Below are 72,089 nucleotides of genomic sequence, written 5' to 3' on the forward strand. Positions count from 1 at the left end.
CACACTTCACTCTTGGGCTGCAGTTGGGTTTTACATACCGGTCTCACAGTCCCACAGCCGACAGCTGTTGTCTGCTGATCCTGTCAATACGTTTTTAGTGTCCCCTGAGAGAGAGAACATGTCAAGGAGCCCCACATGTATAACAACAGCTAGCACAGCTACAGACAGGCTCTCACATGAATACAAGATCGAACATTACCTTTGTTGAGATAAAACATAAATAAGTGTATTTCTCGAAAAAGGATACAATCACAGTCGACACACCATACAGCTCCCGTGTGTCCATTGTAGGTGCCAAGCCTCTCGCCATTGACAGAGTACCAAACATTGGCTACCTACAGCGGGAGACATTACAATGGATACACCCAAAAAATATAATCGCAAATTTGCAGGTGGAATAATATGATAACGGCAGAGCATATCTTAATTACTATCATCTTACCGTGTCTTTAGCTACAGAGAAAAGCAGGTCTCCTTCTCTGTTGTACTTGATTTGAGTGATGGACCTCTCATGGCCCTGGAGCAGGATGGGTTTCTGTGGAGAGGAGAGCTAATCAGCATATAGGCAGTGTTCCCGATTTAGAAAAGCCCATAAGATGTCAACTTGGAGGGAACTAATCTTAATTGAGCAGGTCATCCCATGAAGTGTTATGGCGTTGTTTAATAGGGAAACATATTGGGAACTGTGGCCTTTGATGATAAAGCTGCTATAAATGTTAGGTTCACGTATTTATCTTAACATAATGGGTATACGTGCAATTTAGTGTCCCAAATCCCCCATACAATGTCCTTAATTAATTATGAACCTGCTAAACCACCTGTGCTACCCTAACCCTAACCTGTCTCAAATACGACCCTCATCATTTGGGACACTCAGTTTTTGGAAAATAATTCGGGACACTAAACTGCACGTAAACCTACATCATGTCTTAAGTGCAGTTTAGTGTCCCGAATTATTTTCCAAAAACTGAGTGTCCCAAATGATGAGGGAGTTATTTGAGACATGTTACGGTAGCACAGGTGGTTTAGCAGGTTCATAATTAATTAAGGACATTGTATGGGAGATTTGGGACCCTAAACTGCACGTATACTGTACATCAGTCCAGTTCAACCAGCTGTCGGGGGCCGGTGAATCATCTTGCATCACACACAGCACGCAGCTAACAGTACCATTGGCTAATTTATAAGCTAACGTTAGCCACATAGTAGATATGCTAGCTTAACCGGAGCTTACAGTCTCAGCGAGAGAATGTGTATTATTCTGGGCGAGGCGTAACTCGTAGTAAACGGTAACTAAGAAATATACTAACCATTTTTGTCAGATAAGTGTCGCCAATCGGCCCAGTATATCCAATGCGCCTCTCGTAAAGAGAGAAAAGATGAACACTCGTGTTTCAGGCGCCGGAGCCGCGGCGGAAGAGGAAGGTGACGTATTTCCTGTGCAAAACGGCAATATGGCTTACTGCGCCCTCTAACGGTTATACTCCACTCTAGCATGTAGTATACACATCAGCCTGACACCGAATCTCTTCAGTTTTAAGCAACTTTTTGTTTTTCTGGGTCAAAATTAAAAATTTAAACCGTAAGAAGCTTTTGTCGCTTTTTCCGGTGTTTTTTTTGACGTTTGTTCTTTTTTTTTTTTTTACCTACGTTTTTAAAGCTTTTTCCGACATTTTTCTGCGCTTTTGACGTTTTTGTTCTTGTTTTTTTCCGACATTTTTGTCACTTTTTTTAACGTTCTTTTATCATTTCTTTTCTTCAAATGTTCTAAAATTGAATAAAACACCCACATTCAATGAAAGTAGTAAACTGATCATTAATTTTACTTGTGAAGAACGTTGTACAGAACCATCCACGTTTTTTTTTTTTGTTTTGACAATTTGGTTGAAAGAAACCCACATTTCTGATATAGAAACTTATCGAAAAAAATGGGTCAACAGGAGGTTTAATGGGATTTAAAGGGTTAGATTAATTAATGGTAAAGTACACAATATGAAATTGGACACAGCATAAACAAATAAGTAACGCATGTATACTGACATGAATATCTACAAACAACGATTCAATTATGCGCCATGTGTATTTTCTAACAAGATAAAAATCTGACTGCATTTCTTAGGACAGTCTACAAATGAGTTTTTTTGGTCTAATGTGTATAGAAATGTGAGAATCGCTGACAGGCTACAAACTGAAGTAAAATGAACGGTATCTTGCTCATATTCAAACATGCTTTTACACCTTTAGTCCTTTCTAAATAAGTTTATGAAGTCAATCAACCAACAACTCAAATATACACTGTTACATCTTTTATTTAACAAGAAACCAATTATACAAGGGCCAGAAAAAAGTACTGCAAAAGACAAAAAAAAGGAAACATCTTTGGTTCCTTAATCATGGTTAATGAACCTCCACATCCACCACATGACCAGAGGTACAATGAATCTGTCCTTTGGGACAATGGAAGAAATTAGATTTGCCATTTCTATTCAAGTTGAAAATGACTATTCTAGAAGTTGACACCTTGAAAGCAATGCTACATATCAAGTAGTACATAAGAACGTTTGAAGAGAAATGGATAGGTTTTGAGAGTCAAATTCCAACTCGGAAGTCCAATAACATTTTCTCTCCTTATTCCCACTTGTCTCAGTCACTGCACCTTGTAAATGCATCAGGGAGATGCACAATATTAAGTTCACTGTCAAACAACAATTGAAAGGCAATTAACAAGGTTCAAACCTAAGCAAAATAAAGTTCTGCTGTGAGATATGTTGTCTGGTTTTTACAATACATCCATGCAGGACAGTGGAGATAATGATATACATTCTCAGCTAAGCGCTTGTCAGTTGAGACTGCCGCAGAATAAAACCAAGAGGCAAGCGTTGCATAGAGGTCCTTGAACATTCTCTTGTTAAAAAATCTGAAGCTACTGCTATTACCAGGGCTGGGAGGAGACAATCATAGCCACGTACCCCACACACACAAACACACACACTGTAGGAGCCAGGTATGGTCTGTTATTGTTGAACAGATTTTTTTTGCCGTTTCCCTTCCTCTTGATTTCAAGCTCTGCAAGCGGCTTCGTTGTCTGAACACGGCTTGCTTTAAACGCTTCAGGGTCGTCCTCCACATCCAACGGCTTTCTGTCCTTCTTCAACAGTTTCCTTTTCTCCTTTACAATGTGCTCCACACATTCTAATCCTGCATGGATCACATCTAAGGCTCTCTTCCTCTGTTCTGGTTCCAGTAGGAGTTTGTATGCCTTGTCCACGGATTTAAAAGGCTTTCTGTGCTCCGTCTAGATCACCCTGATTTTTGGAGGATTCTGGATGGAACAAAATGGACAACGTCCGAAAATATTTTCTTCAATTCAGCATCTGCTGCATCAATTTCCAGCACCTCAAATGGGTAGAGATTGAAGTAGGATGCGCCAGGTCGGAGCATGCTCTTGAGGCAGACTCTTCCTGGCTATTTAACAGAATGGAATCATATTTTGAAGAAAGATTCACCAAAAACAGACTATACCTGGCTCCTACATATACCAATGCACAACATAAGTTTCAAGTGGTCATCATTACAAGGTTATAAGCAGACTGAAAAAAACAGATCAAAATAATGTAGCTAACAACAACTAAACTCAGAAAGGTTAGGAATGAAAAGTTGGTCATACAAGTAAAACTGTTCTACATTTTCTAAATTGGTAAAAAATAAACTGATTTATTTTATAGTGGTGTTCTGTAAGATACATATATTTCAATATCAGAGATTATGCTTTAAACAATAAATACAGACCAAAAAAAAAAAATCAAACGCTATGCAAATGAAGCGGTGTGATGCAAACAGGAAAACAAAGAAACATTTCCTTAAAATGGGGGCGAATACAGAAAGTCAGAATGAGAATTTTCCTTAAATAATTATGTAGAATTCTCTCCTATTTTTAGGTTAATAATAATTGGATTTGCTAAAGAAATGAATTGCTATACTGTTAAGACTTCATTTGAAAGAAAAAAACATTAAATTACTTTAAGTGGCCTTTAGAACAATGCAAGCAATAAATCAAACAGCTTACACACACACACATGCGCACACACACACACACACACACACACACACACACGCACACACACACACACACAACCTGCTTGGCTTGTGTCATCCCAAGCAGCACTGTTACTTATCTTGCCAAGCAGTTCTGTGTTTTTGATGCCATTCAAAAAGGGAATGTGTAGTAAAGCAGCACAACACAGAGCAGTCTGTGCATTTACATGCACACTAGTAATTACATTAGTACAGACTGTTTGGTCGTCTTAGTCAAGTTAAGGTTTAGGTTGAATTATTCTGACATGTATAGCCCTCAAGTCTGATTTCTTCCTATGTTTTGATTCAGGGCAGGTTTTGGACTGAAAGCCATGTTTCTATACAAATAGCAGCATGTGCAAAACGTTTTTGGAGTGTCACCAGAAATGGGCTAATTTTACACTAATAAATGAAATGATGTATTAACTTGAAACTCTGTGTTGCTAATAATAATATATTTCCTGTAGCCGGCCTGTGGAAATGAACGCGACCAATAAATGAATCATGAACATCAGATTACTGAGGGAAATTAGGTTATTGTAAAGCATGTAAATGCTTGAATCAAACTATTACCTTAATGTAGTTATTAACCATAACTGGGTTATGGTGTGCATGTAAATGAACTGACAGATGAGGCACAGTCTTCTCACTACCTTTATAAAGCCTGCAGAGCATGCTGGGAGGACACAAGTTGACCTTGCTATCTAAATCAGCTTCATCCGGCAGAGGAGTAGTGGCTTGCAGGCTGGTGGCTTATCGTTAGGTGGCTGGAGGGGAAAGAGGAGACTGTGAGCAGCGTCGCTTCATTCCTGTGCAGCGACGGACAGAGCCTTTGCCTCTTCTAGTAGGGCGTCTGTGTCCAGTTGTGGGTCACAGTGGCAGGACTGGGAGCAGGGGGCGGTGTCCGGGACCAGGTGGCTGCTGGGCTCCAGTAAAGAGTCTGTAGGTGGAGGAGAGGGGGAGTCGGTCACTTGGTCGGAGGCCCCTGCCGTAACACCGTCCCGACCGCTGAGGTTCTGAACCTTCTTGTTGAGCTCGTTGCGTTCCACTTTTAGTGCCCGCCGCAGCTTCTCGAGCCGCTGGACTTTACCCTGAAGTGCCTCAAACTCGCGGTCCCGCGTAGATTTCTGTAGACAACACATAAAATGATGCAAATGTCAAGCCTTTTTTATTTCATTTATTTTTTCAATTATCCGCACTGACAATTTGGGATACCAACTAAACTGACTATAAACATGTGAGAACTTTTTCAATCACGTTTCCATCCTTTTTATTAGGCCAATCACATATAATTTGCTATTTCACTTCATTACACAGCACATGAATCCATATTGTACGGATAATTGCGAACTTGAGGATAGCTCAAATGCAGTTCTATCAAAATCACCGCCTATTTATTTTCAAGTGAAATGCTTACAGACTGTTAATGTTACTTTATTTGTCTTAAAATATCAAATATGCACAAACATCTGACTGGAGATTTGCGTGATCCATTTTTAAAATTTCAGCTCTCATCAACTCACATAATGTCACCTCCATGACATTCCTAATGCTGGTAGACCAGAATCAAAGTGCCCCAAAATATTCTAAACTGACCAGTTGTATTCAGGGTAAAGCATGTTTGGTCAGATGATGACAATAAAACAAAAAGCTGCTTTACCTCTTCTGCCATCTCCAGAAGAGCCTTGTTGCTGCTCTCCCACCTGGACCGATACATGGCCGTCTCCTTCTCCAGCTTCTTGATCTTTTTAGTCATCTGTAACACAAAGGAAACGAGACAAGGGGTAAATACAATTCCTCCTCCTCCTCCTCTTCATCTTACACCCATACAGTGAGACAGACACCTCACCTTCTCCATCTCCTGTTTGAATGTGGTGAAGACCTCATTGCTCTTGGACAAAGTGGTCTGAAACTCTTCAAACTTCTCTGTGTAGAGGGACAGCTGGGAAAACAACACAACGAGGTTGATCATATTAGGACGCAAAACACTTTCAAGGAAAGGTCAATCCCAGTCGAGCCATAAAAAGGTGAAGAGTAAAGACTGATGGGAAACCTGCTGTTTGAGGTGAACTTCCTGCTGCTTCATCAGCTCACACATCCTTTGAGACTCCACAGCTTCTTTCAGCAGCTGAGGGGAAAAGGACAAATAATTCTAACATTTCTGTAGAAAAACTGGACGAAACACAATGCTCGCGTTTGTGCTTTCTTGTGTTTTGTAAATGAGGGCATGTTGGGTGGATACTTACAAAGTGTTTCTCGCGGTCGTGGCGTTCCTCCGACTCCTTCAGCAGCTCCTGAGCCTGTTGCAGCTTGGCGTCCACCAGCTGTTGCTGCAGGTCTTTGTGCTTCACCACTTTGTCTATGTGCTGGTGGCAGAGAAAATGTGGGAAACTGACATGATTGGGAGTACAAAGACATTCCACTAGCATTTTGAAATTTAAGAGAACTTGCATGCTGCATAGGGCTGGGACGGTTACCGCATTACCGCGGTCATGTGACGCCTACCGCGGGTCTGAGCTCGTCACCGTCATCACCGCAAAAAAACAAAACAAAAGCTGCCGTGTTTACCATTGCACATTAGCCTAGCAGCTAGCAGAGTTTCCTTCTGTTTATAGCTTTATCCCGATAAAACCGCATGGTTGAATTTCAGCCTGCATGCACGTTTCGTAGCCTAAAACAGACAGCTTCTATCGGTAGAGAGAGCAACAAGTTAGCCGAGTTGCCCTCTCTGTTCAGCTGCTAGACGGGCTGCACTCTGCATTGTCGGCAAACTATTTTATTTATATTTTACTTTATTGACAAAAGAGCTTTCTGAACTGTCTGTGGAATGGATCAACGGAGAGGAGAGAAAGCAGCGCAGCCCTAAATGACAGAAAAACCCAGTAAAGACTCACCTTGAGCTGAAATGTAAACACTATGCTGCAATCTTTTTATACAGTCTATTCATTATTATAGGCATTATTGACAACAGATGAAGCCACCGTGTCTTGAGAAGTTCTAGCTTGTTGTTTTATTCACTTTTAACTCACTTTACATCAACTTTGCGATCTCTTTTTCCTCTCTCTTTTCCTCACAGCGGCACTCATACGCTACTCTCTGTTACCGCTTGCTCTCCTTGCGCGACCACACGGGCACTGACGTCACTCACTTAAGGCACCCTGCCATTCTGGCTCTAACTTACGCTACTCTCGATACGCTGCTTCTTCACCGCGGTGAGAAAAAAACTATACCGTCACAGCCCTAATACTGCACGTAAAAGATGCAGTTGCTGGGGGGAAAAAAAGTGCGCACACACACCTCTTCTCGTAGTTTGTACTGTTCATAGAGCTTCTTTAGTTTCTCAGCCAGCTCTGTGTTCTCTTGTCGGAGACTGGCATTCCTCTCGTTGTGCTGCTCCATCTGTGCCTGGATGTCGTTCAGGGTCACCTGGAAATGGGAGGTCACTTCCTTCCTTTTGTCTTCCTCCAGACGCGTTCTTTGAATCCCCTCCTCCTGCAGACAGTGAAGTGGAAGATGTATAATGTGGGCAAGAGGATCGTTGATGTTGTGCTCACTTCCGGGCCAATAATTCACAGCAAGATATTTTTAGTCCGCTTGTAACGGACCTCCAAAAACTACAGTTTGGTAAGCATCAGTCCAAAACCAACTTATTTAAAAAAACTTGGAGCAAATACATCTCATTAAGGCAGCTAATCTGAGGAGTCTGGGACCCAAGACTACATTTAAATAAACGGGATAAATATACAGAAGCTGGACCTTACAGAGGCTATGGTTGCAAGAAGTCATTTATTGCATAAATGCAGCAGTTAGGGGTCTATATTCATGATATTGGTGCTGTTTTCGTACCTTGAGTGTGCGGTTGTGTCTCTGTAGCTCCCTGCAGAGACTCTCGAGCTTGCTGCGAGCCAGGATGGCCTTGCTGTGTTCGTTCCTAAGGTTGTCTTTCTCCTGGACCACCTGGTTCTGCTTCTTCTGCAGCACTCGCATCTGCTTCTGGGTGTTACGGTGCTCTTCCAGCTGTCACAAACACACAAATACATTTCGAGGTGTTCCACTGTCAAAACAAGACAGGACTTATATTGGTCTTTGTTGTAAAAACAGGATTCCGCACAAAGTTAAGCCGTTCTCCCATATGAAGTTGCCCTTTCACACATGCAGCACACAACAGGAGATTGTCCGTTTTAGGCGCATTTTCACCTACTGGGAAAAACTCTGTTGGGTTTAGGCAAGGGGGGGGGGGGGGGGGCGGCGCCCAGTAGAGTGTGCAGGAGGCAGGACATGACACAGAATACACTGCGTTACGTAGCCGGTTCTTAATTTGGTCATAAACAACTATTTTTCTTCTTCATTTCGGCGGTTTATTATTTTCTTAGTTTATTATTTCAGGACAATGCACATTTGATGAACATATACAGAAGTACAGTTCCAGATTATAGGATTAGATTATATTAAAGGCTAATTTCCATCTGTAGTCCATTACAATAAAAAGAACAATAAATACACAGCAGCAACATTTGCTATATCAAACTAGGTAAAGCAGGACAAAAGAGAAGAAAAACAGGATAACACATTAATAGATGTTAAAACAGAAAAAAAACTAAACAATTCATTAGTATGTGTTAAAACGGAGACACGATTCACCAATACGCTCTACTGGGCTGATACGGTACAGCATGCAGTCAGAGGTGATTGCACGTTTGATTAACTCTGAGCCACACCTTTACCTGGCTCTTAAAGGTGGCCAGAGTGGGACATTCCCTTATAGTTCGGGGTAGTGTGTTCCATAATGCACTACCTTTAATAGATAGTGCATTATGGCTAAAAGAGGTTGTTTTTTAAAAGGAACCTCACAGTCCTTGTTTACAACAGCTCTAGTAATCCAAGTCTGTCTGTATTTAATAAACTCTTGAAGTGGTGGTGGCCCCAAGCCATGTAGTACTTTATAAATTAAGCATATTGAGGAAAATTTACAGAAATTATCAAAACTTAATAAGTTGTATTTTTCTAAGATCTTGCAACGATGATAAGAATAAGGTTTTTTATCTAGAGTTTTGAGTGCCTTTTTATACAAAAGCTCAATTGGTTTTAGGATAGTAGAACCCGTCATAGACCAGCTGGTGATGCAATAGTTCATGTGTGAAAATATCATCGAGTGAAGGAACATCAGAGCAGCTGCATCTGACAGAGATCCTCTAATTTGCTTAAAATGATTGAATTTAATTCTTTTGGATATCATTTTAACATGATTTTTAAAAGAGAGTTTGGAGTCTATAATCACCCCCAAATATTTAAACTCATTAACAACTTCCAACTCCTCTGTGCCTAAAAACACCCCCGATCGAGATGGTGTAATAGTATAAGGTTGCTTCGACAAATATAAACAAACAGTCTTTTTTGCATTTAAAATAAGACAAGATCTATTGAGCCATGTTTGTATATGTGTAAGAGCTGTTGAAAGGATGCGTGCTGCCTCCTCAGGATTTTTTGCTTTTGTAAAAATTACAGCATCGTCGGCGTAAAGCTGGACATCAACATGTAAACAGTATTTAGGTAAATCATTAATATATAATGAAAATAAAATGGGCCCCAGTATGGACCCTTGAGGGACTCCTACTGGACAACCCATATAAGCAGAACTAACCCCGCCCACCACAGTACATTGCTCTCTATGAGACAGGTACGAATGAAACCAATTAATAGCTTGAACCGAAAAATCTAAATGGGACAATTTAGATAGCAGGACGTTGTGATTGACGGTATCAAAAGCTCTTTTTAAATCTAGGAATACGGCACCAACACATCCATTTTTATCTAAGTAACTGTGACGGGGCGCATGGCTGCCGTCACGCTAGCGATGCGCTACCTATTTTTCTCTCAGAGACTGAATGTAAATGTTGCCTGTATAGGTTTATTTAGCGTGTTCATATGTTCTGTTAATTACCACACACTGTTGTCAAATAATCTGTAAACCTAGTCATTTATCAAATTCCTGTTATCCTGTAGCTTTCTTGTGTACACATTTAACATTTAACATCTAATACTGCAGTGATTTAAATGCTATAGCAACATCCATCAATACATTATTTTCTATTGTTTAAAACCCTACAGTTTATTTCACAAACATGTTCAGTTACAATAATCATACAACACTTGTTCCTTTGTTAACTAGTGTCGTTTATTGAGTTTAAAAGCTAACAGAGGGTAACATGATTTGTCTTACCAGCATGTGCTCTCTTTGTTCTAAAGGAAAGTTTGCTGCAATCCTCGGGTTTAAATGGGTCTATGACTTCCGGGGTAACAGGAAGTTAACCGGCATTTTAAGTATTACATTTTGTAGCCATCAAGATGTCTTGGGGCTTTGTCTAATTTGAATGTGAATCATATAAATGATATGCTGTAAATGTCTAGCTTCGTAGATATATTAATTTTGGCTGTATGTAGCCGTTTCTGTCTATTCACCTGAGACACCCCTGCATTGTATTGTGTTGGTATGTTCCAATTTGAGGGGTGGGGCTTCAGGCTATATAGAGTGGCAGTAGTATTTGCTCAGGGAGGAGCTGTTGGAACACCTGAGGGAGTAGGATGTAAGTTTGTTGCATATCCTCAGAGTGATGACTTGAGTTAAGGTCTAATTAGTGAACAGTTGAATATTTATATTATCTTATTGTTTTGACTCCCAAGTCAATTTGTTATTTCCTTGAAAGTATATATTTTTCTGTTTTCTTTAATTGTTTTGTTAATTTTTATTTCACGATTTGCCTCATTTGGCCTTAATTGGGGTAAACAATAAAAATCCCATCTTGTCAACTTCATCTTCGACTCATCCTGAGTGTTTACACCTGCTCACGACTACTCATCTACACGGTCATCTGTCACGGTGGTGTCCCTCACTGACAGAAGTTCCCAAATCTCATCATCTTTTCAGTTAGACATTTTCTTTGCCGTCTTTGTGTAAACCAACCTTCTTCTTCTTCACCCTTCGGATGTTTGTTTTCTTTCGGTTTTGCACGAACCACATGAAACGCCATCAACACGCCTGCTCGCTAGCTGTGTATTTTCACACTTTGGGTTCAATTGGACATTAAACGCACTGTGCACTAGGGAGCTGTCTGGGTAAAGACAGTTTGATGTCCAATTCATGTAAACATTTATCATTCATCACAATTAATGTAAAACTTCACTCAAATGTGGCACGGTAGCTTAGTGGTTAGCACTGCTGCCTCACAGCAAGAAGCACGGCAGAGCTCGATCCACGGTCTGGGCAGAGCTCGATCCACGGTCTGGGCAGAGCTCGATCCACGGTCTGGGCAGAGCTCGATCCACGGTCTGGGCAGGGCCGTCTGTGTGGAGTTTGCATCTTCTCCCCGTGTTTGCATGGGTTTTCTTTCGGGGTCTCCGGTGTCCTCCCACCATAACAGACTAGGTAACTAGGACTACAGCTGGACAACATTGGCACATTCACAGAACTGTTAATTAATGTGCATTGTCCTAATAAATAAATACTGGCATACTGTCAGTAGGAAAACATTAATTGCACTCGTGTCAGTGATGCTGCCTGAAAGCTGTGGGGAGAAGGACTCGCCTTTCTCTGTCTTTGTTCTGTTTTTGTTTCGTTCCATTCATTGACATTCGGGTTATGCTGTCGTAATTTAAACGTTTGTTTCCACGGACAGACCCGATTGCAGCTGAACAAGGTTGGCATACAGTTTGAAACAAATTATTGTCCACTGAGCTTGACTAAACCCGGCTAAGCTAAGTCGACTAGCATGCTACAGCTGATAGACAACAACTAGCGCAATGCTAAAACTTTCCGGGTAAAACTCGCTCTCCAAAATATGTGGCATACCGATCCGAACGTCCTTTAGCGAAACGATTGGACAAATGCACGTACCATTTCAGCCCTAGTAGTAAACTGCTGTGTTTTCTAATAAGCTCTTTGTAATGTGACATATAGGAGAAAATTGCCCTAAATTGTCATCCTTTAAAATGTGACTACAGCACATGCATACATGATGCTGAAACATATCAGTCCGGCAGTTGACTGATATGTTGAATGACATTTTGGAGGCTTTTCTTCTTTTCTTCTACCTTCAGCCTATAACAACACTGCAGACCAAGCGTCATCTATCTGCTCTCTGACATACTGACACATCACACACAGCTTTCTCAAGTTCACACACATCCCAAAAAATTGTTTGTACATGCACAAACATAAGCAGTCAATATAAAAAACTTCCTACAGCATACACAGCCCCAGTAGATAAAGAGGCCTTCATCAGTGCTGCAAAATGATACACAATACCCTCGCATGGATTGAGGTCATAAGACAAAGCTCTGCATTGCACCACTGTGTCAAAAATTGCTGCATCACCTTGTTTGCATAAAAATGCCCATTGGCCCACTCTGTGTCCTAACTGAGAACTAACTTGTGGATTACTGATAAAATAGACAAATAGACTGCCAAGCTGGCTGAATAAAATAAGAAAGCCACAGGGATGTCTGTGAGTAATACAGATAATAATTTTCCTTAATTACTTATTTTGATAAAAAATATAAAACTGATTTGTATGGACTGGATTAAAATGGTACACACTGATGAAAAAGATGTAACACTCAGAGCAGAGGGGAAATAAATTCCTTTATATCCACACTAGAACGGTTTTAAAGTCAATTTAGAAAAAGATCAAGTGTAGTGCTAAAGGCTAGACTTTAGAATAAAAAGGAATGCCATTTGTGGGAAACACTTACCAGTTCAGCATACTTCCTACAGAGGCCTGTAAGCTTTTCCTCCGGGGTGCTCAGTGTGTTCAGAGTCTGCATTAGAAGAGTGATCTCTTTGCCTGCATAAACCAGAAACACAGAGACAGGACAAAATCAGACAGCCTGTTTGGAAAACAGAATAGAACTAGTAATTAGTCTTTTGAGCAAACAAGTCTCTAAACTTAACCGTTTAAAAAGATGCCATGCTTTTCTAGTTAGTTTTTGTATCTGTATTAAGCATCACCTACTACACAGTGTATGGTTCTCCTTACCCAGACCCTTCACTTTCTTCTTATCCTGAGTCTTCTTCTGCTCTTTCTCCACTCCGTTGCCAGCTCCATTGACTTTGCCCTCTGGCTTGCCGTCCTCCCTCTCATTGGCCAGGCCATTGAGCTCTGGGCTATGCGACTGGCCATTGGGCACGGTGCTGGCGTTGTCTGAAATGGTTTCCCGACAATAGATGCTGAGGATGTCCTCCAGCTGCCGGCTCAGCGCCTCAGCCATGTCACGAGAAAGTGCTGCCTCTGCAACTAGACACAGCGAATGGGGGGGGGGGGCAACGAAGACATTTTTTATGACTTTTTGGACTCAGACTTGGCAAAAAGTTGACACAACAACACACTCTGTTTTATAGCACGGCAACCCACAATTGTCAAAATGGATTTACACTAAATGTTTAGATGTCTGTTTTCTTGTCACAATTATTATACCATGTGCTGTTACTATCGGTTGTCCTAAGAATTTGTCAAACCATTCAGAAATGACAAGTGGCTAATAAAACACAATGTGATATTAACAAATTTAAATACTCAACTTCATTTTTTTTTTTTTTTTTTTTTTTTAAGCATTAGCACAAACCTAATTTACAATTGTCTTTGCTTAGCTAAATGCATCCCTAGTGAGAAATGTGAGCCAATTATTAAGGATTCAATATTAGAAAAAGCATGACCTCCTTTCAGTATACGCAGTCTTTCTTGCAACTATGAGATCTGTAGTGAGATACACCTGATGGATTGTGGGTAATTTTAGCTTCCGTTTTTGGTGTTAGCCATGCTGCTGTAAAGACATGCTGTTGGGCTAATAAATGGTTAATATTCCGTCGTAGTCCGGGTTATCGTTGTTATATCCAGTAACATGAAACGGTGAAGTTCTACACAGGTACATATTAATAAGCATTAGGGCTGGATGACTAATCGAAAAATAATCGTAACCGAAATTCAGAGCCTATAACCGACGTAATTTTACCAAGTCGGTTATTTCGGTCTTTTAAGCCTATTAATATTTCCGCGGCCGCCCACTGTGTGTTAATGTACTTTCCCCTTAAAACATATTACGGCCGCCACGTGTGTAGCCACGCGACTCCGTCCCGTCCAGTCTGCGACCATAGGTGCTTTCCGTTCGGATAGTACTTGTACTTTTTAGAGGAAAAGTACACTTCTAAGCAATTCTAAGAACTACTCTCCCCCAAAATCTTTTTTTCCGTTTGCATTCCCACTGGCCAAGTGGCCATAGGGACTGGTAGGAGGGGTAAAGGAGTGACGCAAGCACGGCAACGGTCTTTATAGCATCGTCACTAGACCGTAGCGCCACATACAACAACAAATGATGCTAATACTTGTGCACTTTTCCTATATTAAATGCATGTCCATTCTCGTAGTAATTCACGTAATGTTTTGCTCAACACAGACGGGGCTTTATTATACTCGGAACAGACCCCGCCTCTGCGTGCAGCGCTGTGGAAGTGTGTGTGTGTGTGTGTGTGTGTGAGACGGCCGGCGAGCCGCAGGACACGCTTGTGGAGTTTAACTCCGAAAAGACAGTTAACCACAGGTTCCCGTTAATCTTATGATGGACATTTATTATTTATTTTCTTTATTTACATTTTTTTTTTTTTTTTTTACATTAAAACTTAAATTACTTTTTTATAAGACGTTTTTATTTCATTGTAAAATCTACTGTTGTAGATTTCAGTTCAGTTGTTTGAAATATTTAATAAATAAGCATTAATTGCTATCTGTGTGTTGTTTCCTTATTTTAGAATCACAAAGATAGGATTATGCACTCTTTCATTAGAAAAAATAACCGTGAACATATTTACAGTATAAGAATTTTTTTTTTTAAATAATCGTTCAATAATCGTAATCGAGGTAACTTGTTTGATTAATCGTGATTATGATTTTAGCCAAAATCGTCCAGCCCTAATAAGCATCACATTAAAATGTGGGATTTGGTGTACAGTGTTTGATATGCAATTGTGCAAGACCCTTAGGCTCTGATATCAATCATTGTTGTTATTAAATGGTGATCTATTTTGTCTATTGTTACAAAATATCCATTATAGAATTGCAAATCAATGTACCCTTTTAGGATTTGCCAAACAGTGACAGGCAGGCAACAGACTCCCTACGGACCATGTTCTAAATGGTTCTCATGCAACAGAGGCAGTCCTGTCAACAACATACAATTTACCTTGTAAATAATTCAACCTTTACCTTCACTTCCCGCCTCCTCGCCTTGTGGAGACGTGTCTGTCTGTGGAGACGTGTCTGTCTGTGGAGACGTGTCTGTCTGTGGAGACGTGTCTGTCTGTGGTGGTGTGTCTGTCTGTGTCTGTGGTTCAGACTCCTTGGGGCTGTTGCTGTCTTTTACAGCTGCAGGTGACTCCATCCCTGCTGCTGTAACATTAGGTGGAGCATATTCACCGCCCAGGGTGGCTGACTCGTCCGTGTCTTGTTTTTTCATCTCTGGTATCTGTTACAAGAAGAAAAACCTGTGATACTTGTCTCAATGGCAATGACACCAAGGTACACTTTACACACAAGCTATTTCAATAGTTTAACACCATAAACACGTGCTTTTCTTTTCTATGCCCAATACTGGCTCAACTGTAAGAAAACACAAAAAATAACAACTGAATCTGCGGGGAGGAATTTTTAATGTTGGTATTAGCAACGGACCGGTTTTGACATACTAAAATGTAATAGCTAAAGATAAACACTGCTGTAAATATATTGATTCTGGTAATAACTATGTGTAGTAAATCATTTGTATAGAAACCTTTAACCGCCAGGCATTCTGTAACACCTTTCTGCAAGGTTAGTTAGCTAGTTAGTTGCTTAGCTAGTTAACCTTTTCGTTACAAAAGTGTACACCAAGTGTAACGTTACATACGTTAATAATACTAGTTATAGCTTGGCATGTGTACTTACAAATGTCATGGCAAATTTTAGCTACATTTCCTATCAAGTGTGCCCTGTCCTAGCTTTCGTTTTACCACTTGCTATCGAGCTTTCACATTGCGTTAGCTAGCACCGGCTAACGCTCGCTAGCCGCCAGATGCGGCTAAATTAGCTTGCACGACTATCTACCAGTTAGCAGACGTTGGCTCATGTATACAGGAGAAAAACCTTTAGAACACAGGGAGACTATCGTGTACTTTTCTCTCTGATATTAGGGAATTGTTTACCTCAAGGAGGAAATGGTTAATGCGTCTGTGAACAGCAGGCTTCCTCGACAGCATGAGCCAGAAATAGGAGACTTCCGGTCATAACTTTGGCTTCTTCTTTTTCCTAGTTTTTAACGGCGGTTTACATCCCAACTTGATGCTTTGTCGCCATCTACAGAACATCTTTGAAAATCCAAACCTGCGTGGCTCATGGATGTATCGTAATAGTAAAGTGGTCTAGCAGGCTGATTGGTGAGCCACAGCTCAACGTGGATACGTTGTACACAAAACAGTTACAGCGCATAACTAGTTCAATTTTAAACGACAGTTCCCATCCATTGCACACAGACTTTCAGCTTCTCCCCTCTGGGCGTAGGTTTACAAGCTATAAACCTAGGTGTAGAACAAAAAGACACAACAACTTTGTTTTCTCCCTGCAGCCATTACACTGAGGAATAGAGCTTAGATCGGCCCAAAAAATCAAGCCCGAACCTACCCGAGCCCGAGCACGTTGTGTCCGAGCCCGGCCCGGCCCGAAACATTAACTGTAATTATGAGCCCGAGCCCGATTTAAACCCGACAATTTTTTAATACGTGGGCCGTTATAACTGACGTTCTCAACTACAATTCAGAGTTGTTTGAACTGCAGAAATCTGTTTAGAATAATACAACAAGGACTAAGCATGTAAACTGCGCTGTTTGTTTAGAATGGAACGGATCGCAAGTGGATCCGAGTGAAGAAACGTAAAACAATGATGAACAACATATTGCTGTCACTGCCCACGACTTGTTTAAACTACTTCCATACCTCCGACTTTCCTCCACACTTGCTCAAAGTTAATTCTCCTGTTTTTCTTTTTTTCTTTACATCTTCAAGCTCCCGGTGTGATGCGTGCGAGAGGAGGAGACTCCGCGCATGACACGTGCTGCATTTTGTAACTGCAGCCTAACTTTTGTACACATTTGTTACTTTTATATAGCCTATATATATATATATATATATATATATTTATAATATTTCTGATTATGGCATAGCTATCTCCCCACCCAAATAGGATAATAAGGTAATGGATAAAAAATAAATAAAAAATTGCTTGATCAAGGGTCCGGCCCAGGCGCGGTCCGGCCCGGCCCCGGCCCGGCCCGAGGATGTGGCGGAAAATAACGGCCCGAGCCCGACCCGAGGTCCGGTCGGGCTCGGGTCGGGCTCGGGCTTGGGCCGAGAATCTAAACTCTACTGAGGAATAAGTCATAGCTATACTTTGCACAGGTGTTTATTTATTATTGTTGCTTTTATTAATATTTAGTTCACATCAATATTTAAGTATAATCTGGACCAGTAAGAACTTTTTAAATTTAAATTTTTGCTATTTCTTAATTTCCACTGTCTTAAGTTGAATGATGTGTGATATGTGCCTCTTTGTTTTTATGTGTGTATGAAGACTCTACTTCAAACAAAATCTACCTCTGGGTACATATAAGGTAACTTGAACTTGAACTTGGTGTATATGATATCTCTATGGGTGTGGTGGGTCAGTAACATGAATGACAATGCACTTTTTAATGTCAGCATCAACATGTATAATCTACAAAACGTTACTGTCTTGGATAAAATAAATTATATTAATGCCTTTCAAAAAATCTACTTCTTAAACTATTTCATACATATTGCATATTGACAGCTAGTCTCGATTGAGTCACATTTTCACAACAATAAGGCAACATTTCAAGTTTTATTCGTATTGACTTGATACTAGAATGCGGAGGGAACTAAATGTTCCACTTACAGCTCTTTCTTTTTCTCCCTCAAACTTTTTAGAGGCTGATTTGAAACAAGGACGATCTATGAAATGGGTTAAATGGAGGTTGCCGCATAGAAAATTTGAAAAAGACATTCAATGCAGATTGCTTGTGGAAATGGATGTACCAAACCCAACGTGCAGCATTTATAATCTCATAAAATGTGGAACATTTCTCCCATGAAATTAGAATAAACTTGAGTAATATACTGGCCGTCTAAAAGGTCTAACTTCACTTTCTGGCATGTTGCTATTTGAGCTTTAAATTAGGACGTGTCCTTTAAAATGTAATGTAATATGGGAAAAAAATATTTCACATTAGGTCAGACATTATAGACAATGGACAAGTGTGCTTGTTTTGTATATACAAAAACCTTCCCTTCCACCAAGGAGGTTCCCTCTTGATAAAAAGACATGGATTTGCTAGTCAGTCCAATGCTGTATTTATAACGTTATATTGTAAAACATAACATTCCTTCACATTGCATGCCAGTGATGAAATAACAAACATTTGCATTAAAGGGTTGCAACATAACTTTATTTGTTTTGTACAGCTTTTCCACTGAACAATTTTAAATTCAATATATTTTTCCTTTACACTTTTTAATATTGTTGCCGTTTGCTGTATGCATTTTTTCCGTGTTCATGTTTGTGTGTCATGTTCAGTTGAAGTGTATAAGTTTCTCGTCACTCATTCATACCGTCGGTAAAGTCAAGTCAAGTCACAGTTAAAGATGGGTCATTTTGAGCAAATGAAAAATCATAAACAAGGATAGAGAAAATAAATACATGTAAAAGAAATGAGAGGACCAGAGCAGAGAATACATCAGGACTGGTCAGTGATGGCATATGAAAAGTACTTTACAAACATGTAGCATTGTAAACATTTGTAGCATAGACAACATAACTTGACCAAGCCAAAGCATGGCTTTAGATTTTGATATAGACATGAACAGCTTCTAGGACGGAAGACAAGTCAGATTTGAGATATTTAGTGATGTCTGTTCACTCCCCTATAGATAACAGGGTTCCTGATCATGCAGCCTGACAAGGACAAACTTTTACTCTAAACACATTCATCCAAAAATATAGCCCAGAGTATCCTGATCAGGAAAAAAGATCAAGAAAAGCAGAAAAGGCTCGTCTCTCCACCTCCTATTGTATTTTATTTTTTTCCTGTGACATGTTCTAATGAGGCCTTTTCTCCACTTCTCAGAAGTGATTAGAATTGCATCTGAATCCCTGTCAATGTATCAGAACATACATAGTTTTAACTTATAATGCTTTTTAATGTAAATCACTGCACAATTTCTGAATCCCAGATTTTATCTTAGAAAAAAAAAGTCAAGTAGTTGCCTCGTGTTAGCTCCACCCAGTGGAAGGAGTGTCACCTTTGAGAGCAGTTTGTAGGTGGATCGTTGCCTCTGGGGTGCCTGATTTTGGACAATATTTATTGCAGTCTTCAGCAGATTTTTTTTTAACTCCCTAAACAGTACTTAAACTTGAGGGAAAAAAATAAAACAGAGAGGGACTGAGCTATTGCAGCTTCTAATGAAAAGAAGCAAGGTGTAAATGGCCTGAAGCAATCTCTCAGTCATACTGACTGGGTCAACAAAAGCCAATTACATAAATTGAATATTGAAAACACAGACATCAAGTAAATCATTTCAACCAGCCTTCAGGATGACACAACTTTGGTAAACTATGACAATACGGTTAGTACCTGCAATTGTCTGCTATGATAGTCGCTTAAGTTTCCACAATTTGCATCATGTGCCACATCAAAGTACTACAATATTTCTATCAGCGCAGTTTCTCCTTGCCATAAAAGGGGCTGGCTACAGGCCGTGACCTCAAGAAAGTAGAATACTCTACTGTTTCCACCGCATGAAACCAATTCTGTGATTTCAAAATATGTGCAGCTAACCTATGCACAGTGACACCCATTAAAAGACTGTAATAGTGGGGATCATCACACAAATGGACAAGTAGCTGGAAAGACCAGTTTTATGTAATTAATCAAGTAATTCCCGCCCCCCTCCCCCCACACAATTTCACTGTCTTAATTCAATTTCTTCTTTAGGTGCCCACAGTAAAGTATGCCACTTTTCCAAAGAAACAATGGCAAATAACATAACTTTAAAGAGAAGGAAAATAGAGCAGCAATGTTCTGCACAAAATGTGTGCACATTCAAGTAAATAAAAGCTATAAAGAAAATCTATAAGTCAAAGACAGATACATAAGAAACTCCAGTCTTTGTTGGTCGGATTGGCACTTTTGTGAATAGGAGTGCATTTTCATTTTTCAGAAATATAAATATTTTTTCCTTGTTGATGCACTGATTTCTTTTTTTTCTGTTTTTTTTTTTAAACCACTGCAATTCTGGCATCATTTGTAGGCCAAGCACAGAGTCAAAATCAAAGACTTGAGTTATAAATGCTGCTCTACACATCTGTCACGTAGAGGCAAGTTCTGGATGCTCAATTAGTCATGATTTGAACTCTTACGGCCAAAATACATGGGGCACGAGTGTCAGAGCGGGGTTTTTTTTTTTTTCTCCGGCTACACAGACTCCAACTTTGTTGAGTGTATTTTTGTGTGCCAGTGCCAGCTTCACTGTGTGCATATTGCGTTTTGCCAAGTTATGCAGGTTTTGGAAGAGTAATGAATTAGTTAACTGGATCGTTTTAACTACAGGATGCACACTGACTTGATTGATTTAAACGTGAAATGTAAAAAAAACCACAAGGTTGCTCTGCGGCATTACGTTGCCTCTGGTACAATGAGTTATTTATTTTAGTAATTTTATGCCTTTTTTTAAACATTTCTTTTTACAGTTCTACGTAGCTTGAATTTCCCCTTGGGGATCAGTAAAGTATCCATCTATCTACATATCTATCTATCTGAGGGCCGTAGAGCTTATTAGTGCATAGAGAGAAAAAAGACGAGCGGTGCGAGGCCTGCATGACTTCCCTGGTCAGTGTAGCAGCTTCAGTTGATTATAATGGACACGCTCTGCTGGTGGCCGCGCCACCTATCACCCGGGCCCCATGTATTTCAGCCATTATGTCGACTGAGAGCACCTGGTTCTGTGGATAACATCTCAAACTCACTAACAGATCAGCTAATGCTTAAACCCTAGAATATAATAACGGCCCTGCGCCCTATAATATTTCCCACTGTCAAAGGCTTATGTAAAGATGTTATACTGAAACAAACTAAATGATATAAGTATATATATAAGTCTGGTCTATCCAAAAAGATGTCCTATCACATAAAAGGAAATAGTTTTGGGTTAAAACTGATGAAAGTGTACTCCCAAGTATACACGATATTCAACATACTAATCTATCAAATGTTTGCTGTAGAGTAACATAATTCTGTTCACAGTTCCATGATTTAATGTTAGGGCTGGTTCAGTAATCCACAGAACAGGGGCTCCCAGACTCAGATAGGGACATAGTCATAGAGTCAATCAACCTCTTCCTCACACAGTGCCTGTCAGTCAAACATCACACAACCACAGTTTTGCTCCATCCACAAAGCCTAAACCCTGATCCAAGATCAGCTTCTGTCAAAGGCAGAGCGGATCCCGGGTCAGGGTTAACAGGTCTAATTTAAACCATCATAAGTCACGTGGCTAGAAACAACAAAAAAAGTTTCCATGGAGACCTATGTGTGCGGCGAATCCCTTTTGAATTCGAGAAAAAAAAAAAAAGAAGAAAAGAATCTCTTTTAATTGTCTTAATTAAAACGGAAGAACAATCTTAATTCAGACCAAACCGAGGGCAACATTTTTAAAGAAAATATACTAAGTGCTCTGAAACCAAAAACAGCCAAAAAGGCAAATCTCACACTCTGGAGAAAAGCAAAACTTGAAAAATAAAATGAAAGAATAAACTACTTTTTCCACTCCAAAGACTATGGAAACTATTTTACTTGCTACTAGCCACTCACCTGTGAGAGGTGTGTGTACAGTGTCTGCTGGTGTTGTATGCAAGTGTGCATGAAGTGTGCGCAAATATATATCTATATATCTATATATATATATATAAAATGCAAATACATCAAAATTCAAATATATATTTATACTTGAAATTTTGGTTGCAGTTAGGCTCGTCACTTGTCTGAGATATATCCCTAGCCAAACTCGGGTTGTTATTAGACCCACAAGGGGACAAAGAAGCGGCGCACTTTACCTTGCCAGGCAGAGGATAGGCTATTTACATCAATATCACAATGGACCCATGCAAAATCATTAACAGGTGTCATTCCCATCCCTCAAAGATATAGTGATATAGAATGCCTTAGGTTATAGATCAACTCTACCACTATACAAAACACCAACACCGTCACTACACTATTACGGTTAACACCACCAAACCAATTAGTTGTGGCCCAGTTCCTGCTTTTTAACTCCAAATGCTGCAACAAGAAACACTGAGCAGCCTACAGCAAAGTCTCAAAGTATTTCTTCACACTGTTCTCTATCTCTCTGTGCCAACTGTGTTTGGCAAGGGATACTCCGTGACAGTACGCAGGGTAATATAACACCATGCAAAAACCCTACCACAAACAGCTGGGGGGGGGGGGGGCACAGGGCCTCGCGAACCGGCAGCGACCTGTTTACACGGGGCTTCGATGAAATCAGACAAAACTAGAAACGTGTCTGCACCACCAAGTGGTATTTCACCCTACTTTAAACAACCTGCGAGCTCTTGAATTCATTTAAATATAAAAAAATAAGGTTGGTTTGCTGCTGCCGCGGGCACCTTTCCCCCTGAATCCCCAGCCGTGCCTTGTTTAATAGTTAGATCACTTCATAATTCAAATGTATTGTTATTCATAACACGGCACACAACGAACATTGGATCTCTAACTATACCAACCTCGAAAACTGGATTTTTTTTTTTTTTCTCGTCTAGATCTTTAAACATATCCACTAAAAACACCCAATCTCTTTTCCAACATCCCATCCAGAGCCCATCCTAAGTTCAGAGTTTTTTTTTGTTGTTTTCAGACTTTTTTTTTTTTTTTTTTTTTTTTTTTACTTCCCACGTCAACCCTCCCCCTGTAATTTGTCCCACTTAAAAAAAAAAATGTTGATAATAAGGAAAAAAGAAAAAATCACAAGCACAAAAAAAGGAGATAAATAAGTCCTGGGGGGGGGGGAAATAACTAATCATTAAACAAAAAAGGGATCATGTTACTGGGTTTTTTTTCTTCTTCTTTGAATTGCACTAAGTCAGACTGACATCAAGAGCTAGGCATATTTCACCTCATGCACCCCAGTCTGTGGACTTTGCATGGGGATGCATGGGTAATCCTGAAAATAGGAATGTCCCACTGGAAAAGAAATGAAAGTGTATATATAAAGATATTAATCAACAAACCATCGTTACGGCCACTGAGAGCTATTAAATGGCTGGAAGATGTCGGTGTGCGTTTGAAGCCAGGACAGACTTGCATTTTGGGCAATGTGGTGATCACTTCCTCTTTTAAGTGTAATGGAGTTTGTGTGGCGCTCTCTCCCCGGCGATGTAACACATGGGTCTGCCCTGCAAGAATTCAGTCCACCGGTTTAGAAGAGGGAAGAAAGAAAGGGGGGAGGGGCATTTTTTAGGCAGGAGAGCGGGACAGTTTTAGCTTTCCTCCAAAGGGTGGGTGTGTCTGTGTGTGTTTGTGGGTAATGGTAGAGTTGAGGGGTAGTGGCAGATCAGAGAAGGGGGCATGGAGGTTCGACTCGGGCATCCAGGGGTCCTCCATGAGATGAGGAGGTATGGAGGGGGCAAATGGTGCATTTTAGAGGAGAGGGGTGCAGACTTATAGCTGGAAGCCCTCCATGGGGGCCTCCTGCTGAGGGAAAAGGTACTGCTGGTTGGCCTGGTCCACCTGAGGGGCAAGACTGTTGTCCTCGTCCTCAACCCCGAAGTAGTGCTCGATTAGATCAAAGGCCTTCTGGTAGATCTCCTGGTTGTCGTGGCTCTGGAGGAACTCGATCTTGTCAAGACCTGGAAAAACAAGTCATGTTAGATCAATGTTTTTTGCTAAATTATCAGCCAGAATTTTGAACTTTTTATTCCAAAAAGAATTAGATCGAGCAGCTACTTTATGTGTCCGTACTATTTCAAATTGTCAAGTAGCAAAAATTGGCTAATTGCATTATGAGATTCTTGGACTCATTTACTTATCTTTTTGATCAGATTATTTTTTATCTAAATCAGAGATAAAACATGTTCGTATTCCCCACCTCAAGGTACAGTATTGAAGTATTGTTTAGGTATTGGTGTCTATGTCCAATATGATGCAACTTTATGTCTTTCAGAGGCAGTAGCAGGCTCAGGTTTTAGAGACAGAGTGACGATATTGGTACTATACTACTACCATTCATAGTATGAAACTAGTAGAAGATGGATACCCGAACGAGAACCGACGGGCCGAATTCGGACAGATATTTAGAAATTATGTTCGGGTTCAGGTCGGGCTCGGTCACATCAGCGCGATAAGGCGTTGAACGGTTTAAATTTTCGGTGGTGATGGCGCAGTGTATATAACACATGCCTTTGGTGTGGGAGATCTGGGTTCGATTCCCACTGCGATACATCCACCAACGTGTCCCTGAGCAACACACTTAACCCCTAGTTGCTCCAGAGGCGTGCAACCTCTCATATATAGATCAATTGTAAGTCGCTTTGGATAAAAGCGTCAGCTAAATGACATGTAATGTAATGTAAATTTAAAAAATCTTATTATGTAGGTGCGCACCTGCGTTAACGTGCGCTTGTTGCCTCGTGTGCGCTGATGCGCTCATCTGTTGACATTTACGAATGCCTTCCTATAGTTGTTTAATAAAAGCGGGCTTTCCACACAAACAAACGTACATGTGTCATTAGTGTGAGAAAAAACAAACAAAATTTTAACTGTCGGGCTCGGACATGAATATCTTAATGCCTGTCGGGCTCGGGCTGGGTTCGGTTACGGCTCTGTCGGACGCGGGCCGGGCTCGGACAGAAAAATGCGGCCCGATCAGCACTCTAGAAACTAGACAACTTAAGAAATCCAGTAGTACAAACCTTGTCATGCTAGCTTGCAGGGAAGGGCGCTAAATAATGTTCCAAACTGAGGATACATTTTGCTAAGGGAATCAATATAGTCAATTAAATTTTTTTAGGATTAAGGACTAGAAAAACTTGACACACAGTGTTGAGCTTTTGCATCTCAAATTAATGTTCAGGTTCCCAGTTTTCCGATAATATACACCACTTCTATGTGACATATACTGTTGACCTGCTCTCCCCCTAAACATCCCCCTGCTCCCTACCATTACATGTTTGTCACTGGTAATGTTTTATCCTAGTAAAGCGTTTGTGTGGATGTCATCTACAGTACCATAGGCTTCTTCAATGAGGCTGCAGTAAGGATTCACTCCAGAGCCGGTGTTCTCCTGCTTGGCCTCCTGCTCGCCCAGCCTCAGGATGTTCTCCAGCCCGTTGAGAGCTACCTGGACGATCTTAGAGTCCATCACCGTCAGCAGATCACACAGGGGCTTAATGCAGCCCAGGTTCACCAGATATCTAGATGCAAACACACACAACGCATTTTCAGATGTGATCCTTAAAGTGCTTTCCTTTATTGTGTTATATATTTTTTTAGAGCACGTTATAGGTTTACAAAGTGAAAAAGCCCAAAGTCCACTCCAAAGGGACTTACCATCTCCAACAGAAAACACTGTTCACAAACTGCTCCAAACAGCTCTATTGTAGTCCAGCCTTTACTTCTGTGACAAACGTGCGTCATTTTGTAACACGTTATAATGCTCACCTAGCTGCTAGCACGGCACGTCCTCATACTCTGCTTCTGACTGGCTAGTAGTCTTTACCTAGGTACTGCGCGTGTGTGACTCCCAACAAAGATGCAGCAATGTGCAGTACGACACAAATATGGTGTTTTTTGAAAATTAAACCATGTAAACCTATTCTGGTACAACCTCAAAATACAATTATGAACCTGAAAATGAGCATAATATGAGCACTTTAAAGATTAATTTCAAGGTTGCATATAACTGTCCGTTATTCAGCTTAGAAAAAAAGAAGATGCTCCTTATAACTCAAAACGTGCCTGAGAATTATGTTTTCAAGTTTTCTTTTAGTTTCACAGGAATCCAGTGATACTCACCTTTACGGTCATGGGAGCATTGCAAATAGCAACGGCTAATAGCTAATTCTGCATACTTTTAATGGTGCCAATTTGCAACATATAATTGAATATAAGCTAAAAAATGTTGGCAAAATTACTGTATACATCCTTTTAGATCCCAAAGGCCCCCAAAACCAGAGCATGATTATACTGCAAATCCAAGCCAGGCAATGATTAATAATTGGAGTGCCAAATTCTATTAACTCTGTGTGTGTGTGTGTGTGTGTGTGTGTGTGTGTGTGTGTGTGTGTGTGTGTGTGTGTATGTGTGTGTGTGTTATTGTGTATTATATTGTTTGACAATGCTAAGGCTCAGAAAGTCCCATTAACATGGTTCAAAGATGACCAGATAGTAGGAAGGGTTTTTCACATAGTGCCATTAGATTTTATTATACTATACATATTGAATTAGGTACAATTCTTTTTGCTTTAATTTACCCAATTAATGAAATGTATTTTAAGTAATTTAGGATAATTCTTCATGATTCATTCCAATGTCCTGAATTGTGATAACCCTTTGTACACATGACCTTGTTCCTCCCTTTTTAATTAATCACCTAATATCTCTAAAGAAATTTTCAGTAAATCTAAATTTTATTTGTTGATTTCCTCACAAGTAAAGAATTGCTTAGTATTTTTACTCATTATCTCCGAGCAGCTGCAACGTTTTTTAGTCGGTCTCTGTCAGGGAAAGATTTCTGCTAATTTATAATAATTTTAACAGATAACAAATGGCATTATAACAAATTACATGACAAGATTAATTCATTGCAAGTGGTCTTTAGAAACTTTTCCAACTCCTAGAAAATTTGCTATTGATGCTGCCACAGTCATCACTTAACGCTCGACCATCCAACACTTTTAACCGACAAAACGTAGCGCCGCCCTAGACTGTATATGCTGTGTAGCCAGACCTTATTTAACAGCACTGTGGAGACAGGTCTGGCAATGCGAGACTACTCTTAGTCTGACCTGATCTGTTCTGGTGTTCCTCCAGAGGTTGCGTTAGTGATGGCCCAGGCCGCCTCTTTCCTGGTCCTGAACTCTGCTTTCTGTAGAATGTCGATCAGCACTGGGAAGATGTTGGCATCAATTACCGTCTGTGGGGCAGGATAAGATTTTAAATCAGGGGCATGTCTCAAAAAACAGCTTTAACATAGTTATGAGATCCTTACCTTGGCAACCTGGCGATCAGAGATATAGTAAAGGTCCGTAAGGACCGTCATAAATACACCTATCAGCCTCTGTGTGTCTCTCACAAACCAGTCTCAAATCAAACTATGTGGGCTTCATACATGCCTAAACTGGAACAACATGCATAATAGTGAGGTTTCAGTTATATGCTTTGTGTGTCTATAGCCTCTTTCCGACCAAGTAGTTGCAGGAACGTAGTTATAGGAACAGTCCACTTCTAAACAGTTCTACTAACTACTCTCCCCCAAAACTGGTTTTGCCATTTGCATTCACACTGGCCAAGTGGCCATAGGGACTGACATTTTGTTATTATAATCACAGCCATCTAACCACCACTATGCGGAAAAGACCCTGCCCTGAAGTAGGAGCTGAAAGAGTTACAGGAACTGTGGTCAGAGGAATTTAATAATCCCCAAATTGGTCCAGTCAGAACAGGAGAAAAAAAGGGTTCTAGGAACGTTATGTTCTAGGAACTGCAAAAATCCCTCCGGTCGGAAAGCGGCTTAAATCACCTGTATTTGTGCTCGGTTTCCTGCGGTGATGTTCGAGATGGTCCAGCATGCCTCTTTGCGAATGGACTCTTTAGCACTGCTGAGCAGGTGCAGCAGACAGGGCAGGGCAGAGCAGTTCAACACCACCTATACACAGCAACAGAGTAGGTAAAAAAAAATAATCATAGAAGTCGTTAAAAAAAGAAAAAAAAGAAAAATAAGTTCACAAGTAAATATAAAAACTAAATGAAAATACCTGCATTAGTTTTAGCTAGGTATACTTAATAAACAGGCAACTGAGAGTATCCCAAAGGCAGAACTATGAAACAAACTTCAGTTTAATATGCTCCCACCTGTGTTTGGATGTCATCTCCAGTGACAATGTTTCCTACAGCTCTCAAGGCAGGGGAGGCCACCTTATAGTCCGTGTGCCTGCAGAAAAGCAGGTTTATCAGAAGAGAGAATTTTAAGCATTTATGGGTCATATACACCGTGACAAAGACAACGGAGAGTTATGGCTTGACTTACATGAGTAGCTCTACAAGGCGCCTGCAGACGCCAGAGTCGATGACAGCTTGGATCTTGTCATTGGGGCCATCTGAGAGGTAGGACAGGGCCCAGCAGGCGTCTGCCAGCAAGTCTGGGTCACTGCTAAATAAAAGCCTGGACAGTACTGGCAGACAGGGTGACACCTAGACAGCACAGGCATAATGCATATTTATAATGAGAAACAACAGGAATTTACCAAACGCCCACGCGTCACACACAAACATCAATTGAAACTTTTCAGCAGAACACAAGAACCTTATTTCAGTTATGCAACCATTATTATTCATTATGCCAACTGAAAAAAACATTTACGCAAATTTTAAAAACGGTCTGGTCTAGAATTCAGAGAAACAAATACTAGCAAAAGGTCGGCATGTACATAATGTTTAGGAATTTAACAGCGCTAGTTATGAGACAGTAGGGTGTGAGTGTTCAAATATACATGATTGTGACCTTTAAAGTAAGTTTAAAAAAGTCCCTTCACAGATGTGACCTGGGATAAACCAGCATTTACTGTTGGTCTGAATGGATAAATACAGGTAACCCAACTGAATGGCTTTGAAATGAACAAATTTCTATATGGCTGCTATAAAATTAAATTATATCAGGCGTATATATTAGCCATGACATCTGGCCCTGTCAACCAGAAATTTAGCTCAGAGACTGTTTTACCTAACTGTAGACCTGATTGTGTGTCCAAGCGGTACTAACCACTATGCATGCTTTGGCAGCCACACTTGTCTATAGCAAAATGTTGATTTGCATTGATATGGATCTTATCTCAGTTAGCTATTAGGTTAATAAAACCATGCCAATCTCTAGGTATGGTGAAGGGGATGTGATGATGTGGGGCTACTTTAATTCCAAAGGCCAAGGGAACTTTATCAGGATGCATAGTATCCTGGATCCATGAAATAACTGGCCTTTAAAAATAAAAATCTGCCTTCCTCTACGGGAATTTAACATAGCGGTATGTATAATTATGGCCCCTGTATTTTAAGGAACAACATTTATTTATTTACAATACATTATTCATTCACAAAACAAATTGGTGTCCTTAAAAGGTCGGATTTTTCCTCTTTTTTTAATTAAGGCATTAAGATCATTTTCCAAAAGATGATTTTTTTATTCCTTTTTTTAGTCAACTTTAGCATGGGTATGAATACTTATGAGCAGCATTGTATATATATATATATATATATATATATATATATTAGTGTCTTTGGTGTTGGCTTCATGAGGCCAAGTGGTACCTTTTCAAATGCAGGTGGAGGGTTTTTTCCCCTACAGAGATTAGACAGAGCCCACACCGCATTCCTAGTCATGGTCAATCTGGTGGATTTGGTCAGGAGCCTGAAATGACAAAGAAAAGCAAAGCTTAGTACATGAGACAGTATCAGAAGTATGTTAGTATAGGTTAAAAAGCTAGACAATCCTGAATAGGTATTCCCTCTACAGAGGCAAAGAGGATGGGCTTACATTAATAAAGGTGGAAGGATGTCGCAGTTCAGCACATAGTCCCGGCACACTGCACTATCCCCTGCAATATTACCCAAGGCCCACACAGCCTGCAAAAAAAACAAGAAGAGTATGGAACAAGGCAAGACAAACAGACACACACACACACACACACACACACAGGTCAAGATGGACCCAAGTGTGTTACCTGTTCTTGGACGTCCTCAAAGTCAGAGTTAAGTAGTTCAATGAAGATTGGTACTGCTCCGGCCTCGATCACCGTCTTTGTCTGCATGGATGTGCCTGATGCTATGTTGGTCAGTGCCCAAGCTGCTTCAAACTGCACAGGCACAACATGTCAGCAAAAAAAAAAAGTAGCATTTTAAACATCTTTTACCATGGAGCATTAACATGTTTTTATTAAACATGACCAATAAGAAACTCGTTTAATGCAGCCTATTGTATTGCTTTGACTTGCTTATCATCAGATACAGTGTATAGTGGCTTGCAGCAATAAAATTGTGTTTTATTTACCTGAATGGAATGCATTTGCTATTGTTTGACATGTTACCAGCCAGCATGCAGGGTGAGGTGACACAAACTTTCCAGGCATGTGTCACTTGACAGACATTAAATGCACACCTTATGTACACATTCCACACACAGAGGGTGTTCTGAGCTGTGTAAGAGTGTACAAACTGACCTGTAGTGTGCAGTTGACACTCTTCTTCAAGAACTCCACAAACCTCTCCACTACTCCAGCTGTGTTAATTACTTCATCAATTGGTGGGTTGGGCTCTGAAATGAACAGGGGTAAAGCCGGAAGTAAGTATTTTTGTTTGGTCCATGGCGACCTCACGGTAAGTACACAATACATACCTTTGGAAAGTAGTTTTCGGAACTTTTGTGTTGTGGCGAGCTGAAGCTCAGGGTCCTCCGAGAAAAGCATCTCAACCATGTCTCTGGTAATGACTCCTTCCTGCAACAATACATGACTTACAACTTAAAACATGATCCATTCAGCACAGACTCCACCATCCTCAATTCGCAGGCTGGCAAAAAGGCTAGACAACAAGAATAATAACCACGGTCCTGTGTGAACCTCTCTTTGTTTGTGTTGTGTGAGAGGTAATGGGAAAATAGACACTCACTGTTACTGGGGAGCTGAGGTAAGAGTCCACCAGTGGACTCTCAAACATGGCTTCCTCTTCATTGAGAACGTCCACATTCCTCCTCTTGAACAGCTGCGATTAAAAGATTGTCAGAGCACACAGAGACACAGTCAAGCCAGACTATGTCCATGCTGACATCATCTCAAACAGAGAGATAAAGGATCTGATGAGTGGGACTGATAGGTTTGGCGTTATACCTGTTGTTCTCGCTTCTGTTTCCTGAGTTGGATGCCCTCCTCCTCTCTCCTGCGCCTCATCTCCTCTGGGTTCAGTGCTTTGTTCTTGTAGCGGTTCATCCTGTAGTTGTCTTTGGCCGGACTGGCTGACGGCTCTGATGGGCCACAGACACAGGGAGACATAACGATTAGGACTCAAGTTGTGCACCATTTGCTTTATCCAAGTCAAACGTATAAAGTACACCATGTGCAGGGAAGAGTAAATGAACATGTGTGACGGACAAAATGTGCATTTGTTTCTCCTTAACATCTCTAATAATAGGTCATGATGATGAGACAGCATGTACACAGTTCTATATATAAAAAGGCCTTGTATAAACAAGCTCATAGATACTGGACAACACACACACACACACACACAGCTAAGCTATTCATCAAGCAGTCCACTGGCAGGCAGAACAAACGTATTTATTCAGTAGAGTTAAATCGCAGAGTTAGCATAAATTGGTGCCCACACAGGACAAACTGCCCGTTCTCAGCATTTGTGCAGTCATGCCACCAGAACAGGGCACTGGGCAGATCCCTGAGTCACCCGGGGTTACAGGGGAGAGAAAGAGAGGTAGGGGAAACATTGAAACCTGCCACCAATGCGAGATGGTGCCAACCTTCTGTGCCAAAAGACCCCAAATGCAACAGTGGGGGTTTGAGGTTAAATATCTAAACAAGTTGGCGCAAATTGAGGTCATGTTATGGTTTGAGGGCATTAGCACAACCAGCCTCATAAAAAGCTTGCGCATGTGTGTAATGTGTCCAGATGGTAAACCCACAGGCGTGGACAGCACATAAGCACAGGTTGTGGCTGGATGCTCTAATTTCTGTACTGCGTTAGTTAAATTAGCTGCTGTATGTGAACTGCACTGGCTGTTTGGGCTAGATGGCACAGAAATAGCCCTGCACAGGACACGTCTGCATTGGCATTTCAGAGGAGACCCTACCTACAGCAAGAAGTAGGGTTGGGTACGGAACCAGGGCTCCAGACTAACTTTTTGCCTTGGTTGCACTGGTGCGCTTAACTTTTTTTATTTAGGTGCACCCAAATTTTTCCTTGCGTCGCCATTAACGCCACAATTTCAAGGTCACCTTTTTAATCACGCTCCATATACATTCATATATATATATATATATATGTCAATTATTTTAAACAAGAATAAGTAGTTGGTACATTTTTTTATTTGCAGCACAATTATACTGTACTCAAAGTCTTATAGCGGGTCCCCCCTTGCTGTCAAATGCCCCTCAGATGGCCAATACCTGTAATCTGGCCTTCTTCCCCTTTGGCCTTGGCTAAACCAGCTTGCCACACTCCCTAGCATCAAAATTCTCCAAACTGGGCCCCTCCACACTGATTCTTATCAGATCTTCCACTAGTCCAGGACAAAAAATCATATCTCTGTCTTTTTCGGCTGAATGGCGATACACAATATATATCTCTATCTCTAATATATATATTTTTACAAAGTGGGCTAAATGTTCAGTTTTAAGTGAAAGCCACTTTTCACAAGCTCTTTTATTAAAACAGATGTGATTAAAATAAAATGCAAAGACAGGGTTTCCTGCCCAATTTGAAAATATACAGCTGCAACACATGTAAATTATCTGAAATAAATAGCCTGGGATATATTTAATAAAAAAAAATATCTCTGAGAAAGCTCCTTCACTTGTTTTCAACAACAATAACAGACCCGGATAGCCCAGTAGCTCATATAGGGAGAGAGGGGGAGTGCGATGGACTGAAGCGTATGCTACTCACAGAGTACGGTCCAGGACGGGTCGAATGCGCTTTGGCGGGTCAGTGGCGTTACATACGTCTTGTGTATGAAATGTCTGTATCGTCCCTGGCTGCGCTGCATTTTTATGAACTATGATAATGTGGCCATGGGTCACATCTCTCGTCCAGCAGGCTCCGTCTCACACGCTATTACTCAACGAACTGAAGTTAGTTCCATTCAATAACTTCTGTGTTTTTCGCCGTGGCGGTCGCAATAACAGAGAGTTACCAGCGGAAACACTGGTACCAATACAGGTTTCCCTCTCATACTTAACAATATATAGCTGTGTTAATAACAATTACAATTGTAGACAAATGTCAGCAGTTTGGACCAGCGGCGCTGTGTCTGTCTGCATGTCGCAGGTGGGCCGTGTGTGACGCTGGAAACCTAACACTAATCTACAACAGCAGTCTGTTTCTGATATAACGTCATTTACACTGATTTAAGTGCTCTTGGATACACAGTTTGTTGCAAGAGTGTGACATGCAGGCTCTGCATGCACAGCAAACCAACAATCATGATAATTTTTAATCAATCAAACAAACAACCAAAGCAGGCCTCGCTGGTCGACCACAACCTGAAATTTAGAGGAAGCAACATGCATGCATTATTAATATCATTCACTTTAGCCTGGCTTGATATTATATGAATACAATGGTGTCATGTCAGTCAACCAGTGTATTACTTCCTAACTTCCCTCTCCAAAATCACTTCACAAGAGTAGTCACTGTGCTTACTTGCTTTGGTTTTTGTAAAGCATTAAAGTTCAAAGACTGGTTCACATTAGAAAATTTCCTTTTTCATTTTTATTTTCTTTGTAGATGCACTTCCCTACAAAATCACCCCAGTAGTTGAGAATTATTTAGTATTTCTAAATAGGGCTATTTATGTCTTCACTCTTGTAAAAATTAGTCTTTTTTTTCATATCGCCATATATATCGCAGGGGAAAAAAATATCGCAATGCAAGTTTTTTTCCAATATTGTGCAGGCCTAAGCCAGACCCACATCAAGATGTTGGGTCTGGGAACTCACCATTGGCAGGGCTCAATCCGAGGGGCGGGATAAATGGTTGCCTTTCAAAATTCCCTCTGCACGCAATAGGATAGCGCTACAACCAACCAGAGCAACGCTAGTTGATGAATTAAACGTATCCGGTCGGCAAAACTCCGAACACATCTTCCTTTTTTAAGAATGACTTCAGTGCCGTTGTTTGTTTTTTTCTCAAAGAAAAGCTTAACTCCAAGTCTTCCAGGCCAAAGCCGATTCCAAAGACCGCTGTTCGCCAGCAGCAGCAGCCATCGTCTTTGTTTTCAAGTAGCAGGGAATTCACGTGGAACTGTCGTAACACTGCCGTCATTATGTTAAGCCAGCCCACCGACTCTATACACGATGTGATTGGCACGGCTAGAGTTTGGCTTTTCCAGCTCACAGGCCAACGGAGAGTTGCTAGACCCCCTGGCTGCAAATTACATTTGCTGCCGATAGGGTGCGTCTAGATTTCTAGGCTAACAAGCAGGCACAACAGTGGTTTCTATGCCCTGGGGACTGACTGACAGGCTGAGGTTGCAAGGCAAGGCAACTTTATTTATTTAAAGTGCTTTACATGAAACATTAAAGAGCAATTAAAAACGGTCATGATGAAAATAAAAACAGGCTAAAATAGAATAATACACAAATACAAGAATAAAAGTTGAATAATTATTCAACTGAATAGGTTGTAGGGATGGGTTTGGGTGGAGAGAGGGAGGGGTTTTATTTTTATTTAATTTCTGTCAGTGTAAAATATTCTAAATAAATAACATAATGTTCTAAGTAAATAGGATTAAGGAGGAATTATTTTTACAACTGAAATCATTTTTTTGTAATTACAGCGGGAAAGTACTGAAAAAAGTACAGTTGGGTACCGGGAACCGAATTTCAGGTACCGATATCAGTACTGATATTGGTTCAGATGCGAAAGGTACCCAACCCTAGCAAGAAGTCTCTAGAGGAAAGAAAGCAGAATGGTGAGGTGTTTAATGTGGACTTAAAATCAGAAATAAACCATGTTCTTCCTACACCTAGTGGTATCCCGCCTGTTTTTATTTGCTAAGATTTTGGGTTAGCTGCGACTGAGATTTCTGCCACTACCCCAAAACAACAGCCATGGAATGGAAACCCTCTGTTGTAGACTGGTGGCAGAAATCTCAACAGCATATCAAAACCCCTTCAAATAAATCTCAAACTATCTGCATGGCTATATAGCATACATACTTCTTGTTCATAGTTAAGCACAACAGCCTGATCTGGTGACAAATCAAGCACCAAGGGTGATTCAAGTAAAGGACATTTTTCCAATAATACAATTGGATAACTAGATGTTTACGGCCCAGCTTGATTTGATTTCTTTGTGTGTATTTCCATTTGACATGTACAATGAAGCTGGATGGTTTTGGACAATTAGCTAGTAGTCTATATTGAAGACCATGCCATTATTTAATTCGTATTTATAGTTAGGCCTTTACGAGTTACCAGTCATGTCACTGTAAATTACAAATATTGAGGAGAAAAAACACTCACAAAAACCAAACCCAAACATAATCCTGTGCGGTAATAGTCTGGAAAACATGGTGACTATTGGTGTCACATGTACAAGCTAGCTAGTGTAACGTTACAGTGTGCTGTCGGGTCAAAACCATTGCTCACTGATGTTAGCAACTAACGTTAAACTGTAAATAAACATGGGATTTACTAACGTTAGCTCAGTACTTTATAAACTCTTCAAAAGGGGAATAACAACTTATTTAACATAATTCTATTAAGACAACAGTGTAACTATGGGTTTGAAGAACAACGCGGAATGACAGTTAACATAGCTAGCTAACGTTAAGCTAACAGTAGCCGCTGCGCACACAAATCTGTAACTAATACATAAGACTATTACATTGTGTCATCTTATAGGTGATGACGCATTAGCTTTTCTGAGTCGTTGGAAGTCTCTTGACAAGTTACACTCGGTCAACCCACCAAATAGCACAGAACATAGCTACAGCTAACATAACGTTTGAAATGTCCACTAAGCACCAGCGTTGCATTTGCACCCCAATAGCTGGCTAACGTCACCGCTAGCTACACCTGTAACGTAGCTAGCTAAATGTAAAGAAACAAAGATGACGGAGAGACTGGCAATTGTTACTTTGAATTTGCGATAAGCAAGCCAATACCTGGACACAATTTATAATAACTTTAGATCTAGCTAGGCAAACTATACGTGTGTCTTCCCACCTTAGGAAAGAATGTAACCTTACAGCGCGGTGCTAACGTAATTAGCTATTAGCTAGCCAAGTTTCCTTCAGTTGGCTAACAAATTACACCGTTTGTTTTCCCGGGTTGGAATGACATTAGTACACCTTGTATGATATCTGATAAAAAGACAAAAGCCTGTCCTAAGACTAGATCGTTTAGTGACTGGTTAATATAACGTTACAAGTGAACTAGCGTAAAATAGCAACTCATCTTGCGCTACTACGTAGCATCGTTGACTACAGTTAGCTACCTAGCTAAAGAGTTAGCTTAACAACAGTGACAGGATAAGGATTGTATAATCATTACCCCCGATCACACAGCCCAATCTTTTACTTCTTTAACGCATATCTACACTCTCGATTTGCCGAACAGCTTACCCATTATGTCCTATGTCGTGTGAGTGAATCAAGTCGTGGAGATGTAAATCAATTTTAAATCCTTTCTCTCTTCTAGCTTTCCAGAATTTGCTCCTGTAAGCAATATGTCTGCCGGAGACGGAAACGTCAAAATATAACGCTGACTTCCTGCCACCAGAGGACGCACCAGCCTCACAAAACACCACACTCGCACCTCTAGTCACCTCAGCAAAGAATAGCCCACATACAATACCAAACATATATTCATTATCACTTTAAGACCGGATTTACTTATTTCTCAAATGGATACATTGGTCAAAATCACTAAACTGAATCTGCATTAATCATTACCATACCAGTTATTTGTGGAGGGAAACCCGTTCTCTTAATACATCCATGAGGGCAACAGGACACATGATTTAAATTGCAGTCTTCCTTCCAAACAAACTTACCGTTTCTCACAAATCTCTCGGTTTTATATATCCTCTGGTATGATTCAGATACCTCTTGCACTGTGTGTGTGTGTGTGTGTGTGTGTGTGTGTGTGTGTGTGTGTGTGTGTGTGTGTGTGTGTGTGTGTGTGTGTGTGTGGCCACCATGGTTCCCCAGTGTTTTTCTCAAAGTGAATGTGACAGAGTAATACAGGTGAGGTGCATCCATGGTCAATTTGCTGGGAGCAGATAGTAGTAAATTACTGCACTATATTGTGATACAGCATTTTCCTCTGACATGGGCCCCTGAGGGGACCTGGGGAAATACACCAGAAAAAACTTTAGGGGGCAATGTTGTCCAAATAAAATGGAAGTAATGGAACATTCACTGCTGTCAGGCTTGCACTTTCCCCCTATTAGAAAGGGCGTGGGAGGTCAAGTCAACTGTGGCACAACTGAGATACTTTCTCATGATTACAATGTCTTAGCAGACAAGAACAAATATTGTTCATAGATCCATGCTATCACAGAGTAGCCTACCCATGGGCTCTGGATTGAGCCTCCCTCAGCTGAGCCACAAGGGTTGAGAAATCACAGCCTTCAGCAGGTGTGCTGGCGCAGAGATGAATCAAAAGACACTGCTTGCAGGATAGCAGCTCTCCACTGGTATCAAATAACAGACAGACACACAGGACCAAATCCAGTCTGCAGAGCTGTAGCTGGGGCTCATCGAATCTGATTTCACAGGGCATCTTTTGTGAGTTCTTTACCTTTCTCATTACTAGGCCTGCTGAAGCACATCATACAGCAGCCTCCACTTTGCAGGGAAGCAAAGGCTATCCATTAGTCAATGCCACAGAGTAAAGACTGCCTCTGTAATGGAATCATAAGAGCCGAGCTAGGCATATAACTGAAGAGTTTTAGCCTTCCACTCACCATCAGCTCCTAATGTAGATATAATAAACACCACAATCAATACCCTCTTTTTCCATCCAAATTCAAACTGCTTTAAATTAAAAAGAAAAAGAGATCTAAATTAACAAACAGGAAGACCTCTCATGCCGACCTCATTAGTGGCCATTGCCAGTCCAGTTGAGTCAGCGATATTGAGAAGCATTTTTTTAACAAGCAAATTAACAATGCTGCTACAGCACGATGAGAGCAACAACTAGATGTTGATCAAGTGCAATTTCATCAAAATGAGTTTTTAGTTGTTTCTGAAAAGCCTATACAGCGTTTGTTAATTAGACTTCTTCGGCAGAAGCTTTTTTTTTTGGCCATCTTTCTTCTTTGCAGCATTTGAAAGAGCGTTAGCCACAGATCTACACATCTCTGTATGCTGAATGCTTTTGTCACTGCAGACATAAATCCTTTTCATAGGAAGACTGTACTTTATCCAGCGGAGAGATTTCATAGGCAAATGTCTGCCCTGTTTTGCATTTTGCTCCTGGTAGTATATCCATGATAAAACATCAAGGAGGACTCAGATCTCTGCAGGTGGATACTGCAACAAGAAATAAAGAATCTGTTGCACATTTAAGTCTTCCCAGACAAAAATAATATGTACCACATAAAGAGGCTAACAACATCAAGGAGCATGTTTGCAGAGTAAAAACTCAATTATGAAGCGTCAAAGGCAGTTTAGTTGTGATTGTGCTTATTTGATTCGGCAAATATACCCAATTTAGACTGCTCCTTAATTCAATTACACCCAATATGATAATAAGGCTATGTTTGCTGAAATGTGAGAATGTGGCCAGGTTGCTTGTGGGAGAGAGAACCTATGCAAGGCTCAGTGCTGAATGCTTTGTGTGAGAGAAATAAAGGGTGAGAGAGATAACGCCATGGGGAGGACAGTGTGTGGAGAGCGCAGGGTGTCAGCGCATGTGGGACGTGAATGGAAAAGAGGAGATATGTCTTCATAATATAGTGTTGAAAATCCATTCAGTGCTGTCCATTCCTTACTTTTTTATCTGACGACTGGGGCCCTCTCCCTCTCTGTCTCTCTGTCTCCCTCTCGCTTTCTGACATATACCAGGTGGCGGTACAGATAAGTAAAATGCTGAGTAGGTGATTTTAGAATATTCTTGTGGATCATTCGATCATTTCTTGAGTGTGAGAGGGAGATTTGTGGGCACCATTTGAATACTAATGTATAATTTTCACCTCACAGGATAAAATACTCAGAGTGACAAATCTGTAGCCATAGACTGAAAGCAGAGACTAAAAATGACATTGTCATTGAGGAAATATGGTAATCAATTTTTCATTTGAGAAGACTAGCTGTATGGGATCTCACATTACATCTTATCCTTTCACTGGGGTGTCTTAGTGTAATGTTCTTTCTTAAACCATAATCCAATCAGACACGGAGCGATTGGCCAGGTGTTGAGTACACATAAAAGACAAAGTTGAGCTGCTCTTCCTTCCAGGGAAGGCATCTCCCCTCCATGACTTCTCTATTACCATTGAGAACTCTCATCCAGAATACAGCAGCCCAGCAGTTCTTCAAACTACCGAACATTTTCCACACTACCCAACTCCTCCGCACTGGCTGTCGGTGGCTGCTCAAATTGGATTCCAGACACTGGTACTTGACTACTGTGCTATGAATGGCTCAGGCCCATCCTACACCCAGGACACGGTCAAACCGTACACCCAGCCCGTCCACTACACTCTGCTACTGCCAATCGGTTTGCTGCTCCCTCACTACGAGGAAGGCTCAGCTACCGCTCAAAAAAATCCCAACTGTTTGCTGTCCTGGCTCCACAATGGTGGAACGAGCTCCCCATTGATGTCGGGCTAGCAGAAACCCTACACATCTTACACTGCAGACTGAAAACTCATCTGTTCAGACAGCACCAAGGCCTATACAAACAAATAAAAAACTCTTTCTCTGTGTCTGAATGTTTTTTAATTGCAGCTCAGCACCTGCATGGTTGAATGCTATTGCTGGGTTGTATTCACATGGTTTGAATGCACTTCGCTTTGTATAAAAGCGTCAGCTAAATAAAAAAAAAATACATCCCCATTATTACCATTCATTATGTGACAATGGCAGACCTTTTGTTCAGCGTAAAGTGTGGGCCCATGGAAAGGGTATAAACATGTTTGTCTTGTCCCTTTGATTGGATGACACTTTGTACAAACTATTTCTTAGTTTTCAAGCATTATGAACCCTTAACTGCATATGAGTTAAGGGTTTAAATGAGACAAAGATCTGGTGAGAGATTTATTTTCTTATTTTGGATCACACCAAGGTAGGTAAGGTATACTATAGTTTATGAAGATTATTTCTGATATTACTACTGTACTCTGGAATGCAGGACTTTACTTGGAGTATTTCTACAGTGTGCTGTTGCTACTATTGCTTAAGTAAAGAATCAGAATACTTCTTCCACCACTGTCTTTATGTAAATGTCTCCAGTGCAGCACCGTCCTGGTGAAAATTTGTGATGAACCTAGGGATTCCAAGCAGGTATACCAAAGGGACTTTACCAAGCCAACTTTTTCTCTTTCAATACAAATTCCAATACCTCAACTCAGGGTTGAAGGGTATCTACGAATACCAAGCCCCGATTCAATACCAGTGCTCTCTTTTTCCTTAATTCAAATCCGTCATTGCGTAGGACTCATTGAAATCACTACATAACATGAGGCCAGGGATTGCCATGGCACTAAAAACTGAGTTAGCGACCCAATATGAATGAATGTAACCAATGGCAAAAACACTGAATTATATAATGCCACTGACAAAGAAACGTCATTTAATGTCAATTGCCAATACCCAGTCCAAGTCAGTATTGGTGCCAATACTTACTGGGAATATAACATTGGTGCATCCCAAATACAGACCCTGAGTTCTTTAGGGGCCCAAGATTTTTACCTACACATCCTCCTGTGCATCTCAGTCTTTATGCAGTGCTTGGTTGCTGGAAGGCTTATCAACCAAAACAAATTATCCTGTGAAATGGCACAGCAATGTCACAGCATGGGCTATGGTGGCAGCATAATGCACCAGTCTGATGCCAAAGAGTGAGAGGTAGACACAGAGGGGGGGGGCAGTCTTGCATCAGAAAACGCTTAGGGATGTCAGCTGAGTAGATGAAGCAAAGAGATCAATATGGCACAGTCATTGTACACACTGTAATTGATGAACACGTGGCTTGCGAGGACTTCCTCTCGACCCTCTAAACCGTACAGGCTAATTTCAGCCCAATCGAACTGGCTCAATGAGGTCTATTAACTCAAAGTGCTTTTATTTACCTGCGATAGGCCTCGCCATTGCTATTGGAGGACGTTTGTATCTTTATTTTTAGACTTTCTATTAGTAACACACAGCAGCAAAGGGCTTTAAAGTCCTTGGCTATCAAGGGAGATTCAACTGTGTCTATTCCACATTCTTGTCTATTTACAATACAGCACATTCAGCTCTGCCGCATATAATCCCTGAAATACCAGCTCTTTCAACTTTTTGTCATGCTTCCTCTGCATAAAATATAACAGAAATAAAAATAGTCTTCAAATTATTCAGCTTTGACTCTAGCTGGGATACTTTAATTAAAGCCGTTTGATGTTTGCTCTCAAGCATTTTGAGACCCACTATGGCTGGCTCTGATGTGAGAATAGGACAGGAGAGGCCATAAAGGTGATGTGTATGGCTGTGGATGTGCTGGAGCACCTAACTACCTCACTACGGGGCTTTCACAGCCTCCCCTGCGGCGGCCATAAATCCACCCTGTGATTGGAGAGAGGAGGTAATGAGGGGTCTGTTGCACTACCCGGCCACACACACACACACACACACACACACACACACACACACACACACACAGACTTTGGAACATACACGCATTTCTCCGTAAATAACACCACCACTGACCCTGACAGCAGTCTGCTCCTCTTGGTTTGCCACAATCACCTTCCTCCAGTAGATCTATCTCATTAACTCCGCAGCTGAAACCGAAGAGTCTCTCTTCCAGTCAATCAGGTTCCTGCAGTGTAATAGTTTCTGACAGGACACAAAATTAACTGAATAAAATTAAGTCTTTTTTACTTGGTGCCCTTGCTTTTCTCTACAGTATTAATTGTTGTTTTCAAAAGTGCTGGATGTGTAGAATTGATGGCCAAAAGAAATAATTTAGTTCAAGGCGGACAAATGGCTTTTAAGTTAACTTAAAAAAAACAAGGTCTGAATTTTCTCTGACAGCGTGTCACTTGACTGGATGTATTTCTGTACTGTGCATAACACCGCGCTGCCTTAGCTTGTTTTTCAAGTGCTCCATTACTGATGTAAGAGGCAGATTGAGTGGAAAATGGGACGAACAGCACGGCGTGATAAGTGGATTAGCAAATTACCTCCGTGCCCTTTCACAGTCCTGCAACTTGCCTTTCTTGTTCTTTACTTTTGACTTCAACAAAACCAAAACCCCACCTCTGTTGACCTTTCGCATGTAGCATCTGAGTAATTGAATAAGAACCTGGATGAAGTTAATTAGCTGTTACCTTCTACTCTGAAAGCTGCTGATAATGAATCAGAGAGAACAAAAGCCACTACATCACCACCTAATTATGGGTGAGCACTTGGCAGGCTCGACACACAGAATCCTCATCGGTGTGTTTCTTCTTTTATCTGCAGCATGTTTGTGCATGCATCATGCCAGCATTTGTTACCTGCCGTTCTGCCTCATTACATTCTTAATAATAGGTTTGGATTACAGCAAGCAAAACATTGTTGTAACATATTTCCGATATTTGGAATCATTTCTCACAATCTTTACCTAATAATAATGCAGTGCCAACAAAAAGTGTGAGCTGGCATATGATAGATTAAAAACTCAAGCTTTGACTCTTGTTATTGGGAAATGCTGATTAGTTGAAAGGCAAGATTTATCTCTTTACACATGCAGGTCTCTTTTATCCCATTGTTTTTACACACTGCAAATTCATAAAGTATCCGATCATTATAAAAATTTGTATGAAGTTGTTATAACATTAATGCCTGTATGAATACAAGCTCAGCCTTTGATTTTCAGAGTAAACAGCCTTAACAAGAAGAAGTGTGAAAATAGATGTTTAGGAGATATGTTCACTATCATAGGCGAAGGCAAATTAATTTATATAGCATAATTCATACACATACAACTTCAAAGTGCTTTACATGCACTTAAAGATCCCATATCATGCTCATTTTCAGGTTCATACTTATATTTTGGGTTTCTAGTAGAACATGTTTACATGCTTTAATGTTCAAAAAGCACATTATTTTTCTCATTCTGTCTGTCTGAATATAACTGTGTTCACCCTCTGTCTGAAACGCTCCGTTTTAGCGCCTGTCTCTTTAAGCCCTCCTCCCTAAAAGCCCAGTCTGCTCTGATTGGTAACCTTTTGGGTCTTCCAGATCTGCACTCTGGGTGTTTCTGCGCCGTCATTGCAGCCGAGGAATGACTGTAACTGCGCTGTAGCGGCACTTTCTACCTATATATAGTATAGTTGTGACATCACAACCTTACAAAAGTCCTTGCGGCTCGCTTAAAGGCACAGTTTTTGAATACATTTCTCAGTGGATTGAGCCTTTTGATACTTTCACAGTGTTTAGATTAGATTAGATGAGATTAGATAGACTTTATTGATCCCAAATTGGGAAATGTCAGTGATACAGCAGCAAAATATCAGACACACAGCACACATACAGGTTTATATAGCACCTCGACCTGCTTTATAATCAAATAAGATGTGGAAATCTCAATTTGTACAATATGGGACCTTTAAAAGAGAGAATACATTTTCAAGGAGTGTATCTCAAAGCAAATAAAAACACATATGTAAACATAAATATAGAGGAGTGTTAGCATGCTAACATTTGCTAAACACAAGTACAGCTGGGCTGATGGGAATGTCACTGATTTTGCACGTATTTTATCATGTAAACAAAAGTTTTACAAAAGTTTATAATTTGACCTCAGCTAGTGCTAGATGAAAAGTTAAGGGAATATGAATGTCTCTACCTAATAGTTGTCGAGACACATTCAAAACCACAAATATCAACCTCTTGGTGGGGACATAGGAACAATCAGGTTTTTCCTCTGGGCGCCATGAATTATCTGTACCAAATATCATGCCAATCCTCACAATAGTTGTTAAAATAAGCTATAGTTTGATTCCCAATTCCAACTGCAGCTGTTGTAAATGTGACCATATTATAAACCAAATGTTAAAATGGGTCTGTACAGACTACTTGAGACTTTTTTTAGGCCATGGTTATTTCAGTCAGAGACACTCAAATCAAGGAATTCATCTTTTATAGCAAACGAGTAAGATTTAGCAGAAAAAGGCTCTGCTGTTGGAGGGAGAGCTCAATGAATATGAGCAGCGACGAGGATTCTGCTGGGAGCTAATCCCTGGAAACACATACATAAACATTAGATCTTAGTTTAGTCAACAATATAAAATACCACATCTCAGAATGATGTCAGGTTGGTGACAGCAAACGGCGTTGGCATGAGCGTGATCACCAATGATAAGTCTAAGGTTATAAAGTGTTAACGGGATTGTTAACACAGTATTGATTTGCTTAATTTGATTAATAGTTAGATGTTTTTGTGTTTGTACTCCAAGCAAATATAATTTTAACCACACATGCCAATGTAAGATGATCAAACATGCATTGATCATTTCCTTCTAGCTGTTTTATGAAATGCAACCTCCCTATGGTTCATACCTAAAATATATCTTTCCTGTAATTTTCCAGCTAAACTGCCTTTTCTGTTGTTGTCAAAAGACAAAACGCAGATGCAAGCCATTTGATTTGATAAACTGATACTCCTGTAACACCAGCTACCTGCACACCTAAGTGGTTTTGTGTTCCTCTAAAAATCAAATTAGTCTTTCCCAGATGAAAACATTTTTCCTCAGATGTTCTTACACTCTGGTTTGGAATAATGGCTATGTCAATGCAAAAACAAATCTTCACCACTTTGTCCAAAGTTTGCAATAAGTACTGGCCAAGGCGATTTCATTTGCAAGAGTTTTGCATTCATTATCTCAACTTCTCAGTCCCTGTTATGATTGAAAGTTGTCTTTTAGCTGCCTCTGGTGGTATAAATAGCATTCCTTTTCATTACAAACTCTGTCTTGTCTATGTTTGTTCCATAATCAATTCATTAATCATTTTACCATCAAAAGCTTCAGTTCGGTGTCTGATGTTGCAGACAAAGTAATCTTAAAAGTAAAGAATATTTCCCTTTTTCCTCCGTGTTCTCTCTTTCTGCCCAGCCCATCCGTGCCTGTGGCATCAGCCTTTTATTAAGGGATGTAATATCCACCATACCATAGGGCCAATATTCCTTAGGGCTTCTGCACTCCCCTTTAATTTCCTTATTTTGCACTCACACACTTACCCACACATGTGCAGCATGGCAGGAGCTCCATTTAAAGAAATGAGGGGAACCAGGGAGCAATTAGATTCAGCTGGAGACTTTTTAATGTGAATTCCTCTCCAATGCAGCGCTTTCCTCTGGAGAAATCTCAAAGTCAAATACAGGATCTTCGATCATTTACAGCTATATGGCATTGCGATGGTGTGTGTATATGTGTGAGCGTCTGCAAGGTCAAATAATGCAAAAGTCATTCAAATGGCATACGTTCCCTAGGAGCTTCAGTTCCCCGTTGAAAAGGGCTGTCTAATGGCAAGGTAAAGCGGTGAAAATATTCAAAGCATAGTGTACACTTAAACTGATATTGATTTTTTGAGTTAAGGTGGCTAAAATCCATTTAGCAGCTGCTGCGGCTCCCATCCACAACAGTACACTGCTTAGCTTCCGTATTGGTAATCCTGCCTGCTTCTCCAAACTGGGGGGCGTGCCGACGACCATCTACTGACTATGGATAAGTACCTCACATAACCCCTCTTCAAAAAATTGGAACTAAACCTTTAATGTCAGACATCGAATGCCTGTCTTTATCATAATAGATGATTAATCGACTGTGAAAATATCAGGGGTAATCATAGAAAGTCAGTCAGAATATTGGTCTGATATGTTGTATTGTGTCTGTTTGTTAGCCTGGTCCTACCAGACTCTGGTACATTTCATTTGTCCAGAGATTCTGGCCACTCTCCACTGACAAGTGTTAACTTCCTTGAAGGTGGGTACTCTGTTGAAGTTTAAAACTATTGGATCTGCCCAGAGCCACTCTGGATCTGCCATAACCAATCGCTAACGTTTGGTTGTGACGTCGGCTTAGCATCCCTAGCGTTCGCCTTAGCCAACTCCTTCACCACTAACAGAGCGAGCTGGAAAATCAAACTTTTCCCGAACCCCGTGGGGTTCGGGCTACAACATCATGGCCACCAACAAAACTCAGCAAAGATCTGTTCTTGCTCAGGCTTTAACTTCTGGATATTTGGCAGCGTTGCCACAATGGACCGAATGGCTTCGCTCGCATCTTTTTCCGCCGCCATTATGCTCAAACTAGCGCACGACCTCAACGTCATCGTTCTCAGCCACTCCCTCTGTTCGATGATTGGACCGGTAAAGATTGGCCGGAGAAAACCTGCGAATATACCGCAAACCCAGACGGAGTACTGAAGGAAAATGAAAATTGAGCGGAAGTACGTAGGAGGGCGGAGCCAGGTTAGTAGTTTGTAAATATGTTTGAAAATGTTTCTCATTTTCATATTCAGCGTATTACTTTAACAGATATTGCAAAGTGGGAGGGAGTATGTCTCCCCATTTTTTTTTCCTATTTAAATGTTTTCTTTCAACGATATCCTAGATGTTACCCAACAAAGAAACACAAGACTCTCCTGGATAATGTAATGAGCATGTAGGTTTATAATATGACCACTATGATGCTACTAGTTTTAATTTATTTAATCTATTTTAACGAGGTTTCTGGGAAATCACGTTTTCACCATCATTTTGGCAGCTCTTCATACTACAATACCCATGAGTCGTCTCTCTTCATACTACAGTACCCATGAGCCTCAGCTGAATAAGGCCTTTTTCCAAATGTAGCATTTTCCGATGAAGACATGTGGGATATGCCAGTACTATTCAGGTTTTAGAAACATTCTTTGAACATACAGCCAACGCTTTCAAGAAGGTGGTTGAAGGGATGAAAGAGGAAGGCTGTGTTGGCACGGTCGAACATCTCCGCCACCAGTGGAAATGTGTAGGTAGGAAAAAATTGTATTTTTGCACGGCATGTAAACGGGAATATTTGTGGCACATTCACTTTCATTAGCCACGTAAACAGCTTAGTTGGAATAATGTCTTTTTCGGAATAAGGGCAGAAACAGAATATTATGTGCCTGTAAACAACGTGCTTTCTTCCTCTGGCACTAAAGCTTAGATCGGGCCCAAAAAATCAAGCCCGACCCTACCCGCGCCCGTGCACGTTGTGTCCGAGCCCGGCTCAGCCCGACATATTTTTTAATACGTGGGCCGTTATAACTGACGTTCTCAACTACAATTCCGAGTTGTTTGAATTGCAGAAATCTGTTTAGAAGGGGTATGCTTGGAGAAGTAACAAAAGAGGACATTGAAGGCTGACTATCATCTTTCCTGCCATGGCAAGCCTGCTTCATGTGTTTGTTCATCGTCCCCATATTTTTGCTGTCATAGGCGAGCAGCGTACTGCATTTAATGCACTCGACAAAGCCAACACATATGTTGTCACTGCCCACGACTTGTTTAAAATGGTTCCATACCTCCGACTTTCCTCCAAACTTGTTCAAAGGTAGGCTAATTCTCCTGGATTTTTTTTCTTTTTCTTTACATCTTCAAGATCCATGTTGCACTTAAGTTACACCATACAGCACAGCAGGCCCGGTGTGATGCGTGCGAGTGGAGGAAACGCTGCGCATGATTATGGCATAGCTTTCTCCCCACCCAATTAGGCTAATAAAGTAACGATTAAAGGGGTGATAGAATGCAAAACCGATTTTACCTTGTCATAGTTGAATAACGACAGTTTGGTAGGTAAATAGGACATACATAGAACCTCAAAATCCCATTGACACCCCTTTCCTCTGCAAATCTCACAATTTGAAACTGCCTCTGAAAACAGGCAAATCCCAACGAGCCACCGAGTTTGGCTCTAGTCTCTAGTCTTTGTCACGCCCCAACATTTACATAGGCTACAACACTGACCTGAGGTCAGCTAGTCTTCTGAATCTAGGTCGCGCAGATCTCTGATATTCCATTACTAAATTCACTTCTGAGACTTTTTTATGCGCCAAGTCAACTATGTAAAGCTCAAATATGGGCCATTTTACGAAAATTGATGGCTAATTGCAAATTTGGTAAGACAGTGTCGGACTTCACAAGCTCCACAATCTGCCGGGACAGGTGGCGGCTGTTGGCCGGGTTTGCTGCCTTCCCTGTCGGCCTCTCCCCCTTCAGAGACCCGCTGAGCTGGAGGATCTCACACACGAGCTCGCTGTGTACTTTTGAAAGAAGAAAGTTTGGAAGTTTTTCAAGGATATTGAAAATGAACCACGCTCGTAAATGGAGTGTTTCATACTGTACAACGGAATAGCCTACTAGCCCAGAGAAAAGTGTTTAGAACGAGTATATCGGACGAGAGGGATCTGGTGGATCTAACGCAGCGCTGCAGAGGCACTGGCAGAAGACATGTTTGCAGGGGTTCAGTCTCCGCTCCCCGCGCTTACTAGCTACAAGCTGAGTTGTGATTCTTTGGTGGAGGTTTTTTTATGTCCCAAGGGTAACGTTACAACAACACTAGTTGTAATGAAAGTGTCGAAACCTTTTATTTTGGCCGCGGCTCGCGGCCGGGCATGTCTGGGCATGTAACAGACAGTGTGTCTGTTTTTTTGTGTTTGTGTGTGTGTGTGTGTGTGTGTGTGTGTGTGTGTGTGTGAAATATGAGACCTGCTGTATGTCTCCAATGTATGTGTGAGTGGTTCCTCAACCAGTCAGTGCGCAGCTCATCTAAATATTCATGAGCATACCATATTTGGAAGAAAAGCTGTCCAAATAGAGCCATTACACAGGGATGCATACGGGCCAAAAAAAATAGCACCTGGGACATTTTCAGCCCATCCAATGTTACATACCCTATTAGGAGACCCTAAGGAACAGGGTAAAATACCCTATATAATCATTCTATCACCCCTTTAAAAAAACACAAACGCTTGATGAAGGGCCCGGCCCGGCCCGGCCCGGCCCGGCCCGGCCCGGCCTGGCTCTAGGATAGTGGCGGGAAATGTCGGCCCAGTTCGGGCTCGGGCTCGGGCAGAGAATCTAAACTCTCTCTGGCACTTGCTCATCGTGACACTTCATTTCATTGCTTTAAGTTTTAATTTTCCTTTCTCTACAATTTCCTTTACAGCAAGTGTCAAATCTAGCTGCGGTCTAAAGACAAGTAAGGACAAAAAAAACAATACACTTAATCACTCCAGATGAGTCCCCAGTAATAGCAGTCAGATCATAAAGAGCTGCTTTTGTTGATGAACTCCAAGACACGTCTGTTAAATTGCCCCTAAGGAACACTGGTCAAAACAACTGTTAAAAATAAAAAGTAGTTAATCAACACATTTATTTAAGGCTATGCATTAAAACCGTCTCAACCATGGTATCTCTAATTACACTCCACGGTTATATATTGCCACAGCCGACTGTGTGATAGGTAGCGCACTGTCTAACAGCATGTAGCCACTGCAGCAGCATGTTCTCAGGAAAAAGCAAAGAAACGGCAAGATCAACTGTCCTTTCTTCTCCTGGCTACAGAATGAAAAAAAAGCTTTTGTATCTATCTCAGAGAAAGCAGAAGAGTTCTATGTTAAGATCAGTAAAGCCAGCTTTTCCTTCTTTAATCCTAGATGTGTCAAGATTTTTCAAACAATGAAATAAAAGGTAAAGAGAATGACAGATGATTTTACAAAACTTTCTCAAATATTGGAAATAAGTGGAATTATTCTGCCACACTTCATATGGAAGATTTATCCCAGTATAAAAACTCAATAGGGGCGCCCGGATAGCTCAGTTGGTAGAGCGCGCGCCCATATATAGAGGTTTACTCCTCGATGTAGCGGGCCTGGGTTTGACTCCGACGTGCGGCCCTTTACTGCATGTCATTCCCCCCTCTCTCTCCACTTTCATGTCTTCAGCTGTCCTGTTGAATAAAGGCCTAAAAATGCCCCAAAAATATACTCCCTAGAAATCACTTTCAAACAATACCTTGAAGAGGACTCCCTCATCTTTACCTCTCACTGTCAAAACACTCAAGTTGCAAACAACTCTCAACTCATCATACTGTGTATTTTTCATGAAGTGTTGGTGAGATGCGATTAAAGTAAAGATCTATTTTTTTTTGCTGGGAAACCACTAGACATGTTTTCACGTGTTTCACTATCAGCAGAGATGGAAACAAATAGCACGTTGTGCTCTGTGACTCCTCACTTGTCTCTCCTCCCAAAGGGTATTCACATCATTTAGTAAAATGATATACCCCTTATTTATTTCATCTTTCATCTTTGAGTTTCATCATTTGGGATTTGAATGATAAATATGTGTCTCAACCTGTAAACGTATAAGCAAAATATGTGTTTTATAATAATATTATTATACAAAAAAAAAACTTAAAGGTTGTGATAGATGGCGTAGGGTCACTTAGAAATTTCCATTCCACTCCATTATAGACTGAATACCAGCTGAGATCAGTTGCATTGTTTTTTTAATCAGGGCAGCAGTTTTCAGATTACATTATGTGCTTACATAACTGCAAAAGGGTTCTCCAATGTTGTAGACACTTCTGTCTACAACATTGAAGAAACGCTTGAAATCCATGCTTTTTGGTCTAGACGTCATACCCAAATGAAAAGTGCTCCCATATATTCTGACACTCTGGGGTGTGCGTGATATCATTGGAAAGGTAACACTCTCAAGTTTTTGTTCCAAGTGTCAGGGTGATTCTAGGCCTTACTGACACAGAGTTACAGAGGCTAGAATGGAGGTTTTTTATTTCCATCCAAGTCATACATCTGTAAAATGATTAGAATACACTGCTGTAAACACATCTGGTGAGATACAGACAACACAAGGCCATAGCCACATGTCTCAGCTTACTACAGAAAAAAACCCAGAAGTCAAAAGACTCAAAAATAGATTTTATATGAATTGTTTTCTACAGATATGTCTGTGTTTTTTTATTTCCATTTGAAAAGCGCAAAGAAAAAAGCCAAAAAACTACAAAATACAACACTTCTCAAATACACAAACACACCCACATCAATCACCTTTCCGATGATATCAGGCTCACCCCAGAGTGTCAAAGTATATGGGAGCTATGGGTATGACGTTTAGACCAAAAAGCATGGATTTCAAGCGTTTCTTCAGCCACTTCTGCAGTTATGTAAGCACATAATGTAATCTGACAACTGCTGCCCTGTTTAAAAAAACAATGCACAGCTAAGTGACCCCAAACTTTTGACCGGTAGTGTATATATATATATATATATATATATATATATATATATCACCTGACTTTAAGTATACTATTCATATTAAGAAAATCGTCAATAATGCTGTAGTTGCTTATGTGGTTCGTTATTCCCTCTGTTGTCAATCAAGTTGGCTAGCCTTGATGCATGAAGTAGGAAAAAAAACATGAATGTGGAGACATGATTGACTTAAGGACTAAAATGACAAAGCCACAAGCTGTCCCAATCTGTTTGAATTGCATTGGAAATATCAAGGTACAATGTGTTCTCTTTAAACCAATTGAACTGCAATGTTCTCAAGTGTTCCCCTTCATTTCTTCCTCCCTTCAAAGTTAGATAAATCTCCTTTCCCACTTGGCACCATATATTTTCCTTGTTCCTGTGCTTCATTGAACTCATGTATGCTTTGAAAGGGATAGAGCTCTTCCATTTTTTAGACATTTTCACTGAATCAGGTCAGTACATTTTTGAATATCATTATAATTCAAAATGTATTTCTGTGGGTTTGAACTAAGCTTGCCCGCATAATATGCTTGTGTAATGCATTGCTCACAAAAAGGTTTTCTGGGAGTCAGAGGTTAGGAATGTGGTATCTGTTGCTTGAAGCATATTTTAAAGTGCACATATTATGAAAAAAACACTTTTTCTGGGACTTGGGGTGTTATTTTGTGTCTCTGGTGCTTCCACACGCATACAAACTTGGAAAAAAAAAACATCCATGCTGTTTTGAGTGATACGGGTTTCTGAAGGTAACCTGCCTTCAGTCTCCGGGTGAGCTGGTCAAAATCGGCAGGGTTTTCTACGTCACTAGCCGAAACGAGGGGGCTAAACCATGCTAGCGGTTAGACCCCTCGTTCTCAATGGCAAAACACTGCTACAACACACACAAGTTCACCATAATCTACAAAAGGACTACTTACATGTCCCTGTTCTGCAGGTATTCCACGCAAAGTTGGAAGTGCGCCCTCGTTCAGAAGAAGTCTCCCGGCTAATCCTGCCTTGTACTGACTGAAGTTAAAGAAACAGCTAGTTAGCTGATGTGATCCATACCTAGCTACTGCGCATGTGCGAATCCCAACAAAGATGGTACAGAAGTAGAATGCCTCACTCTGTAGCTAAAACAGAGACCTGAACACACAGGGTGAAAAGAGGAGCTGCAGCAATGTGCAGTACAACAAAAATATGGTGTTTTAAAAAAATTAAACCATGTAAACCTATTCTGGTACAACCTCTAAATACAATTATGAACCTGAAAATGAGCATAATATGAGCACTTTAAATCAGCTACTTATGTAAAAATCTCCGTAAATGTTGTACACTGAAGTAAAGGTAAAGCAATACTTGGGCAGGATGTTGCATTACACTTTCTTCCAGGAAAATGTGTTGTTTGCTTTCTGTACAAATTTTGCCTTTAAATACTCAGGGTCTGTGTTCATCCCTCAACACGGCTCTCATTCCAAGATAGCGTCGTGGGCCTGCCTGGTGCATTTATAAAATCGCTGACTTCACATGTTTTCGAGCACAGAGAGAGGTAGTAGCAAGGTATTAGAAAAATACTCTGTCTCCCGACTCCACGGAGACTTAAACTAAATTTACTATCTGCCGTGCCTGCCTCGGAGCCACTGCTCCGTCCTCTGAGAGCAGAGAAGAAGGGATGGAAAGAGAAAAATGGGGATGAGAGACAGATCCACCCTAATCCTTAACAAGGGAAGTTGAGATAAACTTTTTACCGTGAGTGCATGCCTTAGTTTATGGTGTGTCTGTTCCTCTGCCCTGACACTGTCAGACCCAGAATGCATAGCTGTGACCTGGATAAAGCAGCGCAGGAAGAGGCCTCACCTCTAGCTAGTCTCAGCAGGACAGACTCAAGCAGTTAGGAGACAGAGAACAACTGTGCTGGATACAATCGCTTAGGGTGTCAGAGTTTCTGAGGTGCTGAACCGTGCACGCTCACACAGACACACACACACACACACACACACACACACACACGCACGCGCGCGCATGCACACACACACACACACACACACACACACACACACACACACACACACACAGTTATAGAAATCACATACATACATACAAATTCAGCAATCTGTCAATTTATTCTACCATCTTTTGGGGGAATTACAAACTGCTTTCTCTCTCTCTCTCTCTCGTTTTTTTATCGGATGCTTAGCTCTGTGACTTCAATGCAATAGTAATACTGTACATGGCAGGCACAGACTGAGGCTGACGTCAAGCTACCTGTTGATGGTCAATTAACACTAACCGTAGACTGGCTGTTTGGAATATCTCAATGTCTCGTTTTACATAGTACACGTTATGAAAGAGGGTGTGACCTGTGGGTATGCAGAATTTGAGTTGTTTAAAGGCCCCTTTGTGTACCATAGTGTTATAAGTAATATAATAAGTAATGTGACTAAATACTTTAGCTGTTGAGTAATTACTTTTTCAATTTGAAATGTTTACTATAATAAGACATGATAAATTATTGATTACATGTTTCAAGTAACTTGCCCAACACTGCCTGCAGATACTCCCACTCCCACTCTCTCTCTCACACACACACACACACACACACACACACACACACACACACACACACACACACACACACACACACACACACACACAAACACACACAGTAGCAGTATCTCTGAACAGCAGGGCAAACTAGACCACTGGGAGACACACAAAGAAATCAAAACACGGGGCGGCTAGCCTCCAGGAACCCTGCCTGCTGGAGAGCAGTGAGACAAAAGCATAAAAATAACCCAGAGCCATTTCCCCGGAACCACCACTGTTATTATCCCAGCATCTTCACGGAAATAGACGTCCATTTCTGCGGGGGAGGACCACGCAGGAGGGATGGAGGAGCTCCCTTACCCAAGCCTAAAAGGCTCGCTACGGTAAATCAGACGACTGCAGAGGCCACACACACATACACACACCAACATGCACAGAAATAGACTGCCGGCAAATGCTTCCATGCATGCGTGCACTTACAGTTCCTTTCTCAACTCTTACAGTAAAAGAGTGCTGGCTATCTCCCAGAGGGAAAATAATCAGCTTTCTGGAGCTCATCCTTTTTACAGATAGATGGCTTAGATATACATTTCTCACACTAAGATAGAGGCACGTGCTTAGTTTCGTCTGTGGCATGATATGAATTTATTGACTTACTTAGCCAATTATCGGGCAAATGGATTAGAGAGCATTACCTTTCCTGCCTTGCGTTTTTTTTTACCCTTTGCCATTTCTCCATCCTTCTCCCCATATCATTATATCAACCCCTCTCACCTACCAGCCCCATCCTCCCCATCGGTCTTCTCTGCCTGGAAATTGCCTCACCCCTTCGTGTCTCCTTCACTCACTCTGTAATCCCACTGTCTGACCCGACACCTCTCAACCGTCTTCTTCCACCTTTCCCTCCATTCCGAGCGACCCTTGACGGCCCCCCTGCTATCTTTCTGCAATCCTCATCTCATTTCCCTAAATCTCTTCCCATCCCGTCACGTCTGCGTGTGTCCCCGCTGGGATCTGGGTGACATTTCAACAGTCATGCCTGGCACGTTACACAGAGGGGGGCATTGGTCCCCATGCACAACCCAGAGAACAGAGGTGTCATTAATGTGCTGTTATGTATGCTTATATGTAATGAGTATTATTCTCATTAAAGTACAGACTTTTCTTTGAAAATACAGCTTTGTATGACGCGTGTGTGTGTATGTTGCATTGAGTATGCAAGGGCAGAAAAAGAAGAGGAGATGGAGGGAAGTGGGAATGAAAGAGCATCTAATTACATGACAGGCTTAGCCTCTGGATCTCTGTGATTGAATAGGGCACCTTTTCCGGATATTACTGCACAAAGCTTTCATAATATCCTCCCTCTCTCTCGTGTCCCTCATACTCCCCTCCACAGCTTGTGAATCCTTTCCAGCAGTGTGTGTGTGTGTGTGTGTGGGGGGCCCCACCAGGACTGCCAATTCTGGGACATGCTTCTCGCTCTGGTCCCCAGCCTTCCCTGGGCTGTCTGCCTGGGTTATATTAGCCCGCGATATATTGACCCAGCGAGTGAGATGCGGCTTGCGTTGTGTTTTATGTGCGAGTCGTCAGGGGGATAACTAGATGTTACTTGCCTGATGCTGTTGCTGTGCTGTGGATCTTACTTTTTCGGCCACTGGATAACAAGGTTGACTCTCTGCTGGAGGAACTCTCAGCTTTCTGCTCCATCTGACTAAACAGACAGCGGCTCGGCTGCAGCAGACTCTGTGGGCGTTCAGCCGCACTCTGCTGCCTCTCTCTAGAGAGATGCTTCAGCGTGTCGGTGGATGGTCTGGTGGGTGTGCGTGCCGAAAAGGCCTCCACATACATATGCATATGGCCCCCTGAGGAGGTCTAGATTGCAATTATAACGGAATTATAGCCTGAGGGAAACAGGTACTTTGAAATGTTAAATAGTTTCTTATATAAGTACATTTTATATTCCAGAAGCAAACTTTTATTCCTTGACAGATGGATTATTTCCTCAGAAAATGGACTTTTGACAGTTTGATCTGGTTCCTACCTGTCCCCTGGTGCCAAGCATCCAAACATCTGGTGCATTGGGAAATTGGGACGCCAAGTGTATCTAAACTCTGGCACCTAACTGGGTCAATTCAGAGCACTTGCAGGAATTCTAATGTATATATTGAGAGCATTACCTTCTTGTGGGATGCAACAACAAGCCAGCTGTGCTACAAATAGTACGAGAAAATCCAAAGCCTTTGACACGATTTTACCACGGCTTCATCTTCCAATCTCCATATCGGAACAGTCACATCACACCTCTTTCTGACATATTTTGCTGTTTTTCTATGAAACTGGGGCACATTCTTTTATAAGCAGACTGGCAGCTTGGATTTAAACCCAACAGGACACCATGCTGAAAAATGCAACATTGTAAAAAATATCAAGGTGACTCATCTGTCTCATGAACGCAGGTCATTTCTGCGGGAACTTCTCGTCACTGATGGCTTGTCAGCCTCCGGTGTTATTTTTTTTTTATCCATCTTTGGTACCTCTTTTCGCAGGAAGACATTTTCCAAACAGGTTTTAATAAAACATTTTGTATCTGCCACAGAGAGAGGGGCCACTAAGCCGGCAAAACAGCTAACCTTGTTTTTGTGACAGGCGAGCAAAGCTTTGCAGAATATGACAGGGACGATTGCATGAAGAGCCTCAGAGGAAAGCTCTTTATATTTACTCCTCCGTACAGTTTTTGCTGTTTGCAGATTTCCCTGTCTGCATTTATTGGCCTCTTCCACCTCTCTAGGCTGTTCTCTCTTTTACCTCCATCACATTTTCTCATTTCTTCTCTCCGTCTTGTGAGAGCCCTCTGGTGTGCTGTCAAAGTCACCCTCGCTGGTCTGAGATGAACATTGTATCCCCGATGTCTATGCAACGACAACAACAAAACAAACAAACTGCTTTTGCCCCGCACAGAGACATCAATTTATCCTGATCTTGATGTGGCGGTAATCGTCCGGACTGATGGCCAATCAAACAGCACATCACACGCTCGGAGCAAAAAATAAATTAAAGTCTGCTCGTCCGTGCATTCCTTTTCAAAACCGATACCATTCTGGTGAATGTGTCATGCTTCTACTCACAAAAAAAACAAGACCAGAAAAGTGTTGGTGTCACAACAGATTTTCCTTTAAGAGGAGAAAAGGCAAAACATATTCAAAAACAGATTTTTATCACTGAAAGGGCAACACAAAGTGATGGATTTCTAGGACTTTCTCTCCCCATTCCGTAGACCACTAAAGGAAATTGAGCTTACATGTACGTAGACAATTTTCTTAGGGGTTTGGGTGGGTGTATGTGTGGCATAGGGGGCATTATTTTATGAGCTCTGGCATCTGCCGCAGCATGGAATAAATCACTGCCAGTGATATTGCATCAATGATTATTGACTTAATGTTTTTTGTCATTCCATTCTGTCGTCACATAGGACTAAATTCCAGTTTTAGTCATTTTTTTTTAAACATGTTTTCAGTAGTAATTCAGCATGATTGTACATGTAATAATGGCATTATATCCAGCTTTACCGTTAAATGCTGTTGGACAATAATTAACACTGTGCTGCACTAGGCTACCTCTCTAAAGCATTTAATTTACAGTTGCTATTATTTAACTGGAAATCTAATTTTGGTTTTGATGAATGGTCTGTTACATGTATTTTATGGTTACTTACCACCACTCTGGTGGAACTCAAGCAGTAGTCTGTAGTGGTCCCAGATCAGGTGCTCTTAAAAGGGAAAGTTCACCCCAAAATCAAAAATACATATTATCCCTCTTAACTGTAGTGGTATTTATCAATCTAGATTGTTTTGCTGTGAGTTGCCCAGTGTTATAGAGATATCGTCCGTAGAGATGTCTGTCTTTTCTCCAACATAATGGAACTAGATGGCACTCGGCTTGTGGTGCTCAAACCGCCAACAAAAACAAATTATTTGAAAAAATCAACACAAATGTCTTTTTCCAGGAATCATGACCCGGGTAGTCTCGCATTGCCAGACCTTCCTCCAGAGCGCTCTGGAGGAGGGACTGGCTAGTCCACACAACATTCGGGGATGGGAGTCGAAATGTACTCTGGTTTATTGGCATTTCTTTAAACCAATTACAATCGTCTTGGGCGGTGCTAAGCTCCGGACTGAGCCACGGTGCCTCTGCAAAATAGCCTCGGGAAGGAACTTGTTTTGGTGGAACATGTGCTCGTTTAAAAGTTGTTTTAGTCGTGCGAGAGAAAACTCAGATTGGACAGATAGTCTAGCTAGCTGTCTGGATTTACCCTGCAGAGATCTGAGGAGCAGTTAACCATAGTCCTCAGAAATCCACCGGAGGTTAGAATGCCAACACAAAGAAACCGGAAGGTGACGGACATCCGATCTAATAATCTTAGGGACATCCGGTGGAATTTCCGGCGGCACCTGCACAATCCTGGAAAAGAAACGTCGTCGGTATGGAATTTGACGGAGGTTACTAAAGATAATCCATAGACTTGGTTGTGAGCAGTTTCATGTAGGAACTACTTTCTTTCTACTGAAAAACATGCAGCCAACCAAATCACCGTGCAGAAGGAAGCGTACTCAAGGGCTGGTACCCGTGACAGATGTAAACATTAATGCTGTCCTCCTCGGCTGAGCTGTAACGTGAGCTAGCAGTATTGGTTAGCTATAAACTAATCTCCACAAGCTAGTGATGTCAGACCATGAGCCTCTCGTCCGTTTGTAGTGCTTCCTAAAAAGTACACCCCTTGAGAAAAAAAAAAAAAAAAAAAAGGAACCCTATTCTCAATTTTACCTAGCTCTTACAATAAACAAAGTCTATCCTCTTCTGGAGTGGCATTAAACCTGCCAGTCTCTAGGGCTTATGGGTAATGTTCCTGAGCTCTTACCTGAACTGTGCGCATAGGGATCTTTGTCTTTTGTTTAAATTATACTTAACATAAAGTTCTACACTCTACACAGTCTACATTCTACACTATGAACAGTGTTGGGGAGTAACGGAATACATGTACCGGCGTTTCGTATTCAGAATACAAATTATGAGTAACTGTATTCCGTTACAGTTACAATTTAAATAGTTGGTATTTAGAATACAGTTACATTGTTGAAATCAATCAATCAAAGATTACATGACGATACTTCACGAGTTTATTCACTCCATGCATTTCCCAGAAGCCCCAATATGAAAACGAAAAAATTAGCTATTTACGTGATCACTGATAGAGGTAGAGATGGAGCCAGAACCGACACAACAGAGCCATGGCAGGAATGCGTTTCTATTTGGAAATTCAAGCAGCATTTCACATTAAAGAAAGAACAGGGAGAACAAAATATAACTGTGCAGTGCAACCTCTGTTTGCCAGCAACCAACCTCCTTTCAGCATCCAAATTACTCCACCTCCAACCTGAAGAAGCATCTTAAAGTAAGTTATTTTTTAATTAGCCAAGGGTAGTCGTCTGCTGTAGTTTTACTTGCTATTTTATAGTTGACGTGCGACTTTACATTCTCCTACGTGCTGATTTACTATCCCCAGAGCCGTTGAAAGACTGACTAGCCCCGTTTGACATGTTAGCTAATGTTAGCTAAAATTAGCTTGTGGTAACTTAGACTGCGGTTAGATTTTTGTAGTATGCAGTTCAGGACTACAAATACAAAAATCTAACTGCTTGTTTAGGTACACATTCAGCCAGTTGGAACAGAAGAACACACCAGAATAGGCCTGTTTAGTAAGCTGTATGCGATGGCCGCATTCCTACACTTATAAAATGCAATTCAATGTGGAAGTAATCCAAGTATTCAGAATACGTTACTCCAGGGGTGCCGTATAGGGGGGAAAAGTAAGAACAATTCCAAAGGCCCATGACTTGTTTTTGGCAGTAAAAGTTAAATATCCCCATTGACCAAAAAGTAAACATCCATATTGACCGACCACCTATCTGCATGAAATGGTTTGGTCCTGCCTTAGTGCACTCACTCAGTGACGGTGTTTAGTTGCAGTCAGTAGATGCGCCAGAACTACAGTGACCACAATGTTGCCAAGTAATGTTAAATAAAAACCTGGTTTTCAAAAAAGGAAAGAGAGAAAAGAGAGAGAGGAAAGACAAAGGAAAGGGTGTCAAACTGTAACCCAGTTTTTCACCAAGAAAGGTGGATAGCCTATAGTCTGTGAGTGGTATTAATCTGTTGGCTTAATGTCCATAGTGAAATAAGCTAGCTAGCTACAGACAAGTGTTAGCCTACATTTAATCACCATTTAATCAGTGCAGGGAAACGTTTAGCAAGATATTTATATTAAATCATTGTCCCTGCCCCTTTTAGCAGACTTAACAACAGATGAGTCAGCAGCACCCCAGTCCCCCCCTAACTGTGCCCCTCCCTGTCCCAGTGAAGAAGGTGAGCAACATTGTGTTCAATGACATGCCAGTTAGCATCATTGCAGGGAGTCTGTGGGGATTTCTCTGTCTTTCATTAATAATTATAATAATAATTAATAATAATAATAATAATTTTGTTAAGAGAATTTTCCATTTTGTTAAATTTTACAATAAAAATACATTGAGACTGTAAAAGATGGCCTTCAGCACATTTTTTATGGTTGCTTTTAATCTTGCATCAAATAGTGAAATACATAGTAGACTTGCATGCATGTACAAATCACCAGCAGTAAATATTGTGCTAGTACTAGTATTGAACTACAAGAAGCAAGACAGTTACAAGCCTTTAATTAGAGTTATGTAAAGCTTTTGATGGGATAGTTAGGTCCTAGAGATGTGGTGACAACAGCTGCGCAGAGGGGGCCCAATTTGATTTTTTGTCATGGGGCCCAAAATTCCTGGCGGTGCCCCTGCGTTACTCAGATTGAGTAACGTAACGGAATACATTACAAATTACATTTTTGGGCATGTATTCTGTATTGGAATACGTTTTGAAAGTATCCTTCCCAACACTGACTATGAAAGGGTTAAGAGTGAATTGATCAAGGCCATTTGTCAGCTTGATTTACACGCCTGGTCTATGACATGGTTTTTTGACGATTAAAATGCCAACGGATGTGCAACAATCTGGGCGATCTCGTGTCAGTTGTCATTTCAACTAGACGGAAAGGTCAGGATGCAAACTGGTATCAAGCTTCCTCTGATCCAAACCACGAATCAGAGAAGTGGCAACTTGCACTTTAAAACCACTGCTCAAACTTTTTCTCTACATTCTCATCGATTTGGACAGGCATGGTAAAACACACATTCAGATGTAGACTGAAGGTTATCAAGTGATTCACAGGGTGCATGTGGTGCATGTGTTTGTGTGTAAAACTGCACGTTCACATGCCTACAATGAGAAAGAGATTTTATATATATATATAGATCATTACAGTCGTGGCTCTGACAGACTGGCTGGATCAGATACGGTCACTTCTGGAACGAATGAGAGAAATGTCAAGTCTGGAGCCAGAATAGCAATGAGACTCCGAGCGTAGACTACCTTATCCCAGATGAATGTAAAAGGACACAAGAAAAGATCATGTAGGATAACTTACTGTGTCGGAAAACCTTTTTCTAACTTAACCCCTTGGCTACTTTACATCCCTTCAGCTACTTTACATCCCTTCGGCTCAAAGCAGGAAACGCTATACCTCGTTTAATGGATAACACACAGAGTGTTCATTTACTGGTTGGATGATACAGCTGAGTGTTTCCTTCCCTCCTGTGCCACCCACATGCTCTTTCATAAAAAAGACATGTTAGCATATCACTTAAGTTGAAAAGCAAATTTAGGTAAACAACAATAGGCTTGTACAGTGTGCATTAGTTGGCTAAAATGCTCATTCACAAGAGTACTTGAGTGGTTTGAGTAATGCGGTCCGTAAGCCCTCAAGTGGTGAATAGGTAGAGGAGGAAAGGTGAGACTCTTCAGCTCAGAGGAGGGGTTGAAGTGTGCGGTGAGCAATCACCGATGAGATACATCACTCCTGCAGACGGCCCGGCGCAGATCAAAGCGGGGAGGCTTCTGGGAGGTTTCAAAGAGCATCCGTCATCTCATTACATCCACAGCTTTCATGTGAAATGTTGATGAAAGAGACTGTCTTACCCCTGTCTCACCATCATTCACTGGTTACACGACAATTACATTAATTTAGCCTGTGAAGTACATTTTAGATAGTCAAAAAACGTACTCGCCGTCACAAGTGGCAATTCCCCGGGCCAATCACTGGCTTCGACAACACTCTGGTGTATCTACTGACTCAGACATTTGACAGCCTCCCATAATAATCCTGTTCATGTGAGTAAAATATTCCTGATATTACCTCGAGAGAAAGTCATATGCAATTATAGAAGGTATTTGGCGTTAAGACACACTCCTCAGATCATAGTCCACAATAACTGGAATAACAAAATAAGCATATACAATCAATACAAATGCAGTACAGATCTGAATGTACTCAGCTCTTTCACTAAAACCTCTGTACTGTCAAATATCAAAACATCAATGACACTAAATAATACATATCAAAACAACAGTCCAACATCGGTTTTTAATTAATAAACACTGATATTTGCATTGCTATGATTCCACTCTCAAATACAAGCACTGAATCTTTACATAACATACACCACTGCATCGGTTAAACAATTAATAATCAGATTTCTTGTAAATACGTAGTATTCTTGCCTGATATCAGACAGAATTGTCAACTCGTTACCGATTTACGTGGAGGAGGGGGATACAATTTTCCCTAACCAATCACTAGAGACCAAAGTGTCCAACCGAATCTAACGCCATTTTAAGTCGACATTGATGCTTCACCGTGCCAACATACTGAGAACAGAGAACAGAGACAGAAACCGATGTGTCATGTCATGATGCCAGACGAATCATTCAACTCGGTGGAGTGGACCCAGTCAACTACAGTAGTATTCTATAGCAACTCATACATTTACTTTTTTGCTGGGTCATTTATACGTAAAACTAAATTCTTTTGCAAATATTTTATTACTTTTATCACTTATAATACAAAGTGTTGGAGAAATTAGTAATTTTCATCTGAAATAACCTTTGCTTTCAAAGAGATTTAACCTCATTAATCCACCCATGTCCACTTTCTAGCTCTCGTATAGTAATGTCACGGTTGCATTGCCATTGCAAACCTAAATCTAAAATCTGAAGAAAGCATGAAAGCATAGTACAACTTGCAACTTCTATAACATGAACATTGTCTCTTCAAGATGTCTTGACTCTTTCTAATCTGACTGTGTACAGACACTATATTTGCCTTTAAACTTCACATACTGTAACACAATTACAAAATAACAAAAAAATCCATTCTTGCATATAGCTAGCCGAGAAGGCTATTGCAGGACAGTGTTGATGGAGAGAAAATGTGTAAAAGGCAAAGACAAAGCCAGACTGCAAAAAAACTATTCAGCTAATAGCCCCTACATCTAGACTATTTATCTCAGCATGCCATTCTCAGAGGAATCTTTCCTATCATATTTGGCTGCAGATAATTGAGACCATCTCCAAGAAGTGTGCTGGGCTGGCTGGCAGCACAAAGATAAAGTCATGACAAAAACAAGTTCAGTTTCCTTTAAATGTGTTTGTCCTGCTCAGCCAGAAACAAATACAAGTTACAGTTAAGCTGCTTTATTATTGAAATAATCAGATCATTCACCAAATTGTCAAGTCCAAATCCAGTCTAAATTATTACTATGCTCAAGCAGATATACAGCCAAATGTTAGCCAAAATGTTTTGTCAGTATTCCCAACTATGGAAAACTGATGTAACAGTATCATCAAGAAATAGCCACAGTCCTTTAGTGTCAGATTTTGTGGCTGTCTCTGCTCATTGCCTGGCAACCTCACCGGGACAACAAGATTCCAGGACGTCTTGGCGCCAGACCAAGAAATAGTCCTGCCCATGATTGATACTAGAATGCGTGGCATGACCCGCCTCTGATTTGTTGATCGGTTGGTTAGATTAAGGCATGAGGAGTGACATTGGGTAAGAATATCAGGATAAGCCAATCACAGTAGGTCATGACAGAAACACAAATTGTCTTTTTTAAACGTTGGTTTTTGTACAAATTAAATCAATATGATAGCAAATGGTAATTAGTGAGCTTTAGAGATGCTGGTAGGCAGATCTTGCTGCCTTTGGACAGAGGCAGGCCAGCTGTTTCCCCGCTTCCAGTCTGTGGGCTAAACTAGGCTAACCAGCTGCTAGCGGTAGCTTCACATTTACTGTGCAGACATGACCATATAACTCTCTGTAAGAAAGCTAATCATTTCCCAAAATGTTGAACAATTCCTTTAAGAAAACTTGTCTGTTAGGTTAAAACACTAATATAAGACAATTCTGTTGTTAAACAAAAGAGGAATGTACTGTATTTATCATGTCCCATTTACAGTACTGTAGGCCCTACATATTTCCATGGTATATCACACATATCACAGTGCCATTGTTATGGCTTAATCATGGTACACTTCCTTTAAAAAGTGTTTTCTGTTTTTTTAAATTATATTTTTTTGTGATATTAAGTAATGTGTTCCCAACTTTTAATTGCTTTCTTTTTTCTTTTTGTGGCCACATACTCTGTGAACATTAATCCATTTTCTTGTGTCTCTGTTCCTCCTGTGTTTTTTCACCTAGCAGCTAACTACTAACCCTTTTCCCAAGGCTGAATAGCAAACACAGGCAGTTTCTGGCGAGGTGTCAGCCCAAGAGGGGGTAGGATCAATTGGGGCCAGACAACCCAGGCCACCTCTGTGGGGCCCCCGGCTAATTTGGCCCTACCACTAAAGACACCCAACAGCCCCTGCCCATCACCCTTGACCTCTCCCTGACACTGTTACTGTGGTGACAGTTAGCAGCAATTTATTTCACCATACCTACCTGGACTGCCTTTTCTTCTCTTTTATTTTTGTTGGTTCAGTGTGTTGCCAGTTGGATCTCAGGACGCCATTCTGAATATAGTTGAAGAGTGATAGCAGAAGTACATATGGCAGTATTATCATGAAATGCAAGGATATTTCTGGGACATAGGTCTCAAGTGCAGAACACGCAAACTCAAGGAGTGTGTGTAGGATATATTTTTGTGAGAATAAGGTGAGAGGCTTTAGAGTTCATGAGCTGACCTTGTTGTCTCTGCTTCTCTGGGTTACGAGAGGCCATCTGGTCTTTTAAAGTGATAAGATATTATAAAGGGAGTGCGGGATATTGGCACTACTCAGGGAAATGATTAGAAACTGAGAAAGGCCTCCTCTGATGAGGGGAAGCTGAGACAACAATGGAGCTGTGTCTAAGATGTGTTTCGCAATAAGTAAGAAGTAAGACTCAGGCATGAAATGACCTTGTTATGCCCCTTTTCTGCTCTGCAGAAGATAAGAACATGTACATATCTCAGGCAGAATACACACTGTAAAACATTGATGAAACAGAGTATACAATTTGAGACACCTGTCTAGTTAACAATAACAGAACTGTCTTCTTGCGCGTCATCCTTTAACAATTCCCATGAGAAAGCCAGACCTGGACTACATCCAGCTGATAAGCGAAGACACCACCATGAAAATGTATAAGAGTATGAGGTTCTTTAGTTAGCAGCATCAGATAGCAACGTACAACAGTACAAGGTAAAGCTGCAAAAACATCAAATTCTGTGTATTAATAAAATACCTACAGTATGTCTGTTTGGTATATGAATATAAAGCCATTTTCTTCGCAATTTTACATCAGCCAGCCATATTTATTCCTCTTTCTCATACCCATTCATCTATCTGCATGACCTCCTGCCAGGCCTCACCTTGTGAAGGAAATTACAGAAAAGCACAGTTGAGTGTGGATGAAAAGAGAGCATATATTTGAAGGCAGCATATTATTGATGTGACAAGCACTAATTCAAACTGAAATTCCTACAAATATGCAGACACACAGACACTGTCACACACACACACACACACACACACACACACGCACACACACGCACACACACACACGCACACACACACACACACACACGCACACACACGCACACACACACACACACACACACACACACACACACAGCAAGACTCCTGGGAACGATGGATCTTGATTAAATGTGGGGAAGGAGGGAGTGGGGGAAGTGTAAGACGACACGTCAGAGTCGTTTAACGTAAAGTTATGACACTTTTATGAGGCCTGCTTTAAAAATTGGCAAATACAGTACAGAAACACACGCACACGCACACACACACACACACACACACACACACACACAGGAAGGTATGTCTGGCTCAAAAACAAATTCCTTTACACAGCACATAACAGGCTACAAATCAAGCATAGCTACTGATAGGCGCTAAGCCATCTTTTCCTGTACAGTTGTGTCAGCTGGAACTGATCTCTCGCCTGTCTCACAGTCAATTTCAGAGCCTCTTGATGGAATGACCTTGGATCGAGGACTCCTCTTTTTTTTCAAGCTTCATTTTGGCAACTGTCAGCATGTGTGTGTGTGTGTGTGTGTGTGTGTGTGTGTGTGTAGGTGTCTGTGTGAGCGTAGAAAAACCTACGTGTGCTAGCCTGTCGTGATTCCTGGGAAGAAAAAAAAGACATACTTTGTGCTTTGCTTTTTCTGCACATAGTTGGAAGCTCGCACACTTTTGTCCTGCAACGCATTCGGAGTCTGTCAATCAATAGCCTCCAATTACGAATATAATACACTCAATTGACTCGACGGGCGGGCGGCTAGATTGCAGCGTGGAAAGCTATTAAAGGGATGCGCCGTGGCGTGCAGAGAGGCGAGCCCCGAGAGTTGTGTGTGCGCATGAGGAGGGGTGAGGGGGGCAGACAGGGCTGAATGCAGGACGCTGTCAGGAACTAATAGCTTTGGGATGTAGTGCTGGGCTGTGTGTGTACAGCAATCTCACTCTGTCTTAAGGAGGATGAGAGTTGGGGAGGGAGAGGGGAAGAGGGAGGGGGGAGATGGTACTGATGAAACAGAGAGGGTTTCCGCACGTTTGATGGCTTGGGGATAGGGAGAGGATGAGGATTGGGAGGTGCCATCTGCATGTATTTGTGGTTGACAGTGTATGCATTTGACAATGTAACAGCCACGCCAGCCTGCAAAACCAGCTCCACCACCCGCAGCAGACTGCTACATGATAAAGTGACTTCTCCAAGATTGAGAGCTACCTCTGCTGTGATACACCTCTGTCAGAAGAAGACAGGCATAAAAAAAAGGGACTGAGGCAAGATAGTGATAGACAGAGAACGGCGATGGGGGGTGTGGGTGGAGGATAAAGAGGACTCCGAAGATAACTGAAGCATTTGAGAGACAGGTGCAATATAGAAGAAGAAGAAGAGACCAGGGTGGGAGGAAGCAATGCAGGGTGGGGGTATAGGGGGATGTTAGAAATGAAAGAGGAAGATCTGAGGAAATGACAGAGAACGAAAAGCAGAGCTGGACAGCTATTTATTTTTATAAATATGACTGCAATTTTCTGGCAATGGCTTGGAATTCTCTAAAAAGTAGAATCAGGGAGACAAGCAGCAATAAAGCTGGGAAACAGAGAGACAGATGGTGACAGACAAAAAGTGAAAATAAGGCTGAGATGATGAGCAATGAACAGAGAAAGCTTTCAAATCTCTGCATTCTGCTCATGCTAATTTTCTGTTGATATCACAGGTATACGATACAATGGAACCCCATGGTTAGACTCCAAGAAGTATTTGTTATTGGCAGATTTCTTCAGACTAACACATTCATTGTGGTCCCATTGCTGTACTTAACTGTAGTCAAATACAAGTCAAGTTCAAGCCCAGCTATCAAGGTGATTCACACCTACTGTTTGAAGATGTAGTGCACATTTGGTATAGTACAAAAATGTGGTTAAATTTACAATGAAGGATGGTTAATGCTTAACATTTGTTTCTAGAGAAGCAAATGCATTTGGAAGTAATGCAATGCCAACTGGATCATGTCCTTTGTCCCTGTGCAACCTAGGGGGAGTTATCTTCTACAAAAACAACAACGACACATCTGTATTTCCTTGCCAGATTTTATTGCCAGCATCTAGACCATGTTGGGAAATAGAATTTACAGAAAACATCATTGCTCAAACCTGCAATAACTGACTTTTTCGGCCACTCGGGGACAGCAGAAAGTTTGGAATACAACATAACATCACCTTTTAAGTAGTGCTGTCAAACGATTAAAATATTTAATTGCAATTAATCGCATTAATGTCAGAGTTAACTTGCAATTAATTGCAATTAATCGCACATTTTTATCTATCTAAATGTCCCTTGATTTCTTTTTGTCCCATTATTTTTTCTCATTTTAATGCTCTTATCAACATGGAAAAGTCGGCTTGCTTTGTGCTTTTGTCGCCTGGCTTTGACGAGGTGGCAGAGAATTCACATCAGCTGTGTGCTTGGCCATCAAGTGGTATTTCAGACTGGACGTGCTGCGATGATAGCTCAGTTCACAACGACAAAACACACAGATCACTTTGGTCTTGTCAATGGAACCATTTGGCAACTTTTTAAAAGTAAACTTTCCATTCAGAATCTTATTGGCATCCATTTCGGCGTCTTGCCCTCGCCATTCACTCAAAACGTAACGTTAGCCTACTACTCTTTGGCCGGCTCGCAAGCCCAAACAAGTGTGTGCGGCGTTCCTGTTGTTTTGTTTCCGGCCTAGCTAGATCCGGTGTGGTGTTTTGGAGTTTTTCTAACATTACTAGTTGTTGCAACAGCATGTGAAAAAAACTACAAAGTTGGGTTTGCGTTAACGCCGTTAATAATGCATTTGACAGCACTACTTTTAAGTTGATATGGCGAAATAGTTTGCAAACAGTTTTTTTTATTTGCACATCCTGCATTTACAGTGCAACATTAGCATTCAGAATGTAAGTCCAGGATATTGAAAATTCCATCTACAGCCTTGCTGGAAACTGCTTAATGCCAACACCAAATGTAAAACTCATAGAAAAGGAATTAGAGCAGAACAGACATTGAACTGTTTGCCTCGGTCATTTGACTAGTTCAAGAGAAAATCACGATTGTTAGTTGTTATTGTGACACCACACGCCACAATAACAGTGCCACACTCACTAGTTTGACAACTCTGTTTTGGCCTATCCTTTAATGAATAGAATTTGATGACTTACTAATAGAAATATGAAGCAATAATATCTAGCAATGGATTGCACAAAAAACGCCACTCCATGCTTCGCACTACTCAAGTGCTCATTTGTCGCAAAATCCTCACCTCAGTGAGTCCACAACTTTCAGCCAGTCGTATTATGCGAAAGTTATCCCGCTACAACGGTCACAGTTCTTTGCAATGGCAACAGTAAACAAAAAAATGGCAGCTGCTCTGACCATCGTACCAATGTTTATTTGAGTGGGAATGCGCATTCTACTTGGTCTACATGTCTGTGTTGTGGTTTTTCAGGTGTTTTTCCTCAAAATATCTCTTTAAAAAAATAAATAAAAAATTAACCAAAACCACAACATTGCCCTAACCCAAACCAATGTTTTAGTAGGCTAAACCTAACAACAAACCACAGTCTCCCTTATCAAGTCCAGTGTGCAGTGTCCAGAATTGACTAACCCCAAATACCCCATACCCCAGAGTCTTAAAACCACCAAATTCTCATGTAAGTAGCCGCCCAAAACCATCTAAACCAGCTAATCTGGCAACACTGCCGGTGTGTTGTACACCCAAGCATCCACCCTGACCTTCTCCCTATGATGTCACTAGAAGAATGTCAGACTTCCTGATTTGAAAAAAAAAATGAAGACATTTACTCCAAAACGTACTTGTCAAATCAAATAATAGATTTATAAATTAGTTTTGTAGCAGACAGCAAGAGCAAGAATAGTGTGATTTGTAGCCTGTAGAGTTTGTATAGTGTCACCAGGTTTATATAAATGTAGTGGCTTGGATTCAACCAGTACAATCAAAGTCAGTTAAACTGTCCCTTGAACCTAACCAAACTTAAAAAAAGCAGGCCTGGAGAAAATCCGAGCCTGTTACAGTTTCCAGGTCAGCAACACTAACCTTAAGGACATCCTCCATTTCTAAGTTGTCTCTTCTTCCACCTCAGCAAGAACAAGATGAGCAACTTCTTTTCCCCCCCCCCCCCCCCAGTAATGTAATCAGTGGGCTAACACGAAATAGATGGCAATAGAGAGAAGAAGTGTTCCAGAAAAGATGGGTTGACTGTCTGCATGGGTGTGTGTGTGCGTGTGTGTGTGTGTGTGTGTGTGTGTGTGTGTGTGTGTGTGTGTGTGTGTGTGTAGATGTTCGAGGTCAATTACATTTTGTAGAGCTGATGTCAGAACAGCAGGGTGGAGAGCGGGCTGGAAACTCAGTCTGCACTCTAAGACATCCACGTACGTTTTCATTCATTCCTCGCAGACCGTGTCTTTTTCACGGTCTGCTGCTTCATCGTCAGCACTATCAAACAACATCCCATCCCACCAGACAAAGCTTACTTGTTTGCTGCTTTAAGGCAAATACTAACCCAAAGCACAAATCCTACATGTGTAATACGCCGCTGATCTCAGACACTTCAGTGAATGTGAAGAACTCTCTGATAAAGCTAGAAACCAGAAACTCAAAGCTGCAGCCCGCAATGTCAAACACGTAGAAATTACCTACAGTAGAGTGAAGCCTGACTTTGTGCAGAATACAATATTTATCCAAGCTTTTTCATGGATTTCAGCTAATTATATGTACAAGTGTTCAGAGAAAATGTACTTGTATCCTTAATCAGCCAGGATACTGTCACTGTGTGTGCTCAAAGTTACTCTCCTATTCAAAGAAAGTGGAAGTGCTTTTAGATTTGTTTCTCAAAGCCTGTCAGTGTCTCGCTTTCGTTGTTCCTGCCTTTGAAGACTTGTTTACGCACATAAACCAGACCGAACTATCCAAAATCATAAGAGTAACATGTAGGAGTTGAGCTTCGGGGGTAGATTTTCCTTTTAATGTGTCACATTAGGTTCATCATGTCCTCTGTCAGACCCAATGCTGCTGAATGCAAAAACATTCCAAACTCCACCAGAAATAAATAATATTTACAGCAGATATTTACCCCCTTGAAAAATCCTTAACATGGTTTATGATCAATAAAACATCAGGCAGCCATAAGAGCGTCTTTGATCTGAGGCATTTCATCTGTGTTGTAAATATGCCGCATGCTTTAATATTCGTCAAAGAGGAGAATTGTGGATTTGTGTGTGAGTGAGTATGTATTTGTGTTCTCATGGACTTGTGGGGGTCATGCTAGGTGTGTTAGGCTGTATGGGAAGAGTGAACCCACCGTGGTCCGTGGGAGTATTGACTGAAGACTGTGTGCAACCCATGTAAAATTCATGTACCGTGCTGCGCCTGCTTTAACAAAAGAGCCCCGGAATGGTTTCTAGGGGAAGATTATGCGGGAGAATCGGGAGGATGGATCCTGAAACAAACAAGACGGATGAGAGAATGATACGAAAGAGGAGAGGTGAATCTGCCTTTTAGGTGAGAGAAAGAAAAGGGAAAGGGCTCCCTCTGGACAGTCAAAGAGTTGAGTGAAGCCAAAGCGAAGCCCGCAACTCTGTTAGCAATACCATCATCTCCGAGAGAGATAGAAAGACCGTATGCTACCCAGCATGAGCCACATTACAAGCTGAAGGTTTTGGCTCTACAAGCAATAAACCCTTCCTCTTGCTCTTTCTTGCCTGTCCTGAAAACTGACGAGATCATGTATCAGGGTGCGGAGCAGTGCTGTAGCAGGCTACTTGAGTCTGAACTCAAGATGTTTTTCTATTGTCTCGGACTCGTTGGTATTTGCACTCGGACTTATCTTGGACTGGGTCATTGGACT

General features: G+C 41.1%; 3 protein-coding genes across 6 annotated transcripts in view; all 3 read right to left on the bottom strand.

The window, feature by feature from the left end:
* Nucleotides 1–1,472, bottom strand: part of eif3i (eukaryotic translation initiation factor 3, subunit I) — a 6,976-nt gene extending 5,504 nt beyond the window's left edge. The window contains exons 1-4 of the mRNA XM_035993059.1: nt 1,311–1,472; nt 443–535; nt 248–335; nt 39–104 (exon numbers count right to left, since the gene is read on the bottom strand). Coding sequence (XP_035848952.1) covers nt 39–104; nt 248–335; nt 443–535; nt 1,311–1,313 — 250 coding nt within the window. The 5' untranslated portion in view covers nt 1,314–1,472. The remainder of the gene's footprint in view (nt 1–38; nt 105–247; nt 336–442; nt 536–1,310) is intronic.
* A 2,637-nt stretch (nt 1,473–4,109) lies between these two features.
* Nucleotides 4,110–16,519, bottom strand: txlna (taxilin alpha). Of its 4 annotated transcripts, none has more exons than XM_035993057.1 (12): nt 16,301–16,519; nt 15,442–15,585; nt 15,327–15,390; nt 13,107–13,364; nt 12,823–12,914; nt 7,921–8,091; nt 7,372–7,566; nt 6,321–6,440; nt 6,128–6,202; nt 5,924–6,016; nt 5,735–5,830; nt 4,110–5,201 (listed from the first exon to the last, which is right to left on the bottom strand). In XM_035993057.1, exons 1-12 carry the CDS (start codon nt 16,352–16,354, stop codon nt 4,878–4,880), a joined length of 1,686 nt encoding a protein of 561 aa, XP_035848950.1. In that variant the 5' UTR covers nt 16,355–16,519; the 3' UTR covers nt 4,110–4,877. The 4 variants fall into 4 exon arrangements, with proteins under 4 accessions (XP_035848950.1, XP_035848951.1, XP_031142974.1 ...); XM_035993058.1 differs by having other exon boundaries at nt 16,242–16,324; XM_031287114.2 differs by having other exon boundaries at nt 15,327–15,585.
* A 3,921-nt stretch (nt 16,520–20,440) lies between these two features.
* On the bottom strand, nt 20,441–37,018 carry kpna6 (karyopherin alpha 6 (importin alpha 7)). The gene is made up of 14 exons (XM_031287117.2): nt 36,807–37,018; nt 31,336–31,469; nt 31,118–31,210; nt 30,846–30,945; nt 30,670–30,764; nt 30,175–30,306; nt 29,988–30,076; nt 29,762–29,861; nt 28,488–28,651; nt 28,313–28,391; nt 27,981–28,106; nt 27,247–27,374; nt 25,469–25,653; nt 20,441–24,090 (listed from the first exon to the last, which is right to left on the bottom strand). Exons 1-14 carry the CDS (start codon nt 36,808–36,810, stop codon nt 23,903–23,905), a joined length of 1,617 nt encoding a protein of 538 aa, XP_031142977.1. The 5' UTR covers nt 36,811–37,018; the 3' UTR covers nt 20,441–23,902.
* Nucleotides 37,019–72,089: the final 35,071 nt, after the last annotated feature.

The sequence above is a fragment of the Sander lucioperca genome, chromosome 16 (assembly GCF_008315115.2).
Source record: "Sander lucioperca isolate FBNREF2018 chromosome 16, SLUC_FBN_1.2, whole genome shotgun sequence".
Lineage (NCBI taxonomy): Eukaryota > Metazoa > Chordata > Actinopteri > Perciformes > Percidae > Sander > Sander lucioperca.

Excerpts from the sequence above, each read along its gene's own strand:
- txlna (XM_031287114.2), bottom strand. The coding sequence starts at position 16,354 with ATGCTGTCGAGGAAGCCTGCTGTTCACAGACGCATTAACCATTTCCTC. Across the intron at positions 8,092-12,822 it reads GTAGGAAGTATGCTGAACTG|CTGGAAGAGCACCGTAACAC; the intron begins GTAAGTGTTTCC and ends TGTTTGTGACAG. Across the intron at positions 5,202-5,734 it reads TTCTGGAGATGGCAGAAGAG|AAATCTACGCGGGACCGCGA; the intron begins GTAAAGCAGCTT and ends TGTTGTCTACAG.
- kpna6 (XM_031287117.2), bottom strand. Across the intron at positions 30,946-31,117 it reads ACCTCAGCTCCCCAGTAACA|GAAGGAGTCATTACCAGAGA; the intron begins GTGAGTGTCTAT and ends GTATTGTTGCAG. Across the intron at positions 28,652-29,761 it reads CTCCACCTGCATTTGAAAAG|GTGTCACCCTGTCTGCCAGT; the intron begins GTACCACTTGGC and ends TGTGCTGTCTAG.